The sequence below is a fragment of the Sarcophilus harrisii genome, chromosome 1, assembly GCF_902635505.1.
Source record: "Sarcophilus harrisii chromosome 1, mSarHar1.11, whole genome shotgun sequence".
NCBI lineage: Eukaryota > Metazoa > Chordata > Mammalia > Dasyuromorphia > Dasyuridae > Sarcophilus > Sarcophilus harrisii.
This window is the reverse complement of record NC_045426.1, coordinates 337,387,998-337,453,848: the sequence shown is the minus strand read 5'-3', so window position 1 is coordinate 337,453,848 and position 65,851 is coordinate 337,387,998. Positions and strand designations below refer to the sequence as shown.

At 37.8% G+C, this 65,851-nt stretch overlaps 2 protein-coding genes across 2 annotated transcripts in view; one reads left to right on the top strand and one right to left on the bottom strand.

Annotated features, from left to right (window-relative positions):
• Positions 1-5,123: 5,123 nt before the first annotated feature.
• MMP25 (matrix metallopeptidase 25) lies at positions 5,124-19,908 on the top strand. The gene is made up of 11 exons (XM_023497737.2): positions 5,124-5,257; positions 5,403-5,528; positions 6,454-6,586; positions 7,873-8,005; positions 13,746-14,038; positions 15,255-15,431; positions 15,844-15,928; positions 16,080-16,162; positions 16,418-16,570; positions 16,977-17,237; positions 17,597-19,908. Exons 2-11 carry the CDS (start codon positions 5,424-5,426, stop codon positions 17,860-17,862), a joined length of 1,689 nt encoding a protein of 562 aa, XP_023353505.1. The 5' UTR covers positions 5,124-5,257; positions 5,403-5,423; the 3' UTR covers positions 17,863-19,908.
• A 44,766-nt stretch (positions 19,909-64,674) lies between these two features.
• ZSCAN10 (zinc finger and SCAN domain containing 10) overlaps positions 64,675-65,851 on the bottom strand; it is an 8,922-nt gene continuing 7,745 nt past the window's right edge. The window contains exon 5 of the mRNA XM_023497715.2: positions 64,675-65,851. This exon is cut by the window's right edge and continues 439 nt beyond it. Within this exon, the coding sequence (XP_023353483.2) occupies positions 64,675-65,851 (1,177 nt within the window).

Genomic DNA, 65,851 nt, shown 5'->3' with positions numbered 1-65,851 from the left:
ACTAGGTGAATCTGGAAATCCCTTCCAATTCATCTATGATCTATGATCCTGCCAGTATAATCCATCATCTTGGGTCAACTCATCTGTCTCTAGTCTTTTCCCTTTCCAATTGTTTTTTCTGGCATATTATGTGCCAATCGTCTTCCTTATGCATAAATTTAAACAGATTATTCCCCTGCTCATAATATTCAAGATAATTCCCCATTGCCTACTAAATAAATTTCAAACTCTCCCCTCCTGGCATTCAGGATTATTCAGAGTCTAACTCCAATCTCCCTTTCTAGCCTTATTTCAGGCTACCTCTGGGAGCTCAAATCTTCGAAAACTGATGACTCTTTCTTTCCAATCAAAGTACCATCATTCATTTCCTGCTATTTTAAACCTAACTCCACCTCCACCCCCACCCCCCACCCCCACACACCCCACTCCCTGCCTGGTCATCCCTCTAGCTTCCTCTTCTCAGCTAGTCCAAATTCTACACTCATTCCTGGCCTAGTCCTAATCTTCTCTAGAAAGTTTTCCTGACACTCACACTGATCTCTTTTCTGAACCCCTGTGGCACTTAATGACATGCTTTTTCTTTGTCTCTGTCTCTCTCTGAGCTTATCTCCATGTGTCTTTCTCTGCCTTTGTTTTTCTTTCTCTGTATGTATCTCTGTGTGTTTCTGTATGTGTGTGTGTCTCTCTCTCTCTCTCTCTCTCTGTCCCTGTCTCTCTCTCCTCTCTTTTCCTTTTCCCTTTTCCCCTCCTCTTTATGTGTTCTCTCTCTCTCTCTCTCTCTCTCTCTCTCTCTCTCTCTCTCTCTCTCTCTCTCTCTCTCTCTCTCTTTCTCCCTCTCTCCTTCCCCCCCTCATTCTCAGTCTTCCTCTGTTTGTCTCTGTCTCTCTTCCTTTCTTCTTTTCCCCTACTCTTTATTCCTCTCTCCTCTCTACTTCTCTTTCTCAATTTGTCTCACTGTCTCTGTCTTGCCTTTTATAGTCTCTTGTTTGGCATCTTAGAATCTTCTCACCATCAATTTTCTTGATTTCTTCTCAAATTTTAAAATCAATTTAAATGTGAGGTGTTTTGTGGCTAGAAAATCAGCCAAACAAACAAAAGTGACCAAACCATGTATTGCTTGAGTTGTGAGGGGAAAAGGCACCCCACAATTAAAGAATTCCCTTTATCTGGAAGGCAGCCTTTTTGTGGGGGATGAGGAAACTTTGGCTCTATCTTAACACAGCTTCTGAGTCAGTGTATAACCACCAAGTCAAATAATGGTTGGGTTAGATGATATCTAAGGCACCTTTCAGCTGTAATATTTTCAAGGTCCCTTCCAGGTCTAACATTCTAGGATTAATTATCCCTAATTAATTTATGGGAACGGGTAAGGTTATTATTGAGGAGTTAATTTAGACTTTTAGAGGGGAAGTGATTTGGTCACAGGCATATTGTAGCAGAGCTAGACTTGAACCCAACTCCCCGACCCCTCTTCCAACATTCTGCTCAATGTATTGAACTACCTTAGTAAACAGATTTTGGAAGAATAACAGGACGAGATCCTACAGAGCTTTGAAAAATAACAAAATATGGCTAGTTTGTGAGTCCCTGACTCTTTACCTGTGCATGTAATCCTTTTTAGTGAAGAAGACAACCCCAGTGTCTGCTCTAATTATAATAAATGGAAAGTTGAGTTCTCTTTATTTTTAATAAAGGATCTGAGTATTTACTTTATTAAGGAGCTGAGTGAGGTCTAATGAGTGGCAAAGTGCAGACAGCAATTGTAGAAAACACTTAGAATTTTGTCAGTAAAAGAGAAGTTAGAACGGGAAGGATGATAGCTGAAAGGAGCAGAGCAGTTTCACTCCTTTCAACTTCTTCCCTAACCAACCCCATCCCCATTAGTGGTCGAGGTTTGGCCCTTCCCCCACCTCTTTCCCAGAAACACTCAGCTTGTCAATATTGATCTGGAGTGGCCAGCTGGCAGGAGGAGCTGGAGACCCACATCTTGAAGAGGGCTTAGGGTTCCTGGAGGGATCTGGGAGTTGGGGGACCAATCCAACCCTGGCTGCCTGAGAGAGGAAGATGGCACTAAGGACAGAATCTCTTTCTCTCCTTTCTCTATCTCCCTCTCTCTTCTTTCTCTCTTCCCCTCCTCCTTTCCTATCTTCTGCCCTCTCACTTCTTGTAAAGCAGAACTAAGCTCTAGTTTGGGGATTCCTAATAAGAGGGGGCAGGAAAGCTGAGGAAGGGAAACTGAAAAGATTCAAGAAATCTGGAACTATCAGGGGTAGGGAGAGGTTGATGGGAAGGGGAGGGGTATAGCTATGTAGGAGACCCAGGGCAGAAAAGATATTGAGGCTAGAGAGATACCCCAAAAGAAGGGGTTGCCCCACCCAGAGTCCTAACTGAGATAACTCTTAGAAAACCCTCAGTTAGGAGGTTGAGTTTCTCAGTGACAGAAGGACTAGACTTCCTACTGGTTGGGGGATGGGCAGCAGCCGAGTATCTGGTTAGACTAGAAACTCTGGTCTGGCAGTCAGGAAATACTTTTGCAGCCCAGGCAAGGCAGCTGCTGGATTTGTATGTTCAGCCTTGGGTGGGATCTTTTCTGGTTCTCAGATTCCATCTCTGTAAAAAGGAGGATATGCTCTGCTCTGCTCCCCTGCCTCTAAGACAGTTATAATACAAGACACAAGACGGATGGTTTACCTATGGTAGGTAGTAATAGGAAAAGAGAAGCGGGCTTAGACAAGTCATCCAAACATACAGGCTCAATTCCGCTCAGTTTGAAGATCCCCTGTCTCCATCACTAGTTCTGTATCCATCTTCTTGTAAAACGGGTGCAGGGGGGAGGGGGACGTGGCCCGGATGGTTTTTAGGAGGCTGTCTGGCTCTCCCAGTCCCTAAGTGGGGTTGCACTTGTGTTTGTGCACATGAGGTCCTGTGGCAGGTGCTGAGAGGCAGCCAGAGCCCAGTTAAGACTTGGCCTCTTTCTTAAGAGAGCTCACAGCCAGGCTGCGGGGAGGAGTTGGTACATATACTTGTGTAACTATGACACCTCTCTACCCATTGGTAGGGCCTCTCTCTGTACCTTGAGTAAAGAAAGGGTTGCAAATAGGGCAATATAGGATGTTCAACTAGGAGAGGTAACCACAAGTAACAATTACCCCTCAGCAGGGGAAGAGATGCTATCAGAGGCTTGGCACAGAGAATCCGGATTTATTTGTTTATTGAGGGCAGAAATGGGAGAGATAGATTGCCCCAGTGAGAGAGAACCCAACTTCCCCTTCAGCTCAGCCCTAGGCTTCCCTGGCTCTTGTGTACAAATGTCAGTCATATCTGTCATCTTAACTTTATTTTTGTGGTCCCTTTGTTGAGGTCTAGATTTGAGATAGCTAAATGAGATTAGGAGTTAGTCTAGTGGCGGGTTTGGGGCATAGGAAGTCAAGCAAAGCTTCCCTGCAACCCCTTGGATTCAGTGCAAGGATATGGTGGTAAAAGAGGTCTAGTAGTGGCACGAGTCCCCAATAAAGGAATTTATTAGCCCGAGAGTGAGCTAGATTGATAAAAGAGGTTTATTATTGGGTTTGGAAGTAAGGAGATAGGTGAAGGTAGAGATAAGGAGGGCACCAGACAGAGGGTCCAGTGGACAGAGGGTCCAGTGGACAGAGGGTCCTCACATGGCTAGCATGTTTGGGACCTCTGCAAAGAGGGGGTCCCAAAGTCTCCCTTTTATAATGGAAGATTGAGCGGGAGGGGCTTTTGGGTGTAGCCCCAAAGTTGGCTGAGTTCCAGGTGGGGCTGGGACAGGTCCGATCTTCTACTGGAATTCAAAGGGACCAGGATTTGTGAGTCAAAGGGTAATTACATTCACTAAAGGAGTTTGGGAATCAAAGATAGGAAGTTTTCCCACATCACCTTCATTGTTTTTTATTGTCTCTGCCCCTCTCTACTGTGTCTATATGTCTGCTTTTCTTTTGTCTCATTGTCTCTATTTTCAATTTTAGTTTCTCTAACTCTGCTGTTTCTACCTCATCCCTTCCTCAATTTCATCCAACAAATCCAAGAGTCATCTTGACAATGATGATAGAGTACCATGAGGTCCAGGCAGAGAGCTAGAATGACTATGAGATATTTGAAGAGGAAGAGAGTTCTTGCGGGTGCATGTTAGGGGCTGGGGGGAATGGCAGCAGTGGGGCAGGTCTCCAAGGAAGGAAGGCAAGGATCTTTGTAGCTGGATCTGAGTAGGAAGTGCATTTTCTCTTCCTTTCACTGGGTGCCTCACTGCCACTCTCCCTGTCTCATTTGAACCATTTGTATGGAAAGTTCAGACTGACCTCTGCCAGACCACAACCAGAGAAGCAGACAGAAAATGAAGGGGGAGAAGGGATAAGAGAAGCTCCTAATGTGTCCTGGAGAATGAACACTCAGAATAAGGTACCTTTAAGGGAGCAAAATAAGGAAACCAAAGGAGGAATAGAGATGAATGGTTCTTTTCCATATTTTTCCAGATGTTTCACTTTTGGGGAGGTGAGTATATAGATGAGGGACACTACTGGTATTAGGGAGTGCTGCTCCCCTCTTAGGACCAGTGTCCATTTCCCAGGCTCTGTCTGTCTCTACCTCCCCCTCTCAGGGTTTTCCGACTCCGGGTACCTAATATCTTCATACATTATCTCCTGCTAATGAACGCCCCTCCCCCTTCCAGGACCTAGGTTTTCCAGCCTCTCATCCCTTTATCTCCTCCCCCTTTTCTCCAAGCAATTACTAGCACCCCAAGTTCCCTTTCAAATCCAAGATTCTGTGACCTAGCTTCCTGATTCCTAAAGTCTTTCCCTTCCCTCATTTTAGTTGTTCTCCATCTCCTTTCCCCCCCCTCTCCCATCCCAGCCCCCAATCCCCCAGTTCTGTTGCCTGGCCCTGGCCTCCAGCCCTATTTTCCCTCCAGCCTTACTTCTCCCTCCAAGGACTCAGCCTATCGCTCATTTATTGTCTTCTTCACTCTCAGTCTCTCTTCCCCAACCAACCCCCAACCAACCCCCAACCAATTTCGGTCTCAGCCCCACCTTTGAAGTTCCCAAATCACCGCTTACTACTAAGCAAGGGAAATTGGGCCATTTCCCCTTCACTCCACCCCAGAGCGATGCTGTAACCCGCCTTGCCCCGCCCTGCCCCACTAGCCGGCACACTGCCGGTCCGCGGACCCCCTAGTGTCCAGGACTTTTCGGACCCCTCAGCCTTGGTTCCTGGATGCCCCAAAGACAGCATCAATTTGGTATTTGAGTCAGCTTCAGCTGCCCTGCCCAAAGGCCAGAGCAGGGGTTGGCTGGGCGGGGTGCTCCCTCTCCGACAACCTCTTTTCTGTTATTTAGGCTGTCCCCCCTCTCCTCCATCACTCCTTCCTTTTCTCTAATTTCAAGAGCCTGGCCTGAGCCAGGGTCATGTGGCTACGAGAGCGTCCGGTCCTTACCCTGCTACTGCTACTACTGCTACCGTTCCCTGCCCGAACCCTGGAGCCCTCTGCTCAGGATGTCAGTCTGAGCGTGGTGAGTACGGGACAGGACACCGAATCCCCGGGCCGGGGAGAAGGAAGCTGGGGCCTGATTCGCCGGGGTCCGGAGTGAGAGCAAATGGAAGCTGGGATCCTTAGACATCTGGGTCTAGGAGATGGCGGGGTGGTGATGCTAGTGCGGGACGCGCAGAGGCAAGCACAGGTGCTTTACGCAGATCGTAGGGCAAAGGGTCCCGGAGGGTGGCCGAAGCCCTTAAGTGTACAGAAGTGTTAGAAGCAAGGATCTAAAAAGGACAGGGAAGAGCAGGCATCCGGGACATCTGGGGCAGGGAGCGTGGGAGAAAGAAATTGGGATTCTGGACATCAGGATCGGGAATAGGGGAGAGAGGTTTGGGACTCGCTGTTCAGGAGAATATTAAAAGTGAGCTGAGGAATGGGATTTCGGGGAGCAGAAAGATAAAAGCTAGGGTCTGGAGGGGAGAGAGGAAATTGGGGGGGCATCTCGATCCAAGAAGGAGAGGGAAGCTGGAACCCTGAACCCCGGGGTCACAGAAGGGAAAGAGCGAAGTTTGAGGAACCAGTGGAAAGAGGTGAATTGGCATTCCTGCAGTCGGGAAGTATCTGGTTTTGGCACAGTATTCCAGAAGACGAGAGGGATAAGAGAAGTTACAGGGGACCACAGACGGGGAAGCGAGAGTTAGAATCGGCGGATAAGCGTGAGACAAACAGCTCTGGATGGCACGGCAGAATCCTGGGCATGGGGGAAGGAGGGCGCGGGTCTCTGATCCTTGCCTGGAAGGTGAGGCTGATGTGGGGAATTACCCCCAATTCTATCCTTGGTTGTAGGGGATCCAGCATCTTGCTCTATCTATCGACTTGCTCTAAGAGGCTCTAGCTTCCCTCCTTGCCCCACCCCGACCCCGCCCTTCCCTGTTAACTACTTCAATTTCGTGGTCCAGGACTGGCTCACTCGCTATGGCTACCTGCCTCCACCCCACCCTGCTCAGGCCCAGTTGCAGAGCCCAGAACAGCTCCGGGACGCAATCAAAATCATGCAGAGGTTTGCTGGGTTGAAGGAAACCGGCCTCATGGGTAATGAATGGTTATTCTCTTCCTCCCAAACACTCCTTGTCCCGCTCCTTCTCCGGCCAACTATCATATGGGAAGGAAACAGAGACTATCCAAGGGGAAAGTGATCACCCATTTACTCTGTACCAGACCCTGGGCTAAGCACTTTAGAAATAATGTCTCATTTAATCCTCACAACAACTCTGTGGGATAGGTGCTATTGTTATCTGTGTTACAGTTAAGGAAACTAAGACAGACAGGGAAGTGGTTAAAGGTTTTGATTTGGGTCATACAGCTTATAGGTGTCCTAGGAGATCCCTTCCCCAAAGCTAGAAGCCATGTTGTATTCAACAGATCCCATTCTTCTGTCATCTCTTACTTCCCTCCAGGGCCATCCCTTTGGCTCTTTTCAGATCTTCCTTATATCCTCCAGCCATCTTCAAATCTGGTGCCTGGCTATAAGGGAAGACAGAGGGAACTGAAGGTCTATCAAGTTCTTAGTCTCTTCCTTCCTTCCTTCCTTCCTTTCTTCTTTCCTTCCTTCCTTCCTTCCTTCCTTTCTTCTTTCCTTCCTTCCTTCCTTCCTTCCTTTCTTCTTTCCTTCCTTCCTTCCTTCCTTCCTTCCTTCCTTCCTTCCTTCCTTCCTTCCTTCCTTCTTTTCTTCCTTCCTTCCTTTCATTCTTTCTTCTTTCCTTCCATCTTTCCTTCTTTCCTTCCTCCCTCCTTCCCTCCCTCTTTCTTTCTTCCTTTTTCCTCATTCTCTCTTTTTCTCTCTCTCTCTTTCGAAATTGGGGTTAAGTGACTTGCCCAGGGTCACACAGCTAGGAAGTATTAAGTGTCTGAGGCCAGATTTGAACTCAAATTCTCCTGACTTCAACACTGGTGCTCTATCCACTGCATCTCCACCTGCCCCTAAGTCCTTTCTTTCTGGATCCCAAGTCCTCAGGGCTCCTGCAAAATTTCAAGGCAGGAACTCAGGGGCAAGAATAGGACTGGAGAATCCAAAATAGAGATAGCTCTTACTAGGTAAAGCTGTTGTTGGTTCAGAGGTCCACAGAATGGAATAGAAGGGCAGTTCTCAGAACAGATTAGGAGAAGGGTGTGGTATACCACAGATCTAGCCAGTCTTGCTCCAATACCACCTGTCATTCCCTCTGCCCTTTTGCTCTCAGACAGTTTTTAGTATTGATAATTACAGCTCCTGATCCCAGGGGCGACTTTCCTTCTTTATACTCTCGCTGCCAATTCTTAGGGTTAGGGCTCGGCATCTGTCCATTCCTTTGATCTTTCATGTCCCTTCTCCCTTCTAGATCAGGCCACGTTGGCCACTATGAAGAAGCCACGATGTTCTTTGCCTGATGTTCTGGGAGTGGCTGGGTTGGTAAGAAGGAGGCGATATGCCCTTACAGGCAGCTTCTGGAAGAAGAAGCAGCTGTTCTGGAGGTGGGTTCTAGGTTCTATTCCTTGATTTCTCACCAGATAACTTACCTGTTGTAGCTTCATATACCCCGTGATGGGCTCCATAGTGCCTGTGAGTTGGCATTTAATTCACTTTGTTTTCCTCCCCAGAGTCTTACTATTAGATTTAAGGGACTGAGTGCCTCACTCAAAATCTTTCCCCTTTCCTAATTCCTACCCTCATACTGGGGCACTGAGGGATACATATTGATATTCTTTCAAATTCCCTATTTATTTTTCAACTGACTCATTTCTCATGAACTATTCCTTTATCCCACCTCACATACAAAAATAGTCATACCCTTGATCTTGCTATCAGCCACAAATGTATTATTTCCATGTTCAACAGTGTTGACATTTCCTTATCTGGTCAAAATCTTTGGTATTTTACCCATCTTCCCAACCTTCCCAACCACAGACTCTTTGTCACCATCATGACCTTTAGTCCTTTGATGCCTCAGTCCTCTCCCCGCACTAATTGCATTCTCTTCCTTTCCCCATCCTTCCCCTTTGTTGATCTGGTTCAACACTACAATGTCCTCTTCTCTTCAGGCCCTTGCCTTTATTATATTGTTGATTTCCCCCATCAAACTTCAGCCTTATACTACTTCCATCATCTGCTTTCTTTGTTCCTTGTCACATGTTGCTGAACTAAGATCAAGAAAATCATAAAACCTTACTGAATCCACTGCCAGTGTATATTAGATAACCTCAACTGGCTCCTCACTGTTGCAAGGCAATCCTTTTATGTCTCCCTAATTAACTCATTATCCCATTCACATCTTTTCCAAACTTCTTTATTCCTTTTCAAAACTTCCATGGTTCCTTCTCTTCTTCCCCATTTAGCTATTTTGTCAGAAAGAACCCTTTCTCTTCATCTCTCGAGTAACCAGACGCTTTCTACCACTATCTCCTGTTTTTCACCTGTTTTATATAAAGAATTGGCCCTTCTACTTGCCAAGGGTAACCCTCCTATTTGCACAAATGATTCCATTCCATCCTGTCTTCTCCAAGAGATTGCCTCATCTACCACCCTCATTTTCTGTCTTATCTTTGCTTGCTTCTTGTCTATTTATCAACAAACCCCTCATTTGATCCACCCTTTCCTATTGATTATTGCTCCATCTCTGTCTTGCCTTCTATGGCTTAACTCCTTATGAAAGTTGCCTACGATAGGTACCTTCACTTCTCTTCTCACTCCCCTTTTAACTCTTTGGTCTGACTCCAACAGTCATCATTTTGTTGAAACTGCGCTTTCCAGAGTTACTAATTTCCAGGTATAAAGACCTATTCTCTTTTTCTTTCTTAAAACTTGAAAAAGAAAGTTTTAAACATTTACCTTTTTTTAAAGCTTATTATTTTTCAAAACATTAACCCTTGCAAAACTTTGTGTTCCAATTTCCCCCCTCTCCTAGATGGCAAGTAGTCCAATATATGTTAAACATGGTAGAAATATATGTTAAATCCTATATATGCATACATATTTATACAATTATCGTGCTGCGTAAGAAAAACCAAAAAAAAAAAAATGAAAAAGAAAATAAAATGCAAGCAAAGAACAACAAAAAGAGTGAAAATGCTATGTTGTGAACCACACTCAATTCCCACAATCCTCTCTCTGGTGTAGATGACTCTTTTCATCACAAGATCATTGGGACTGGCCTGAATCAGCTCATTTCAACACTCACTTTTTTTAAAAATTTATTTATTTATTTTAATAACTTTTTATTGACAGAACCTATGCCAGGGTAGTTTTTTTTTACAACATTATCCCTTGCACTCACTTCTGTTCCGATTTTTCCCCTCCCTCCCTCTGCCCTCTCCTCAAAGATGGCAAGCCGTCCTATACATGTTAAATAGATTGCAGTGGATCTTGGATATAATATATGTGTGCAGAACCGAACAGTTTTCTTGTTGCTCATGGAGAATTGGATTTAGAAGTTATAAATAACCCAGGAAGAAGAACAAAAATGCAAGCAGTTTACATTCATTTCCTAGTGTTCTTTCTTTGGGTGTAGCTGCTTCTGTCCATCCTTGATCAATTGAAACTCGGTTGGATCTTATCTTTGTTGATGAAATCCACTTCCATCAGAATACATCCTCATACAGTATCGCTGTTGAGGTATATAATGATTTCCTGGTTCTGCTCATTTCACTTAGCATCAGTTCATGTATTTCTCTCCAAGCTTCTCTGTATTCGTCCTGCTGGTCATTTCTTACAGAACAATAATATTCCATAACATTCATATACCACAATTTACTCAACCATTCTCCAATTGATGGGCATCCATTCATTTTCCAGCTTCTGGCCACTACAAACAGGGCTGCCACAAACATTTTGGCACATACAGGTCCCTTTCCCTTTTTTAGTATCTCTTTGGGGTATAAGCCCAGTAGAGACACTGCTGGATCAAAGGGTATGCACAGTTTAATAACTTTTTGGGCATAGTTCCAAATTGCTCTCCAGAATGGCTGGATGTATTCATAATTCCACCAACAATGTATCAGTGTCCCTGTTTTCCCACATCCCCTCCAACATTCTGCATTATCTTTCCCTGTCATTCTGGCCAATCTGACAGGTGTATAGTGGTATCTCAGAGTTTCTTAATTTGCATTTCTCTGATCAATAGTGATTTGGAACACTCTTTCATATGAGTAGTAATAGTTTTAATTTCATCATCTGAAAATTGTCTGTTAATATCCTTTGACCATTTATCAATTTCAGAATGGCTTGATTTCTTATAAATTAGAGTCAATTCTCTATATATTTTGGAAATGAGTCCTTTATCAGAACCTTTGACTGTAAAAAATGTTTTCCCAGTTTATTGTTTCCCTTCTAATCTTGCCTGCATTAGTTTTGTTTGTGCAAAAACTTTTCAATTTGATATAGTCAAAATTTTCAATTTTGTAGTCAATAGTGATCTCTAGTTCTTCTTTGGTCATAAATTCCTTCCTCTTCCACAGGTCTGAGAGGTAAACTATCCTATGCTCTTCCAATTTATTTATGATCTCATTCTTTATGCCTAGATCATGAACCCATTTTGACCTTGTCTTGGTGTACGGTGTTAAGTGTGGGTCAATGCCTAGTTTCTGCCATACTAATTTCCAATTTTCCCAGCAATTTTTGTCAAATAATGCATTCTTATCCCAAAAACTGGGGTCTTTGGGTTTGTCAAACACTAGATAATTAAGGTTATTGGTTGTTTTGTCCTTTGAACCTAACCTATTCCATTGATCAACTAGTCTATTTCTTAGCCAATACCAGATAGTTTTAGTAACCGCTGCCTTATAATATAATTTTAGATCTGGTACAGCTAGGCCACCTTCATTTGATTTTTTTTTCATTAATTCCCTTGAAATTCTTGACCTTTTGTTTTTCCATATGAACTTTGTTGTTATTTTTTCTAGGTCATCAAAATAGTTTTTGGGAAGTCTGATTGGTATAGCGCTAAATAAATAGATTAGTTTAGGTAATATTGTCATCTTTATTATATTTGCTCGCCCAATCCAAGAGCATTTAATATTTTTCCAGTTAGTTAGATCAGACTTAATTTGTCAACACTCACTTTTGCAAAATCTTGTTTTCTCTTCTTTCCCTCCTCCTCAAGACAGCAAGCAATCTGATATAGGTTAAACATGTGCAATTCTTCTATTTTTTTTTATTTAATAGCCTTTTATTTACAGGATATATGCATGGGTGACTTTACAGCATTAACAATTGCCAAACCTCTTGTTCCAATTTTTTACCTCTTACCCCCCCACCCCCTCCCCTAGATGGCAGGATGACCAGTAGATGTTAAATATATTAAAATATAAATTAGATACACAATAAGTATACATGACCAAAACGTTATTTTGCTGTACAAAAAGAATCAGACTCTGAAATATTGTACAATTAGCTTGTGAAGGAAATCAAAAATGCAGGTGTGCATAAATATAGGGATTGGGAATTCAATGTAATGGTTTTTAGTCATCTCCCAGAGTTCTTTTTCTGGGTATAGCTGGTTCAGTTCATTACGGCTCCATTGGAAATGATTTGGTTGATCTCGTTGCTGAGGATGGTCAGGTCCATCAGAACTGGTCATCATATAGTATTGTTGTTAAAGTATATAATGATCTCCTGGTCCTGCTCATTTCACTCAGCATCAGTTCGTGTAAGTCTCTCCAGGCCTTTCTGAAATCATCCTGTTGGCCATTTCTTACAGAACAATAATATTCCATAATATTCATATACCACAATTTATTCAGCCATTCTCCAACTGATGGGCATCCATTCAGTTTCCAGTTTTTAGCCACTACAAAAAGGGCTGCCACAAACATTCGATGTGCAATTCTTCTAAACATATTTTCGTATTTGTCATACTGCACAAAAAAATCAGATCAAAAGGGAAAAACCACAAGAAGCAAACAAACAAAAAAAACCAAGCAAACAACAATAGCAAAAAAAGATGAAAACATTATGCTTTGATCCAAATTCATAGTTCTCTCAGTGCAGATGGCACTTTCCCTCACAAGTCTATTGGAATTGTCCTTGATCACTTCCTTGTGGAAAAGAATAGCCTCATCTTCCTTGACCTCTTGACCCCATTGATGCTGTTAATCACTTTCTTCTCTTTTATACTCCTTTCTCTCTAGTGTTTCAGGATACTACACTCTCCTGTTTCTCCTTCTGTCTAACCCTTCATCAGATTCCTTTGCTGGAACATCATTCAGGTTATGGTTACTAATTTTGGATGTCCCGGAGAACGGGGCCCCCTTCTATTTTTCCTCTCTACTATTTCCCTTGGTGATCTCATCAGCTTCTATGGATTCAAATATCTCTATTCTGATAATTCTCAGATTTACTTACCTAGGACTAAACAGTCTGTTAACCTCCAGGCTCAACTGTCCAGCTGCCTATTAGATATTTTGAATTGGAAGTTCTGTAGATATCTTAAACCCAACATGTCTAAAGCTGAAATGATTATCTTTCATCTCAAACCCTCCCCCATCCAAACTTCCTTATTACTATTGAGGATGTATAAATCTCTTACTCTAGTCCATCATCCATTCTGTTCTCAAAGTGATCTTTACTAAATTCTAAATTGGGCCATATCACTCTCTTCTCTGATTGGTATTCAAAGACCTTCATTACCTTCCTCCCCCATCTCCTCATACCTTAAATCAACTACACACTCTTCAATTCAATGTCCTTGTTCTTCAAACAAGACATTCTGTCTCCCAACTCAGCATTTTCACTGGCTGCCCCCCATGCATGGAATTTTCTCCCTCTTCATGTCTCCCTCTTAGACTCCCTGATTTCCTTCCTTGCTAAAATCTCTCCTTCCACAGGAAACATTCCCCAAATCTTTTGAATTCTACTTCCTTCCCTCTGTAGATTTATTTCCTATTTATCCTGCATATAATTATTTGTATATAATTATTTGTATGTTGTCTCCTCCATTACACTATGGGATCCTTAAAATCATGGATTTTTTATCTTTTTTTTTTTTTTTCGTCACAAATGTATTGGAATTGTCCTTGATCACCTCATTGTTTTACCTTTCTATGTATCTCTGGTGATTAGTACAGTGCTTAGCACATAGTAGGTACTTAATAAATGTTTATTGAGTGTCTGGCTGACTGAGTTCCTCCATCCCTCCTTCAAGTCATCTGCATATCATTGTTGTAATTGCTTGCCATACACTTCTCTCCTTAACACTGGACTCTCTTTTCTGGACACCAGGGTTCGTTCCTTCCCACAAGGCTCTGCCCTCAACAAGGATACTGTTCGAAGCCTGATGCACTATGCTCTGAATGCCTGGGGAACTGAGGTGGGGATGACATTCCAGGAGGCTGAACCCAGGGCAGGAACAGAGCCGGAGCTCCTCATCGACTTTGCTCGCGCCTATCACAAGGACAGCTACCCCTTTGATGGGCCTGGGGGCACGTTGGCCCATGCCTTCTTCCCTGGGGACCACCCCATCTCTGGGGATACCCACTTTGATGATGAGGAAGTTTGGACCTTTGGGGCAAGTGGTACGGTCTCCTTGGACTCCTCCTCTTTATTCCTCAGACAACCCTTATTCTGTGGAGATCAATCCCCTCCACAGACATATTTCCCTTCCCTTCCCTGAGGACCTTATTCTCTATTACATCCAACAAGAGTTTACTGAGTTCCTGCTCCACATATAATTCTGCAGGGATCACTGGAGTAGATAGAAGCTGAGAGGGAAAGAGTGGAGGCTAATTTATAAGAAGCAGAAGATAAGACCTCTGGTCTCAGGAGGAGTTCAGTTGGGTTGGGGGAATATAACATGGACCGGAACAATGAATAGCAAAAGACTGTGTGAGAGACTGGGTTGAATTCTAAGGATTTTAGACTCTTTAGGCTGACCAGGAAGGCTTTCTGGAAGAAGTGGGACCTGAGGGATCTTGAAGGATAAGGAGGATATGAAGAAGATGAGAGGAAGGAGGAGGGTGTTCTAAATGAGGGAAAAAATAGGGGGTCAGGTTGGCTAGAGGAAATAAAGATATCATTGTAGCACCTGGGTAGTGTGGAGACTGCGGTAAGTTTTAAATGCTATAAGTCAGAGGAAACAGGAGAGCCAAGAAGAATCATCTTGGCCAGAACTACTCCTTTCTGCAAATTGTGTTTTTTCTTTGTTGGGCTTCTCCTTTCTGGAACCAGCCATATGCTCATGTAAGTCATCCTTAACTAGAGGGCTGCAGGTTAGGACCATCATGAGGGAGGGAGGGAGATGGACCAATCAATTGATCATCAAGCATTTAGTGACTACTACTGCTAGGTCCTAGGCTTAGGGCTATATATACAAAATCTCTCTCTCTCTCTCTCTCTCTCTCTCTCTCTCTCTCTCTCTCTCTCTCTTTGTGTGTGTGTGTGTGTGTGTGTGTGTGTGTAGCACATTCTAGGCACTGGGGGATGGACAGCCAGTTCTGGGCACAGAGACAGGAGTTCCTTATGAATAAGGATCTTGGCTAGACTAGGAAGAGAAGTAAGGAAGCTAAGTGGGAAAGGTAGGTTGGTGACACATTGTGAAATGCTTTAAAAGCCAAAAAGAAGCATGTGCTTTATCCTAGAAGCTGTAGGGAGTCATTGAAGTTTATAGAGTAGAGGAGTGACAGAAGTCAGATCTGCACTGTAGCAAAATCCCTTTGGCAGCTGTATGGAAGATGTATTTGGATCAAAGTCTCTTTTTTCACCACTCAATTCCTGCCTCCTCCCAACCCACAGATGGTGGTGGGACAGACCTGTTTGCTGTAGCTGTCCATGAGTTTGGCCATGCCTTGGGCTTGGCCCACTCCTCTGCCCCCAACTCCATCATGCGACCTTTCTACCAGGGTCCAGCTGGGGACCCCTCAAAGTATCGACTTCCACCTGATGACCGAGAAGGGATACAGCAGCTTTATGGTGAGCCCTGTGACCCTCTATTTTTCCTTTTCCCAGATCTGGACTAAGAGTTATGGGAACAACAACAACAAAAACCCCACAAAATTCCTTCTCTATTCTCTATATCACTTCCACCTTCCACCCCTCCCCATTGGTTCTTAATATTTAATCTTCATCACAATTCTAGAAAAGCAGGTATTATTATCTCCATTTTGCATATGAGAAAGCTGAAACTCAGATAGGAAATGTTTCAACTAAGGTTACATAGCTAATAAGTAATAAACATAAAACTGGAACCCAAGACTTCTAACCGCCAGACCATTTGTCTTTTCCATCATTCTTCATCTTGATAATGACAAAGAGAACCCTTCCTAGAGCTAGCTGCCTTTCAGCCTCTCTATTTTACCCCATGTCTAACTCTGCTTCTTTCCAGGAAAGGCTCCAAACAGTCCCCACCCAGAGCCAACTCAGAAACCCCTGGTTCCTCCACCCCAACCCCCTGAACAGCCTCCAGATAGGTGAATATCCCCTTCCTCTTTTGCTCAATCCCCAATTTCACCCTGGTCCCCTTCATTATCCCCTCTTTGGTTCCCTTCTCCTCCCCTCATGATACCCCCAGTTCTCTGTCTCACTCTCATTTCTCTTTCCCACTCCTACACTTCCTCCCAGCCCTTCGGTCCCAGTTCCAGACCGATGTTCTGGTAATTTTGATGCTATCGCCAACATCCGTGGTGAAGTCTTCTTCTTTAAAGGTGAGTGACTTTGACTCCTATTTGCCCTAAAATGCTGACTCTCTCACCATTTCTCTTCTCTCGTCCCCTGGGCCATCTAGTTCTATTTTCCTTTGCTTCAGACCCCTCCATAATAATGGCCCTTTTAACTCCATATATTCTGATGCCCAATGCCAAGAGCCCAGCTATCTTGTGTCATTTGGAGTCCTGGCAAAGGTAGGTAGAGAACTCCAGTAGCTACAGGGCTGATTCATTGGTGACCCCTCCTGTCCCCAGGACCCTGGTTCTGGCGCCTTCAGCCCTCAGGCCAGCTGGTGTCTCCTCGACCTGCAAAGCTGCACCGATTTTGGGAAGGGCTGCCTGAACACGTGTCAACCGTGGATGCAGCTTATTCTCGGCCTTCGGATGGACGTATCCTGCTTTTCAGCGGTAAATGGAGTGAAGGGTGGAATGCAGCTGGGTTTGGAGAAGCGAGATGAGTAGGAAGTTGGGAAAGAGCCAAAGAGACTGGGAAGATGTGTGGAGAGAAGAGAATTGCAAGGGAGCAAGAAGAATGAAGAGGGTAAAACAATTATCAGGCAGAGACAGAGATGGAAAGAGAGACACTGAGAACTGCTGGAGGAAGGGGTGAGGAAAAGGGAGATAGACTAGGAAAGCTTCAGAGAAGGACATGGAGAACTGGTGGAGGAAGGGGTGAGGAAAAGGGAGACTAGGAAAACTTCAGAGAAGGAGTTAGAAAGGCACAAGCACAAGACTGGGAACTAGACATTGTGGAGGGAAGGGACCACAGTGATGAGGTTTTATATTAACTGACTTTATTCCTCCTGATCCTCAGGACAGAAGTTCTGGGTGTTTCAGGACCGGCAGCTGGAGCCTGGCTCCCCAAAGCTGCTAACTGAACTGGGCCTTCCCCCTGGAGAAGTTGTGGATGCTGTTTTCTCTTGGCCCCAGAATGGGAAGACTTACCTGATTCGAGGTGAACAGTATTGGCGTTTTGATGAGTCCATCCACAGAGTTGACCCAGGTTACCCCAAGAGTCTGAGCCTATGGGAGGGAGCACCTTCAGCACCTGATGATGTAACTATTGGCAACAAAGGTATGTGTGTGTGTGTGAGGGAGGGTTGAGGGTGGGATGCTGATTGATTTGATGGAGAAAGTAGAACTGAGCATCCAGATGCCTGGGTCTGGGGAAGATTGAATTAATAGTCTTCTATTGTACATGTTTATTGTATATTGTATTATATTATATTTTTTGGTATATTGAATTATTTGCTATCTATGGGAAGGAGGAGATGGGTAGGGAGGGAGAAAAATATGAAAGACAAGGTTTTGCAAGGGTGAATGCTGAAAACTATTTTTGTATAAATGTTGAAATATAGAAAAGCTTTTATTTTAGAATAAGTAGTTTTCTAAGAAGTACCATGACTGACCTCTCCTCTCCTTCTCATTCTAAAGGTGATACCTACTTCTTCAAGGGTACCGAGTACTGGAGATTTGCTCCAGGGAGTGTGATAGCAGAGCCCGACTCCCCCCACCCTATGGGGCCTGAGTGGTTGGACTGCCCTCCTTCTGCCCCAAGTCCTCGGATCCCAAGGCCTTCCAAGTCTCCCCCAAACTGTCAGTGTGAGATCAACCAGGCAGGGAGTTTAGGTCCAAGCCTTCCTGGCTTTCTCATCATCTTCTCTGTGATTCTCTCTCTCTTCCTGGGCACAAGCACCTAGTCCTAAGAAGTGGCCAGTAACTAACTCCACCCTCTATTTTCCCCTCCTCTTCCCTCTTCCTCTAGGGATAAGTCCTATGTCTGTCCTCCTTTTTTACTGCCCTTTGAAAATACTCAGGTGTCTGCAACTCATGCAGGCAAGTCATGTCTCCTTACTGGGTCTCATTTTCTCCATTTGAAAAAATTGATTTAATGGCCTCTAAGGTGTCTCCTAGTTCTAAAACTAGGATCACATGAATAGGGGAACTTCTGGTATTAGGCTATTAGAAGCTACCCTAATGAAACTATAATCATGTCTACTTTCCATGCAAGTAACATAACCAAATTAAAGTAGAATAAAAGTATTGTTTCCAATATCAATTTGAATATATATAGAAAAACTTGTAAATATGACAATACATCACAAATTAACAAAAGCGAAATTAACAGTGGGAAATCATTTAACACAGTTGAAAGAAAAAACAATTGAAGAGAATTTCATTTAAGAATAAAAACTGAGAGATTTTTTAAAGTTTGTTCTTATCTGAAAGATTCATGGCCTAGTGTATCAATTATAAACATCCCAGGAATCTTTATGTTCTCTCTGTCAAATTAACATTAGGAAATAAGCCAAAAAATATATACAAGAAGCACATTCAATACTTCAAGAAGTTAGAACCCCTAAAAGCTACCTGTTAATTTATAAGCTAACTACATTGCCATCAACATTCAAAAGTTCAAAGTCCTTTTTCCATTTAATTTACTTTAAAAGAAAATAGCAGATTAAATAACTAAGCAAAATCCAGCTGAATTATTTTTGAAATTTGCAATTGAATAGGCAACATATATGTGTATATATATTACATGTATGTTTGTTACAGAAATACTCGACTCTGAAAAACCTCAGTATTAAATGTATCATAAAAGTTCAGTTTTTTTTTTTTTTAACTAGAATGAACTTACAACAATGTAAAACCTAAGTTCTATTATATCTAAAAAGCTAAATCGTCAACGGGCATCCAAGCACTTTGAAATTGATTTAGTCCCATTTTTAAAAGATTTTAAAAGATTCTAAAATTATGGCTACATGCTTTAGATTTTCCCAATGCAGTTCTCTCTTGTTTAGGAGTTTAGTTCTCCACTTCTTGCCTCCTACCTTCCCTCAGTTCTTGCTTGCACATTCTATGATTCTGGCCATAAAGGATCAGATTGAGTATCAGATTTTGATACTCCATAGCTCTGCCCATAGCTCTGACTCTGGGAAAATTCCTTACCTTCTTGGGGAAACCAGAGTCATCATCTGGAAAGTGAGAAGAATGGATCTGATGATGACATTGAAGGCCTTACTGGGCCCAGCCCAGGAGGAGTCCATAAAGGATCAAAAGGTCCCCACTCTTTCTCAGTGGGGATCTCAGAGGGTCTGAGAGGCTGCCATTCCCAGGAAGAGAGCAGAATCCCTGACTATCTACTCCGCCCTCCTGCAATCTGCCAAAGTGGGGGGCCTTCTGGCACGGTGATCCCAGGGGTTAGGAATATTGAAGAGATACAAGTAAAGCTTGCCTCTCTCCCAGGCTTTGGTTCCTGTTCTTGGCTCAGAGAAAGGACTGGATTTTACAGAGCCCCCAGCAGCAAGACTGAAAGGAGAGAAGAGCAAGGCTATAAGTGCAGTGGATCCCTCCTTGGAGGGATGGGGCCAGGTTACAGACATTTGAAGCCTGAAAGGAGGGTTTTCTTCCAGTTCCCCTGAAAAATCCTGCCTCTCAGCAGTGCCCGAAAATCTTCCAAGTCAAAGCTTCAAGACGCCCCAGCCTCCATCTGGTTTCTTGAAATCCTTAGGAAACAATGAGGAGATCGGGGGACTCCACCTCAGACTTTGAATCCCACCTCAGCCTTGCTGACTGCCCTTGAGCTTCCTTCTCTCAGGTTTCCCCCTCTCCCTAACCTAAGGGCTTGTAGACCCCCAAGGGTGCCCCAAAGGGGCCTGCATATGAATTTTAGGTGTTCTATGAACTTGTATGGAAAACAATATATTTTTTTTTTTTTTGGAAAACAATATATATCTTTATTTTTTACTAACTTTTGGTTTCTTTTGCAATCCATATTTTATGCATTTAAAAACATGATTTTAGGGGCAGCTAGTTGGTGCAGTGGTGCAGCCCCAAATCAGGAGGACCTGAGTTCAAATCTGACCTCAGATATTTAACACTTCCTGGCTATGTGACCCTGGACAAGTCACTTAACCCCAATCGCCTCAGCAAAAACGAAAACAAAAACAAAAACAAACAACAAAAAAATACAGGATTCTGAGAAGTCCACAGGCTTTACCAGATTGCTCAAAAGGTCCATGAAGGTGATTAGGAACCCTTGGTCTAAGCAGAAAATCAAAACAGATTATAAAGATTATCAAAATTGGAAAAACTGTGAGTTCTGTCATAAGACATGGATTTTGATATTCTGTAGCTCTGCCCATAGCTCTGACTTTGGGAAAATTCCTTATCTTCTCAGGGAAACCAGAGTCATCATCTGGCAAGTGAGAGGAATGGATCTGATGATGACATTGAAGGCCTTACTGGGCCCAGCCCAGGAGAAGTCCATTAAACCAGGGGCCTGTCAGTCCCCTTGGATGACTTCAGCCTTCAGCCTTCATCCTCCCTCCTCCTCATCCTCTTTAGCTCACAGAGTCTGAGCCGCCCCTGACATAAATAGCGATGGCAGGCTTCAGGATTTCCCTCTGTCTTTGACCCTTCCCTCTCTCATCCCACATGCACAGTCATTTGACAAGTGGTAGTGATCCTTCCTAAGATCCCTTGCATCTGCCCTCATCATCTTGTGATAATCTCTTCACCAGTCATTCAGCTTCTATTCTCTCCCATCCCCAATCTCTTCTCTGAGAAATTTTCCTAATGCATGACCCTGATAAGATCAAATCATCTTCACTGTGTGGCTCCCCATTGCCTGTAAGATTAAATTCAAACTCTTTAGCATGTCACTCAAAGATTTCCACATTCTTCCTCCCTATTACTTCCCCCCCTCCCCTAATTCAATTGTATTTTATGTTCAGTTCCAAATTTTCTTCCTTCTGAACATTTACAAAATTCATTCCAAACATGAAGACTTGCAAAATAAATCCCTGCATTAGTCATGTTCTGGAAAAAAAAAAAAAGAAAAAGAAAAAAAAAGTTCCCACTTACATTTAAAAAAATTTTTAAATAGTTTTTTTTTTTTTAAGAAACATATAATTGCTTGCATTCTCAATGGGGTGGGTAGGAGGGCAAAGAATCTGAAACTCAGTGTTTAAAAATGAATGTTAAAATTGCTTTTACATAAAACTGGGAAAATGCTAAATTAAAAAAAGCATATTAAGCTTATATGTATTGATTTATATATATATGTATAAACTTTATACATATATATATATATATAAGAAGATAGTCACAAAATTGTTCTATTGGTTACTTCTACACTTCCTGTTTTCTTTTGTGAATTTTATTTAGTTTTTTAAAAATTTAATTATTTTAATTTTTTTCACATAATAGTACATACTTTTTTCAAATTAGAGTTTAAAAAAAAATTTAAATTAGCAATTTTTCCTTCTTTCTATTTGCCCCCCCCCAGCCTGCATGAACAAAAGAAAAAAGAAAACCTTCCTAAAAAATAAATATTGTTAAGCAAGACAAGTTTTCTCATTGGCCATGTCTAAAAATATGTTTCACTTTGCATTTTGATTCCATTATCTCTTTATTGGGGTTACACAGTATGCTTCATCTTTGGTCTTCTGGAATTGTTGATTTGTCATTGCACTAATAAGAATTCTCACATCTTTGTTTTTCTTTATAATGTTGTTATTATATAAATTGTCTTAGTCCCGTTTACATCACTGTACATTGGTTCAAATAGATTTTCTCTGGAACTGTCCATTTCATTATTTCTTATGATTCAATAATATTCCATCATACTTATCTGCCCTAATCTGTTTAACCATTCCCTAACAGATTACACCTCTAGTTTTTAGTTGTTTCCTCCTACAACAGAAAAGTTGCTATAAATATTTTTTGTATATCTGAGTCCTTTTTTCTCTTTCTTTGATCTCTTTGTGGCATAGACTTAGAAGTGATATCACTGAGTCAAACAATATTACCAGTCTAGTGAGGTTTTTTTTGTGTATATTCCAAAATGCTTTTCACAATGGTTAAAATAATTTGCAGTTCCACCAAGAGAGTGTTATTGGATATATTTTCCCCAGAGCTCCTTCAACTTTTGTTACTTTTCATTTTTGACATCTTTACCAATCTAATGGGTGGGAAATAGAACCTCAGAATTGCTTTAATTTGCACTTATCTAATTATTAGTGATTAGGAGCATTTTTCATAAGTGTTAGTATCATATATTTCTTCTTTTGAAAACTATCTGTTTATATTCTTTGACCTTTTATCTATTGGGGAATGACTTGTTTTTGTAAATTTGAATCAGTTTCTTCCTATATACACATATATATACATATGATGTGAAAATTTAAAGAAACTTACTGCAAAGATTTATTTTCCCTATTTACACATTTCCCTTCTCGCTTTAGCTACATTGGTTTTGTTTATTCAAAAATTTAAAAAAATTTATGTAATCAAAATTGTTCATTTTATCTTCTGTGATCATCTCAATTTCCTTGTTTGATCATGAACTTATCTATGGATCTAAAAGGTAATTTCTTCCTCACTTCAATTTGCTTATGATGTCATTAAAAAAATCTGTTACATATTCATCTGGAGTTTATCTTAGTGTAGAGTATGAGCTGTTGATCTATACCTAATTTCTGTCAGACTACTCAGCTTTCTCAAATGTTTTTGTCAGATGATGAATCTTTACCCCAGTAACTGGGGACTTTGGGTTCACCAAACACTCTGATATTGTGTCCATTTGCTTTTGTACGTAATCTATTTAATTTATTGACCCATTTCTTAACTAGTACCAAATAATTTTGATGATTACTGCATTGTAATATATTTTAGGATTTGTATGTTCCCTATAGATACTCCCTTCTTTCTCTATTTTTTCATTATTCCCCTTGAAATCTTTTCTTACTCAATGAATTTTGTTATTTTTTTCTAACTCTATAAAATAGTCTTTTGGTAGTTTTATTGATTTGGCACTAAATAAGCAAATTTATTTTGGTAATGTGATTTTATTATATGTTGTTATGACCTGCCTATGAGAAATTTAATTTCTCCAGTCATTTGAGTTTGTCTTTATTTCTATACATGTTTTGTAGTTTCATTCATTTAATTCTTATATGTATCTTGGTAGCTAGATTTCGAAATATTTTAAACATTTTGTAATTATTTTGTATTTTATTTCTCTTTCTATCTCATCCTGCAGTACTTTGTTAATAATATACTGGAAAGTTAATAATTTACAGAGATTTAGTTAAATCCTAACACTTGATGACTTTATTGTTTCAATTAATTTTTTAATTTTTTTTAGGATTATTTAAATAGACTACTGTATCATCTTCTGAAAATGATAATTTTGTTTCTTCTTTGTGTTCATCCCTTGATTTCTTTTTCTTGAGTTACTGCTATATCTAGCATTTTTAGCACAATGTTAAATAGGAGTGATAATAATCGGCTTTCTAATTTTATCCCAGATTTTGTTGGGGAAAAAACCTCTAACTTTGCTCTGTTACATAACACTTCTTTTGGTTTTTAGACAGATACTTATTTAATATGTTAAGGAAAAATTAACTTAGTGTTATCCTTTCTATTTTTTTTTTCTTGAGGCAATTGGGGTTAAGTGACTTGGCCAGGGTCACACAGTTAGGAAATGTTAAATGACTGAGGTCAAATTTGAACTCAGGTCCTCCTGCCATCAGGGTTGGTGCTCTATTGTTATTTTTTAAAACAGAAACAAGTATTAGATTTTGTCAAAAGCCTTTTCAGCCTGTATTTGATATAATCATATGGTTTTTATTACTTATGGCTTATTATGTTCAGAGTCTTCCTTATATTGAATCAACTATGCATTCTTGGTATAAATCCAATCTGGTATATTATAATATTTAAAAAGTCAGTGTGTCTTACTTAAGTCTTACTTTAAAAAATTTACTTAAATTTTTTTTTATATCAATGTTCATTAGGAATATTGGTGTATAGTTTCCTTTCTCTTCTTTGTCTTTATTTGGGTTAAATATCAAAATTATATTCACATCATTTAAAAAAAAAGATTAGAAAGGTCCTTTCTTTTTTCTATTTTTTCCAAATAATTTATTTTATGTTGGAAGTAATTATTCTCTGAATGTTTCATAGAATTCACTTGTGAGTTCATTGGCATTAGAGTATCTTTTTAAGAGTTCTTTTATGACTTATTTAGTTTATTTTTTTATATTGAGTTATTTAAATAATCAATTTCTTCTGTTAACCTGGGTGTTTTATATTTTTGTCAGTGTTTTTGTCTTCTGAATTATCAGTTTAGTTGGTACATAATTGGGTAAAATAGTTTCAGATGTTTTTCTTTATTTTATCCTCATTTACCATGAATTTTTCTTTTTAAGAATTTTTATATGAACAATTTAGTTTTCTCTATATTTTTAAAAAATCAGATAAGGTAATTTTCTTTTCTTAGTTTAAAAACAGTCCTACTTTTATTTATCAATACATTTTTTTTCTTTCAACTTTGTTAATCTTTGACTTTCAGAATTTATACTTTATTGTTTGTTTGGGTTTATTAATTTATTGTTGATCTAGCTTTTTATTTTTTAGTATCCAATTCACTGATTTGTCTCTCTTTTTTTTTTTTTGTAAATGAACATGATTAGATATATGCATTTTTCTCTAAAGACTGCTTTAAATGGATTCCATTAATTTTGATTTGACATCTCAATAATGATACAGCATACTAAATACCACATAATTTTTGTTGAAATTTTCTATTGTTTTTATGACTTGTTTGTTGATGTACCAGTTCCTTAAGATTGTAATTTAATTTCTAATTAATTTTTAATCTCTTCTTTAAAGTTCCTATATTGAATGTAATGTTCACTGCATTGTGATCAATTAATGATGTGCTTGCTTTTTATGTTCTGTGTATTAAATTTTTAAAATTATTTTTTCAATTATATGTAAAACATTTTTTACCTTTATTATTATTATTATTTTTTTTACAATTTTGAGTTTCACATTCTGTCTCACTTTCTCTCACTTCCCTTCTCATTAAGTAGGCAAGTAATTTGATAAAGGTTACACATATGCAGTTAAGCAAAATATATTTTCAACTGAGCGGATGCTCATCATTTGGGGAATGGCTGAATAAATTATGATATATGAATGTAATAGAATACTATTGTTTTATAAGAAATGATCAACAGGATGATTTCAGAGAAGCTGGAGAGATTTACATGAACTGAAGCTAAATGAAAGGAGCAGAGCCAGGAGAACATTGTATACAGCAACATCAATATTATATGATGATCAATCCTGATGGACATGACTCTTTTCAACAATGAGAAGATTCAGGCCAATTCCAATAAACTTGTAATGGACAAAGCCATCTACATTAGAGAGAAAACTATGGGCACTGAATGTAGATCATAACATAGCATTTTCACCATTTTTGTTGGTGGTATTGTTTTCTTACTTGTTTGTTTGGTTTCTTTTCCCTCACATTTCCCCCTTTTGATCTGATTTTCCTTGTGCAATATGATAAATGTGGTTATATATTTAGAAGAATTATTCATGGGGGCAGCTAGATAGCACCAGTCCTGGAATCTAGAGGACCCAAATTCAAATTGGACCTCAGCTGTGTGACCCTGAACAAGTCACTTAATTCCAATATGCCTTGCAAAAAATAAATAAATAAAAGAATTGCACATGTTGTCTAGGGGAGCGGGACGGAGGGAAGGAGGAAATTTTGGAACACAAGGTTTTGCAAGGGTGAATATTGAAAACTAACTGCAGTTTTTGAAAAATGAAAAGCTATTATTATTTTTAAAAATTTATAAAGACCAGAAAAAAAATATTCCCAGATTAATCATGTTGTTAAAGAAAACACAGACAAAAAAAAAAAAAGAAAAAGGAAAAAAAATTTAAAGTAGTATGTTTGGTCTATTCAGATTTGATCAGTTCTTTCTCTAGAGATAGACCGTATTTTTCATCATAGATTCTTCAGAATGGTCTTGGATCTTTTTATTGCTGAGACTAAGTTGTTCACAATTGATCATTATACAGTTTTGTGCATTTTTTATTGAGAATTTTATGTCTCAATACTTTTTTTTTCATGTTAATAAATAAAGATTTTATTCACATATTAAAAAAAATGTGCTATAAAGCATTATGTTGTTTAGAAATGATAGGGATTCATACTCAGAACATGTTATATTTGTTTTTTTTGTTTGTTTGTTTGTTTGTTTTTTTAATTTAATAACCTTTTATTTACAGGTTATATGCATGGGTAACTTTACAGCATTAACAACTGCCAAACCTCTTGTTCCAATTTTTCACCTCTTACCCCCCACCACCTCCCCCAGATGGCAGGATGACCAGTAGATGTTAAATACATTAAAATATAAATTAAATACACAATAAGTATACATCACCAAAATGTTATTTTGCTGTACAAAAAGAATCAGACTCTGAAATTCAATACTTTGTTAATTATAAAATGCTATGCAGGGCTGTAATGTAAATTTCTTTTTGTTCCCATTCAGTAATGGTATCTATTATCTCTAATTTTAACTTCTTTCTTGTTATTTTTTAGATAAACTTGTTTAGACTGAAAAGAGATACATTAAAATCCCTTTCTATATAATTTCATTGTTAATTTCTCCCTATAATTAGATTAACTTTTAGGCCATTCAGTGCATATATATAACGTCAATCAATATCACTTCTTAACGTATATTTTTATATACGTTAAGAAGTGATATTGATTCATTATTTATAGTTCCCTTAAATATAATACAATTTTCCTACTTCTTTCTTTTTTTTCATGGTTATATTTATTTATCTTAATTTATGATCACTAACCTTGCTTTTTTCCTCCACTCAGTTTAGCTCCATATGAATCTTTATGTTTTAAATCTGTTTCTTATAAATAGCATTTCATTAGATTCTGTTTTCAATTAGAAATTTGAATTAATTACATTCTGCTACTCTATTATATTTACAGGTGAATTTTCTTATTCATTATTATTATGATTAATGATGTATTTCTCTCCTTTCTGTCTTCTGGTACTAATTTTCCCCTCTTTGCTCCCATTTTCCTCTTTACAAATAAGAAGATAGTAGTTGAGGACCTTGCTTAATGCTTGTTATCTACAAATGTAGTAATCTGTTTTCTCCATTGCCACATTTGTCTTCCTGTTTCCTTTAGTTACAAGCCTTTATTTTTTTTTCTTTTAATTCTCCCTTCACATTTTTCTTCTGACTTTTGAGTTTGTTATGCTAATGTGTTTTTTTTTTAAACTTCTCTTTCCTTCCTCTTTAAAAATCCTCCTCTTCCCTTTATATCTCTCTGTTGAGTTTAATATATTTTTGTATCATGATTTGCATTTGTGTGAATGTTAATTTATCATAGTTGATCATCACATAATTTTGTAACTGTGTACAATGTTTTCCTGGTTCTTTTAGCTTCACTCAGTATCAGTTCATGTAAATCTTTCCAGGCTTTTCTAAAATTCAGTTAATCATTTTAGAATCATTCTTATTCACTGAAGATCTGCCAGGGGTTGTCTACATCATATCCTGTGTGATACCACTGCATAAATACATACGTATATATCCAGAGAGATGCTCATATATAGATAAGCATCTTTGTATATATAACATACACATACATAATATGTGCAACATACATATAACATGCAGATGCATTGCATTCTATATGTAAGAGAGTTTATAGAGGAGCTTCCCAATCAATTTGAATATTTTTCTCCATCAAACAGTATGGAAATGTTCATCAGTCCCTCATTAAGAGGATGTAGACTCCTCCTGACAGGTTTGAACTGTTTTTTGTTTTGTTTTGTTTTGTTTTGTTTTGTTTTTTAATCTGCTTGCAATATTTTTCTATTTGTAAGCTCTGGATTTTGGCTATGAGATTCCTGGGCATTTTCATTTGGGAATTTCTTTAAGGAGGTGATTGGTGGATTCTTCTTAAAGTATAACTTTGATCAGGTCTTATACCTTCCCCCACTAGCTGCTGATTGCTTACAAGATAAAATACAAACTACTTGACCTATCATTAAAAGGTTTCCATAATCTCCCTCTAATTTTCTAATTTATCTTTTAAAAAAAAGTTAAAAAGGAAACACAAATATTAAATTTAAGAATAATAACAAAATTGTTTTATTTATATATCCTTTTATGTTTCTTTTTTTTAACCAAAAAGGTTTCTTTTGTATTCTTTTTATAACTTACTTTTTCAGCTTCACTTCATTCACTTCTCATTGTGCTTTAGGCAAATCAAAATACTAGTTGTTTTCCAATCCTTCTCCTGTCTCCATGTATTTGCACATGTCTTTTCTTAGACATAGAATTTACTCTCTCCTGGCAGATCACTCCTGTTCATTTAAGTTATTCATAGGCTCCTTGATTTAAAGATGAAAGGGATCTTGAAGATCTTGATTTGAAAGGTGCCTTGCCCAAGGTCACACAGAAGCTAGCAAGTCAAGACTCTTTTTTTTTTTTTTTTTTTTTTTTTAAATTTTTTTTTATTTAATAGCCTTTTATTTACAGGATATATACATGGGTAACTTTACAGCATTAACAATTGCCAAACCTCTTGTTCCAATTTTTCACCTCTTACCCCCACCCTCCCTAAATGGCAGGATGACCAGTAGATGTTAAAATATATTAAAATATAACTTAGATACACAATAAGTATACATGACCAAAACATTATTTTGCTGTACAAAAAGAATCAGACTCTGAATTATTGTACAATTAGCTTGTGAAGGAAATCAAAAATGCAGGTGTGCATAAATATAGGGATTGGGAATTCAATGTAATGGTTTTTAGTCATCTCCCAGAGTTCTTTTCTGGGTATAGCTAGTTCAGTTCATTACTGCTCCATTAGAAATGATTTGGTTGATCTCGTTGCTGAGGATGGCCTGATCCATCAGAACTGGTCATCATCTAGTATTGTTTAGAAGTATATAATGATCTCCTGGTCCTGCTCATTTCACTCAGCATCAGTTCGTGTAAGTCTCTCCAGGCCTTTCTGAAATCATCCTGTTGGTCATTTCTTACAGAACAGTAATATTCCATAATTTTCATATACCACAATTTATTCAGCCATTCTCCAACTGATGGACATCCATTCAGTTTCCAGTTTCTAGCCACTACAAAAGGGCTGCCACAAACATTCATGCACATACAGGTCCCTTTCCCTTCTTTATAATCTCTTTGGGATATAATCCCAGTAGTAACACTGCTGGATCAAAGGGTATGCACAGTTTGATAACTTTTTGAGCATAGATCCAAACTACTCTCCAAAATGGTTGGATTCGTTCACAACTCCACCAACAATGAATCAATGTCCCAGTTTTCCCACATCCCTCCAACAATCATCATTATTTTTCCTGTCATCTTAGCCAATCTGACAGGTGTGTAGTGGTATCTTAGAGTTGTCTTAATTTGCATTTCTCTGATTAATAATGACTTGGAGCATCTTTTCATATGACTAGAAATAGTTTCAATTTCTTCATCTGAGAATTGTCTGTTCATATCCTTTGACCATTTTCAATTGGAGAATGGCTTGATTTTTATAAATTAGAGTTAATTCTCTATATATTTTGGAAATGAGGCCTTTATCAGAACCTTTGACTGTAAAAATATTTTCCCAGTTTATTGCTTCCCTTCTAATCTTGTCTGCATTAGTTTTGTTTGTACAAAAACTTTTCAGTTTGGTATAATCGAAATTTTCTATTTTGTGATCAGTAATGATCTCTAGTTCTGCTTTGGTCATAAAGACCTTCCCCTTCCACAGGTCTGAGAGGTAAACTATCCTATGTTCCTCTAATTTATTAATAATTTCATTCTTTATGCCTAGGTCATGAACCCATTTTGACCTTATCTTGGTGTACGATGTTAAGTATGGATCAATGCCTAGTTTCTGCCATATTAGTTTCCAATTTTCCCAGCAATTTTTATCAAACAGTAAGTTCTTATCCCAAAAGCTGGGATCTTTGGGTTTGTCAAAGACTAGGTTGCTATATTTGTTGACTGTTTTATCCTTGAACCCAATCTATTCCACTGATCAACTAATCTATTCCTTAGCCAATACCAAATAGTTTTGGTAACTGCTGCTCTATAATATAATTTTAGATCTGGTACAGCTAAGCCACCATCATTTGATTTTATTTTCATTAATTCCCTTGAAATTCTTGACCTTTTGTTTTTCCATATGAACTTTGTTGTTATTTTTTCTAGGTCATTAAAATAGTTTTTTGGGAGTCTGATTGGTATAGCGCTAAATAAATAGATTAGTTTAGGTAATATTGTCATCTTTATTATATTTGCTCGCCCTATCCAAGAGCATTTAATATTTTTCCAATTGGTTAGATCAGACTTAATTTGTGTGAAAAGTGGTCTGTAAGCAAGTCAAGACTCTTGACTACTAATCAAATCTTTCTACTATATCACATTGTCTTTATACTTCTTTAAATGTTTCTAATTTCTTTAAGACTGAATTCAGGTACCACCTCTTCTTTAAAGTTTTCCTAATCTACATTCCTATTTGGGTAAAAATAATCCCTCCTTTAAATTTCTTATAATATTTTGTATGGCTCCTTCCTTTAATATTGTCAAGTTTCACCTTGTGTGTATACATACATATATCCCCTTAAGAGCAGGGACTGTCATTTTAATCTTGTACATGGTGGGTACTTAATAAAAGTTTGAATTGATTAGAGCTCCTGGTTCCAGTGGGAGTCCAGTTTATAATTACCTCCTTGACCTCAGTCAACTACTCATATGTTTAGGTTTCTGGTCCTTGTACAGACAGTTTTTGCCTTACGAAAGTGGATGCTTCTGCAACATGATTTTTACATAATTTGAATTGTGCCCACTTAACCTTTACAACAAAGGCATACATAAAATAATAACTTTATGCAAGTCATAAAATGTACTAAAATGCAGACATTAAATACTATACCACAATAACAAACAGAATTGTGAAATAAAATGTAAAATTGGTGATGAGATATACACAGCACTATACAGTAAAATTAACATAGGTGTTGTCCCTTCCCTTCCAACGCACCACATAGGTGGTTAGCTTTGCAACTATTTTTTATGAAGCTAATGAGAGATGTTTGGGCAGTGGCTCTCTTTTTTTCTTTATTTGTGTGATGACAGCAAGTGATATTATCCTTCACTAATCTTTGAACTTTTAAAAATTTTGAAATATTTGGATCCATCCAAGAATACAAGAAAAAAATTCACTCAAATGAAGAAATGTTTCTGTCAACTGTTTTGTTGTGAATCTTTTTAGTTTGACATCAGATTACAAAGGCCCCTTTCTTTTGCAGTCTTTGCAACCAGGAGCTCAATCATTTGACAGTTCTCCATGAGACTCAATCAACTATTCTACCTCATTCTCATCCATTTCTAGCTCCAATTTTTATAGTCTTATTACTCACTTCTTCAAATGTTTCATCTTTGTGAAATCTACAAAAATTGGAATGAATTTGAAAGTATATATTTTTTCTAAACTCTATTCATATGTGTTTCTATTATATTTCCCCATTCTTAGCAATATTTGGGTTGCATGGCAAATATTATAGATCCAGAGATCTCTTAATATTAAATCCTTATCTATATCCAAACTGCTTTTGTCTGGACAATAAAGTACATCAAGTAATAGATTCACAATTGCTCCCTGAATCATAGTTTGTAATAATGAAGTGGTGATAGGGGGAAGATAGACCACTGTTATATTTTCATTAAAATCATCCAGACGCATTGGGTAATCTGAAGCATTATCTTAAATAAATGGAATCTTGAAATGAATGCCATTATTATTACAAAACTTTTGGAATTCAGAAATGGAACAAGTTATAGTTCAAGGATGATAAGAGTTACCCATTCCTTAAGGTTAGCAGCAATAATGTCTTGCTGATTTCTTTTAATGCTCTGGGATTTTCTGAATGGTGCACAAAAACAGATTTTAATTTGCAAATTCCAGGGATGCATTCCCTCTAAGCATTAAGAGTAACTTTATATGGAATGTTATTGTTCTATAGATCAGCAGGATGATTTCAGAGAGGCTTGGAGAGACTTACATGAACTGATGCTGAGTGAAGTGAGCAGGAGATCATTGTACATGGCAAGAAGATTATGTGATGATCTACTCTGATAGATGTGGCTGTTTTCAACAATTCAGGCCAATTCCAATAGACTTGTAATGGAGAGAGTCATCTACATCTAGAGAGAGGACTGTGGGAACTGAGTGTGGATCACAACATAGTAAGTATTCTTACCTTTTTTGTCATTTGTTTGCTTTTTTTTTCCTTTCTCATTTTTTTCCTTTTTGATCTTTCTTGGGCAGCATGATAAATGTGGAAATGTGTATAGAAGAATTGCACATGTTTGACTTAGATTACTTGCTGTCTAGGAGAGGAGATGGGAGGAAGGGAGGCAGAAAAATCTGGAATGCAAGGTTTTGCAAGGGTGAATGTTGAAAACCATTTTTGCATGTATTTTGAAAATAAAAAGCTATTACTAAAAAAAAAAAAGAAGAAGAAAAACTCTACTTTTTAAAGTTTTAATTCTTTCCCAGAGGAGATGCAGATTTGAGATGACATTCTTTATCACAATGGGCTGGTTTCATCTACATTAAAGATTAACTCTGGTGAGTAGAAACCTTCATCCATCATTTTTTGTAGGCTCTTGGAGAACTTTTTTGGTGCTTCAATATTTGCACAAGTAAACTCTCTTGACACTTGCACATTATGATATTCTTCACACTTTTTAGGTCATGCAAACTAGCAATTACTTATCAGTAAGTAGTTGCTAGTTTGCATGACCTAAGTAGTTGCTAGTTTGCATGACCTAAAAAGTGTGAAGAATATCTTCAGGATACTTTACTTTTAAAGTTTCAAAAAAAAAAAATTCAACTCTTGGCTTGAATTTTTATTAAATTTAAAGAGGTATTTTTCTGAGTTTGGTCTTCCATCCACAGAGATAATAGTTTTTCTATCTCTAAAATAGTTTCTTTTCTTAGTTTTGACAGATTTAGTCAATTTCATGCAAGCACTATGTTTTTTGTATTGCTTTATCTGGACAGCATCTCTCACTATGATACTTACAGTCGACACAATAAGTCTTTAGTTTATATGCTATTGATGACAATTTTTGTCTATCTATATGTATGTATATTTATATACATATATTATATATGAACATACATACACATATATAGATATAGATTTTTTTTTGATGAGGCAGTCAAGATCAAATGACTTGTTCAGTGTCACACAACTAGTAATTGTCAAGTATCTAAGATTAGATTTGAAGTTAGGTCCTCCTGACTCCAGGGCTGGTGCTCTAACCACTGCACTACCTAGCTATACCTCCCCTTAATATTTTCTAATTACTTTTTTCCTATTCATTTTATTTTATTTTATTATTTTTTTGGCAGTTTATTAAAACTTTTTATTTTCAAAACAAATGCATGACACAAACATGAGGTTTTGCAAGGGTCAATGTTGAAAAGTTTTCAACATTGACCCTTGCAAAACCTCATGTTCTAAATCCCTCCCCCCCTTAACTCCAGCCCCTCCCCTAGATGGCAAGCAATCCAAAATATGTTAAACATGTTAAAATATATGTTAAATCAAATCTATGTATACATATTTATTAAATTATCTTGCTGCACAAGAAAAATCAGATCAAAAAGGAAAAATAAAGAAAGAAAACAAAATGGAAGCAAACAACAACAAAAAGAGTGAAAATGCTATGTTGTGATCTATCCTTCATTCCCATGCTCCTCTCTCTGGGTATAGATGGCTCACTTCATCTCAAGATCATTGGAACTATCCTGAATCATCTCATTGTTGAAAAGAGCAAGATAATTGTATAAATATGTGTGTATATTTTGTATTTAACAAATTTCTACCATGTTTAACATATATTGAACTAACTTGCCCTCTAGGAGAGAGGGTGGGAGAAGGGGCGGGGATTGAAACAGAAGGTTTTGCAAGGGTTAATGTTGAAAAATTATCCATGAATTTATTTTGAAAAGAAAAAGCTTTAAAAAGAAAAAAAAAAGAAGAAAAAAGCCACATCCATCAGAACTGATCATCATATAATCTTGCTATTGCCATGTACAGTGATCTTCTGATTCTGCTCACTTCACTTAGCATCAGTTCATGTAAGTCTCTCCAGGTCTCTTTGAAATCATCCTGCTGATCATTTCTTACAGAACAATAATATTCTATGACATTCATATACCGTAACTTATTCAGCCATTCTCCAACTGATGGGCATCTACTCAGTTTCCAATTTCTTGCTACAACAAAAAGGGCTGCCACAAACATTTTTGCACATGTGGGTCCCATTCTGATCTCTTTGGGATACAGACTCAGTAGAGACACTGCTGAATCAAAGGGTATGCACAGTTTGATAACTTTTTAGTCATGGTTCTAAATTGTTCTCCAGAATGATTAGATCAATTCACAATCCCACCAACAATGTATTAGTGTCCCCGTACCTCATATCCCCTTTAACGTTCGTCATTATTTTTTTCTGTCATCTTAACCAATCTAAGAGGTGTGTAATGGAACCTCAGAGTAATCTTAATTTGCTTTCCTCTAATCAATAGTGATTTAGAACACCTTTTCAGATGACTAGAAATGGTTTCAATTTCTTCATCTGAAAATTGTCTGTTCATATCTTTTGACCATTTATCAATTAGCAAATAGCTTGAATTCTTATAAATTTGGGTCAATTCTCTACATATTTTAGAAATGAGGCCTTTATGAGAACCCTTGAATGTAAAAAATTTTTCCCAGTTTATTGCTTTCCTTCTAATTTTGTCTGAATTGGTTTTGTTTGTTCAAAAACTTTTCAACTTAATATAATAAAAATTATCTATTTTATATTCAATAATGTACTCCAGTTCTTCTTGGACACAAATTCCTTCCTGCTCCATAGATCTGAGGGGTAAACTATCTTTTGTTTTTCTAATTTGCTTATAATATCACTCTTTATGTCTAAATCATAAACGTATTTCAATCTTATCTTGGTATATGGTGTTAGGTGTGGGTCAATGCCCAGTTTCTGCCATACTAGTTTCCAATTTTCCCAGCAATTTTTATCAAATTGTGAATTCTTATCCAAAAGCTAGAGCCTTTGGGTTTGTCAAACACTAGATTACTGTAGTCATTGGTTATTTTGTCCTGTGAACCTAACCTATTCCACTGATCGACTACTCTATTTCTTTTCTAATTATTTTCATTTTCATTTCCAAGTCTATTAGCTTTTGCTTAAGAGATTTTTCCTTGTTCCCACTTTTTTTTCTCACAAGAGCATGTAGACTCTTTGGTTCTGGCAGAACAGCTCTTGAAAAAGAAAATTGCACAATATGACAAATATGGAAATAATGTTTAAAAGAACTGCAGGTATTTAACTTAGATTACATGTTGTCTGAGGCGGGGACTACAGGAGATAAGGAGAAAAATTTGGAACACAAACTCTTTTTTTTTTTTTTTTTTAATTTAATAGCCTTTTATTTACAGGATATATACATGGGTAACTTTACAGCATTAACAATTGCCATACCTCTTGTTCCAATTTTTCACCTCTTACCCCCTCCACCCCCTCCTCTAGATGGCAGGATGACCAGTAGATGTTAAATATATTAAAATATAAATTAGATACACAATAAGTATACCTGACCAAAATGTTATTTTGCTGTACAAAAAGAATCAGACTCTGAAATACTGTACAATTAGCTTGTGAAGGAAATCAAAAATGCATGTGTGCATAAATATAGGGATTGGGAATTCAATGTAATGGTTTTTAGTCATCTCCCAGAGTTCTTTTTCTGGGCATAGCTAGTTCAGGAACACAAACTCTTACAAAAACATGTTAAAACTATTTTTACATGTATTTGGAAAACTAAAAAATACTATGAAAAAAAAAAGAAAAGTAAGAGAAAAGTGTGATGATTGGGAGCTGGACCAATAGAAGCTTTTCTGAAAGAATGAAAATAGACCAAGAAGGAAAGATAAGATTTGGAGAGATAGAGATTGGGGTAGTGAAATTGGGGAAAGACAAACAGAACAGAGGATATATATGTGGGAATGAACTAGACGTTAGTTAGTTGTTTAGTTGATGGGCTAAAACCCAAACTCTTTTTCTTCCAGTCCCCCACTATTTTTTATAATTTTAATTTTAATAAAATTGTCTGAATTGCTTCTCTCTTAGATTAGGGAAAGAAGTTTTAAGGAAGGTAATCCAGTTTATTTTAGCCCAGGGGCAATCTTTCAGAAGTTCATTGTGGCAGAGGTGGGAGTTGGAGCAGCATAGCTGCTGTTACGCCATGCCTTATCAGCCCAAGCAACCCTCCTCTCCCAGTTCTGTAGTTGAGGTCTTTACTTCCACCCTTCCCATTCCCAGCCAAAAGTTTCCTTTTCTCCAAATCCATTTATCTTCTACTTGCTAGGTCAAGAGTTAAATTTCCCCTCTGAGTCTGTCTCCTGGACTCAGTGTATTGATTTAAAATTTTTTTTGATTTTTATTGATACCTTCTGTCTTTTTTGTTGTTAATTTTTCAATAGCATTTTATTTTCCAAATATATGTAAAGATAGTTTTCAATATTCATTTTTGTAAGACATTTTGTGTTCCAAATTTTTCTCCCTCCCTTATTTATCTTCACCCTACTCAAGACAGCAAGTAATCTGATATAGGTTAAATATGTACAATTCTTTTCACCATATTTCTGCATTTATCATACATGTGAAGAAAAATCAGACCTAAAGGGAAAAAAAAACCACAAGAAAGAAAACAAGCAAACACAAAGTAAAAATGCTATGCTTCCATCCATAATCTATCTCCCTAATACCTTCTGTTTTTACATTAATTAAATTTCTCTCTGCATCCTTCCCCTTCTTTCTTCTAGACAATCGTCCCTTATAATAAAATTTTTTAAAAAAGAAAATGAAAACCAAAAATCAACAAAATCAATCGATACATAGAAAAAAACCTGACATCATGTCCAATGTTTCACACTGTTAATGGACCCCTGAATTTGTCTTCTTGAGTTGCCATATTTTCCAAACACACTAGACTAGGAGTATGCAGGGGACCCTAAATGTGTCAAAGACAAAGTCCCTTGGAGGCTAACTTAATTTGTTGTTTGGCACCCTCACATTCACTTCCTGTGTGTCCTTGGGAATTAAGCATAGCTCTACCTAAAATTTAAAATTTCTTTTGATTATGAATTTTTTTAAATTCCAAAAAGGGAGCCATGGGCTTCACCAGACTTTTTGTTCAGTCCTACAAGAAAGAGAAAGACCTGGGGGCTTCTTCAGTTTCAGAGACATGATCCAATCTGTTTTAGAAATATCCAATTTTTGGTTATGTGGAGAATAGGCTGGAAAGGGAAGAGAATGGAAGCGGAGAGACACATTAGGAAACTATAATAATCCAAGCAAAAGGTGATGGGAGTGTTTATATGAGTAGATAAAAAGGGAAAAAGTGGAGAGATGTTGTGGTTCTGAAACTGATGACTTGACCAGTCATTGAATAAAGTATGTGGGGGGTGATGGAGAGATGAATGTCTCTTCAGGTTTGCATTTCAGAGGGCCTGGAAGTGTGTTGGTACCTACCATAGAAATTGACAATTTAGGAAGAGGAAAGGATTGGGAGGGGAAAAATGATTTCTATTTTGGACATATCCAGTTTGAATTGCCTACAGGAAATCCAAAGTGGATGTCCAATAAATAGCTGGTGGGACCAGATTGGCTGAAAATTTGGGATTTGTTTGCATAGAGTTGATAGCCAAATTTAAACAAAAACCATTATTAATTAATAAGATGCAGACTCTATCCAAGGATGAGGAAACAATGAATACAATGCCATCTATAATCTTAAACAAGAACTTATTGACTGTTTCTTGGCTAGATAGGGCCAAGAACAATAAAAATGTTCCTGCCAAAGAATATGATATTTCTCAATTATGACTGAAGCTCTACATCAGGTTATACTAAGTATGGCAAAAGAATTCTCAGGAGTGCCAAAAGTCAGAATGAGCCAAAGCTGGCAATTTATTCTAAGTACAACAAAAAGGGTTTTTAAAAAAGATAAGTTGAAAACAAAACAATCAAAACTGCTGAAATTATATTGGCTAAACTTCACTCCAAGTCAACTTTATGAAACTTGATTCTTTCCTTTATTCCTTTGCAAAAATAGAGGAACCATCAGTGTGGAGTACTGCATATGTCACACTTCTTTGGATATATTGTTAGGTTTTCCCTTCTTTTTTTTCTTGTAAAAATTCATTATTATAAAGTACGGCTCTTCATAAGGAGAATAAGGAAGCAGAATAATATGGTGGAAAGTTGAGGTAACCTAAAAAACAAAAGCTATCCAAAAAACTGTTTTTAAAAGTTATGTTAGAGGCAAGAGAAAGCTCAAAGAAGAAATGACCTCTGCTTTTCTAGATAGAATAAGGAGAATGGATGGTTACAAAAAATTAAATTTCTTAACTCTTACTTTGCTTTTATTTTGTTTCCCCTCGCTGAGGCAAGTGAGGTTAAGTGATTTGCTCAGGGTCACATAGTTAGGGAGTGTTAAGTGTCTGAGGCCAGATTTAAACTCAGGTTTTCCTTACTTCAGAGCTTGTGCTTTACCCTCTGCACCACCTAGCTGCCCCTTTGCTTCTATTTTCTTGAACGATCTTTGTATTGGAAAGGATAGAACAAACACCATGAGCAAGGACTGGGAACCCAAAGTAGGTAAGGAGACTGGCAGAGCAGTGTTACTACTGGGCTTATATCCCAAAGAGATCATAAAGAAAGGAAAGGGACCTGTATGTGCAAGAATGTTTGTGGCAGCCCTTTTTGTAGTGGCTAGAAACTGGAAACTGAGTAGATGCCCATCAGTTGGAGAATGGCTGAATAAATTGTGGTATATGAATATTATGGAATATTATTGTTCTGTAAGAAATGACCAACAGGATGATTTCAGGAAGGCCTGGAGAGACTTACACGAACTGATGCTGAGTGAAATGAGCAGGACCGGGAGATCATTATATACTTCAACAACAATACTAGATGATGACCAGTTCTGATGGATCAGGCCATCCTCAGCAACGAGATCAACCAAATCATTTCTAATGGAGCAGTAATGAACTGAACTAGCTATGCCCAGAAAAAGAACTCTGGGAGATGACTAAAAACCATTACATTGAATTCCCAATCCCTATATTTATGCACACCTGCATTTTTGATTTCCTTCACAAGCTAATTGTACAATATTTCAGAGTCTGATTCTTTTTGTACAGCAAAATAACGGTTTGGTCATGTATACTTATTGTGTATCTAATTTATATTTTAATATATTTAAACATCTACTGGTCATCCTGCCATCTGGGGGAGGGGGTGGGGGGTAAGAGGTGAAAAATTGGAACAAGAGGTTTGGCAATTGTTAATGCTGTAAAGTTACCCATACATATAACCTGTAAATAAAAGGCTATTAAATTTTAAAAAATTTAAAAAAAGAGACTGCAGAATATAGCTGTATTCAATGAGTTTAGTCAATAAGTCAGTCAATAAACATTTATTAAGTGCCTACTACAAGCCAGGCATTGTGCAAAGTGATAGAGAGAGGGATATCAAAAAGAAAGATAGGCCCTGCCTGAAAGAAATTATTTTTTTCAAGCTTTTTATTTTCAAAACACATGCATAGTTTTCAACATTCACCCTTGCAAAACCTTGTGTTCCAAATTTTTCCCTTCCTTTTCCTCATTCCCACCTCTAGATGGCAAGTAATCCAATATATGTTAAACACGTGCAATTCTTCTATACATATTTCCACAAATATCATTCTTGCCAAGAAAAATCAGATCAAAAAGGAAAAAAAATAAGGAAGAAAACAAAAAGCAAGCAAACAACAATAACAAAAATGAAAATACTGTGTTGTGATCCACATTCAGTTCCCACCGCCCTGTTTGGGTGTAGATGGCTCTCTTCATCACAACACCCTTGGAAATAATTTGGTTCATCTCATTGTTGAAGAGAGCCAAGTCCATCAGAATTGATCATCGTGTAGTCTTGTTGCTGCCATGTTGCTGTGTATCTCCTGGTTCTGCTCACTTCACTTAGCATCAGTTCATGTTAGTCTCTCCAAACCTCTCTGAAATCATCCTGCTGATCATTTCTTACAGAACAATAATATTCCATAACATTCATACAGCATAACTTATTCAGCCATTCTCTAACTGATGGGCATCCCCTCAGTTTCCAATTTTTTGCCAGTACAAAAAGGATCCTGCAAGAAATTCTAATGAGAGAAGGTAACACACAAAGAGAAACTGAGGAGACGGTAGGGAAAGGGAAGAAGGTACTCAGAAAGAACATGACAGAGAAGTCCAAAGAAACCCAAAAATGGGCACAGCCAAGTAAGGAAGGGAGAGATGGATAGCCTGGACTGCCTCCTAAAAGGCAGATTTTGGAGTTTAGGCTTAAGCCTTCTATTCAAAGGGGCAGAAGGTAGTGATGAGGTGAGAGTACCAAGGTTGAATGAATCTTTCAGAATGATATTTTCCCAATCATGAAAGATGCCCATGTTCATGATGGAGAAGCCCACTGAAGTTTAGCCAGATCATTGCTAACTATGATGAATCATACTGTAGAGCCCAATTTCTTAAATGTGAATGACTTTGCTATTCTCTGCAATACAATGATCCAAGACAACTCTGAAGAACTTATGATGAAAAATCTTATCTATATTTACAGAATACAGATTGGAGCATACTTTTTCAAAATTTTATTTTTATTGACAGGTTTTTGAGGGAGAAGTGGGGGAGATATATATTTTCTTTTCCATCATGACTTTAAAAATTTTTTATTTTTCCCCGATTACTTTTAAAACAATTTTACATTTGTTTTTAAAATTCTGAGTTCTAGAGTCTCTCCATTATCCTCACTTCTAGCCCCCATTAAGAAAGCACATGTAAAGATTTGCAAAGCATTTCCATAAAAGTCATGTGAAAGAAAACAAAGATTCCCCCCTAAAAAAATTCTCAAGAAAAATAAAGTTTGAGAGAGTTTGAGGGAGAGAGAGATAGGCAGACAGACAGACAGACAAAGATAGAAAGACAGACAGAGAGAGAGAGAGAGAGAGAGAGAGAGAGAGAGAGAGAGAGAGAGAGAGAGAGAGAGAGAGAGAAGAGAGAGAGAGTATGCTTCAATCTGGATTCAGACACAATCAGTTCTTTCTCTGGGTATTGACAGGATTTTTCATCATAAGTCTTTCAGAGTAGTCATGGGTCATTGTACTGCTGAGAATAGCAAAGTTATTCACAATTGATCATCCCAGAATATTGTTACTTTAGCAATATGACTTTCATGGAAATGTTTTGTATAACTTCACATATGCCTTCTCAAGGTTGGGGGGGGGGAAGGGACAGAAACTGGAACTCAAAGTTTTAAAAACAAATTTTAAAAATTGTTTTACATGTAACTGGAGAAAATAAATTATTAAATCAAAAAATAAAATTTGATGTTTAAAAGACAGTTTAAAATATTTCTAATAGTTTATTACATATTGATGATTATATCATTCAAATACCCAACACAATGATGGAAGCACACAATATTGGATCTCTCATTTTTTTAGGCTGTGCCTGAATGATGTTATTGTTTTGATTTTTTTTTTTTAATCTGGAAGTATTCTAAAGTACATTTAGATGTTTGTGAATACTTAGAAAGGGAAGCAGTGAGTCCTAAAAAGCTATGTGAAGGGATGAACTGGGTCTATATTTAGTGATGCTATCCACACCTTGCTCATTTTCTGGAAAAGAAGATAGTCAATTAATTAACCAGTCATCTAAGTAGATTTCTGAGATAGGAACTAGTTCCTGTTCTTGGAGGAGCTGCAATACCCTCTATCGTCACAAGAGAACACCCTTCTGCAAGCTATTGGATTGCTTCTGCTTCTCTGTCTAGCTCAAAATTTAGCTTAGAATAAAATAAATTGAATATTGCTTAAAATATTAAAATGTTAGAAATTCCTGTGTGGTTCTGCCCCCAATAGATTCCCTTCAATTTAGCTCACCCATCTATATTATATAACGTTTCAAAAATAAATCTTGACAATAAGCGAAGAAAAATAAATTAAAGGAATTAGAGTAGATAATGAGAAAACCAAATTATCACTCTTTGCAGATCATATGATTGTACACTTAACGAATCCTAGAGAATCAACTAAAAACCTACTAAAAACAATTCACAAGTTTAGCAAAGTTGTGGGATACAAAATCATCAGCATCAGCAATGGGATTATTCAGAGAAGTTCCAATAGACTTGACCATCTGCATCCAGAGAGAGGACTATGGGGACTAAATTTGGATCACAACATAGCATTTTCATTCTTTTTGTTGTTGTTAGCTTGAATTTAGTTTTCTTTCTCATTTTTTCCCTTTTTGATCTGATCTTTCTTTTTTCCTGAGGCAATTGGGGTTAAGTGACTTAGCCAGTGTCACAAAAGTAAGATATGTTATGTGTCTGAGACCGGATTTGAACTCAGGTTCTTCTGACTTCAGGGCTGGTGCCCTATCCACTGTGCCACCTAGCTGCTCCTTGACATGACTTTTCTTGTGCAACATGATAACTGTGGAAATGTGTGTAGAAGAATTGCACATGATACTTATTGTGTATCTAATTTATATTTTTATATATTTAACATCTACTGGTCATCCTGCCATCTAGGGGAGGGGGTGGGGGGTAAGAGGTGAAAAATTGGAACAAGAGGTTTGGCAATTGTTAATGCTGTAAAGTTACCCATGCATATATCCTGTAAATAAAAGGCTATTAAATAAAAAAAAAAGAAGAAGAATTGCACATGTTTAATATATTTTGAATTAGTTGTAGTCTAGTAGAGAAGGTGGGGGAAGGGGAGAGAACGATTTGGAATACAAAATTTTACAAGGGTGAATGTCGAAAATTATCTATGCATGTGTTTTGAAAATAAAAAGTTTTAATAATAATAAAAAATAAACCTTGCTGTGGTCACATGTGCTTAATTACAGACAACAAACATAAGAAAAATCTATCTCCCACCACTTTCCAAAACAGATGATACTCCTGTTATCCTCCCCCCTCTTCCCAGAAGACAAAAGTATTTGGAGGAGTTATGTGCCCATAAACAAGTGAATACAAGGGGAGATTGTTTTTTCTAGTTCACCAGCTGATAGAGCTTTTGAAAATTATAAGTCTAACTGTCCTGAATCTGCTTTTGCTTGTGGCTTGACTTAGACTGCATGCCTTAGTAAAGAGCGTCCCCTTCCTCTGGTATGGCATCCTTACTGTCCGTGGTTTTGCCAGGGGAGGGCATGATTAGGAGTACTCTGCTCTACCAGTATGACTTCATCCACAGCAGGTGATGTGTGATCTCAATTCCCTTTTTGACAAGGTAGATAAATTTCAGGAGAATTCTGTAGAGAATATTCATTGTGATTTCACTTAAGCATTTGATATTGTAATCCTGTCTAACACAAAACCTGATGGATGTCATCTGGATGTCCCATATACCCCACAAATTCATTATGTCCAAAGCAGAAATTCATTCATTTTTGCTGCAAATTCACCCCTTTAGCTTGTGTGTCTATTTTTGGTGAAATGACTACTATCCTTCTAACTGGGATATATTGGAATATTTCACTATTCTTTGGGATATATCACAAAAATGTCATTTTACATCCCCCCCAATGTCACAACTCACCATCCCCAAACATGTTATGAATCCAAGAGAAAATGTTTTTCTCTGGAGATAGGTAGAGGGAATTTCCAGTGGAAAAACTCCTTTTACTGGGGGGGAAGAGGGGGAGGGCAGCAGCTAGATGGCACAGTGGGTAGAGCACCAGCCTTGAAGTCAGGAAGACTTGAGTTCAAATATGACCTCAGACACTTAACATTTCCTAACTCTGTGACCCTGAACAAGTCACTTAACCCCAATTGCCTCAGGGGGAAAAAATAACTCATTTCACTAATGCAATAGCAACTGTTCTACAACTTGCTAATATTAAGCATTTACAAAACACTTTATTTAAATATGGTCTCCTATGATCTTCACAACTCTTGGAGGTAGGCACTTTTATTTTACACACTCATTTTACACATAGGGAAATTGAAGCAGAAAGGTTGTTAAATGACTTGCCCACATAGTTAGTAGGAATCTGAGCTTGGATTTGAATTCAGGTGTTCTAGGTTCTGTCTAGTGTGCCTCCCTGACAGTTTTAGGGAATGGCCTAAGAAATAACTGAAAATTTAAGTAACCCCTGTAAAACCTTGTGTTTCTAATTTTTTTCCTCCCTCTCTTCCTCTCATCCCCTCTCCTAGACTGCAAGCAATCCAGGATGTTAAACACGTGCAATTATTCAATACATATTCCCACATTTATCATGCTGCACAGGAAAAATCAGATCAAAGAAGGGAAAAATGCAAGCAAAAAACAGAAAATGAAAATATTATGTTGTGATCCACACTCAATACCCACAGTCCTCTCTCTGGGGCAGATGGCTTCCCCTATCACAAGACCATTGGAATAGGTCTTAATCATCTCATTGTTGAAGAGAGCCACATCCATCAGAATTGATCATTATATAATCTTTTTGTTGCTATGTACTATGATCTCCTGGTTCTACTCATCTCACTTAGTATCAGTTCATGTAAATCTCTTCAGGCTTCTCTAAAATCACCCTGCTGATCGTTTCTTAAAGAACAATAATATTCCATAATATTCATATACTATAACTTATTCAGCAATTCTCCAACTGATGGGCATCCGCTCAGCTTCCAGTTTCTGGCCACTACAAAAAGGGCTGCCACAAACATTTTTTCACATGTGGGTCCTTTTCCCAATAAGGTAATTTTTCACACACACACATCCCTACTCAATAAGTTGCCTCCAGGATCAAAAACAAAATCCTCTGTTCCAGACTCTGTTTAGAAACAACTCCAAAGAGGAGAAAGGGAAACCATTTGCTGACCTGAAAAGGGAATTTTGTTGTCTCCATAAGTTTCTGATTGTTTAAGATTGGCATTCAGATTGGCTAGGATGACAGGAAAAGATAATGCTGAATGGTGGAGGGGATGTGAGAAAACTGGGACACTGATGCATTGTTGGTGGAGTTGTGAATGCATCCAACCATTCTGGAGAGCAATTTGGAACTATGCTTAAAAAGTTATCAAACTAAAAAAAAAAAAAAAAAAAAAAAGTTATCAAACTGTGCATACCTTTTGATCCAGCAGTGTAACTACTGGGCTTATATCTCAAAGAGATCTTAAAGAAGGGAAAGGGACCCATATGTGCAAAAATGTTTGTGGCAGCCCTTTTTGTAGTGGCAAGAAACTGGAAAATGAATGAATGCCCATCAATTAGAGAATGGCTGAATAAGTTGTGGTATATGAATGTCATGGAACTGTTCTATAAGAAATGACCAGCAGGATGATTTCAGGAAGTGAAATAAGCAGGACCAGGAAATCATTATATACTTCAACAACAATACTATATGATGATCAATTCTGATGTACATGACTCTCTTCAACAATGAGATGAACCAAATCAGTTCCTTTGTTCAATAATGAAGAGAACCAGCTACACCCAGCAAAAGAACTCTGGGAAATGAGTGTGAACCACAACATAGCATTTACACTCCCTCTGTTTTTGTCCACCTGCATTTTTGATTTCCTTCTCAGGTTATTTTTACCTTATTTCTAAGTCTGATTTTTCTTGTGCAGCAAAATAACTGGTATGGATATGTATACATATATTGTATTTAGCATATACTTTAACATAGTTAACATGTATGGTCTACCTGCCATCTAGGGAGGGGGTGGGGGGAAGGAGGGGAAAAGTTGGAACAGAAGGTTTTGCAAGGGTCAATGCTGAAAAATTACCCATGCATATATCTTGTAAATAAAAAGCTATAATAATCATTAAAAAAAAGATTGGTTGACATTGATCTTAGTTTGCTTCCATCTAAAGAGCTCATTTACTTTAATGTTTTCTGATGCATTCTAATCTATAGAATTTAATTTCTATTTGTTATTTGCTTAGAGAAATGAATTTACTCATTATTCACCATTTGTGATAGTCTTTTATGTAACTGGCATTTGGTGGGAAGGAGTGAAACCAATGGGTGTAAGCTTGGACAGATTTTCAAATTAAGAAGTAGTCTCCTGAGATTTTTTTTTAAGAGGGTGATGGAATGGGAATATATTTCTCTAAGTTTGTTAAAAATAACGACTTTGGGTAATTTGTATACAAATGCACCCAAATCTGTGTTATCTTTCCCTGGAGAGTGAGGAATGTTTATTGCTTTAGTGCTGAATAGGGAAATTTTAAATTTGGAATTTGATCTTCAAGTTCAGAAACTTTCACAAACTTTTTATTCAACTCTGATAGAAGCTACAGATATGTATATGTCTATATAATATTGAAAACACAATAAAGTCAAGCCAGAAACTAGAATACCCAGAAAACTTGCATAAAGAGAAACTGTGAATACAGTGTGAAAATCATATCTTTCTGCATAGTTCACATTTTAAAAGGATCTTTTTACATTAGTTTTGTCCATTCTACTTGGAAATTATCCTAGGTTTACATTTCCTTATTGAGCAGATGAAAGGAAAAAAGTCAGCTTTAGTTTTCACAATCTGATACTTCATTGAGCTCTTTGTAGTATGACTTTCTAATCATCATGGTATATACATATCTGTTCATAAACTATCCTTGACAAGCTACAATTTAGTAGAGATTCTTCCTGGAATCTTCGTTTTGTACAAACTGGATAACTGAAAGATGATTTATTTACTGAAATATAAGGGGAAATAATAATATAGTAGTTTCAAATATTACTCATCTAGAAAGAAGTAGAACTCATTAAAAGCCATTTAAATTCATATATTATAGTAAAATTGATGCAAAACACTTAAACTTGTGGACCTATAGATACAAATATGAGAGGTTATGATTATTTGTTAAGATCAAGGCTTAAAACATTGACTTAACAATTTAGGAATTATTAAATTGGTCTGGTTTTTGAGGAATCTATGGAAGTAATATACAGTAAAGTTATTGGTTGAATTTTTATTGACCCATTGCTGTATAATGTTGAAAAATAAGGTGAATTAATAAAACAGTAGTTCACTTTTACATCTTTAAGTGTGATGTAGTTGTCAATTTTTGTGAGACATTAATTTTATACATAAAAAATTCTATTGCCAACCTTTTGGTCCATTTCAGACAGTTAAGGAGAGGCAATCTTGAGCCTACTGAAGAAAGAACATCATCAGAGACTGCAGAGCCTGTTCATTGTTCCACTATCTTGGAAATACACTCCCTGATTTAAAAGATTTACATGAAAACATTTAAGCTAATTGTAATTGGACCCTTTCCAGTTTTTAGTATGCTATCTTGCATCTGCTTTCTGTGTAAAATCCCAAAATGTGATTATTTCATTGACTTGCTTAAATGGAAGAAACTCCAGATCCAAAAGGGATACCTGGAATGAGGGTCCAAGCACAGTTTACAAAGCTTATAATTGTATTTATTAGCTGAAAACAAGCTTGCAAGCTGGAACAATGAGACAATCTTCACATCTGCTCAGAGTGAGAGAGAATCAGATCTTTTCATTTCCAATAATTTTGTGATGAAGAGAGTCATCTACATGTAAAGAGAGGATTGTGGGAACTGAGTATATGGATCATAACATAATATTTTCATCTTTTTGTTGTTGTTTGCTTGCATTTTGTTTTCTTTCTCAGTTTTTTTCCCTTCTTGATCCAATTTTTCTTGTGTAGCAAGATAACTGTGTAAATATACATATGTTGGATTTAATGTATATTTGAACATTTTTAACATATATTGGATAATATGGCATCTAGGGGAAGAGGAGGTATGGGGAAAGAGGGGAAAATTTGGAACACAAGGTTTTGCAAAGGTCAGTGTTGAAAAATTACCCATGCATATGTATTATAAATAAAAAAAACTTTAATTAAAAAATTAAAAAAGAAAGAGAATGATATCTTTATCTATAATTCAGGGGGGAAGGACCAAAGGAGAAGATATCTATAAATATAATAAATGAGAAAGCAGGAGGATTGCTGTTCTTTAACTAAGTAAGGAATCGAAAGGTCTGCTTTCCTTTAGGTAGATCAGAAACCAAGATGTTTGTTTTTCTCTCTGAGCTGGTCAAATCTGGTTTTAGCAGATGCAGGCATCTCTCAGTTCAGCTAAAGTTTTTGCAAAGGATCGTGGGTATGTCAAGCAATCCTAGGCATCAAAACTTTTCCTGATTGGCTAGTTATTGTGCTATTCCATTGTCTGATGCCTCAGTGAAAATAGGAGGCTCTAGTATATTTTACTGATTAGTACAAGTATTACAGAGCCCATTTTCACAAGAGTGAGGCAATTCAGCTCAACCAAGAGTGAGAATTCTAGATCTCACTCAATAAGATGTTCGCAGAACTAGGTTTTTTCCAGCAGGGGAAGTAAAAGGGTGAAGAAGTATTTTGGGTCACTAGCTCAGATTGTGTGTGTGTGTGTGTATGCGTGTAAGAACAAAGTAGTTCTTCTCAAAAAGGAGTAGTTCTCAGGAGATCATTATATACCTCAGCAACGATACTGTATGAGGATGTATTCTGATGGAAGTGGATTTCTTAAACAAAGAGAAGATTTAACTTAGTTTCAACTGATCAAGGATGGACAGAAGCAGCTACACCCAAAGAAAGAACACTAGGAAATGAATGCAAACTGCTTGCATTTTTGTTCTTCTTCCCAGGTTATACATACCTTCTAAATCCAATTCTCCCTAAGCAACAAGAGAACTGTTTGGTTCTGCACACATATATTGTGTCCAAGATCTATTGTAACCTATTTAACATGTATAGGACTGCTTGCCATCTAGGGGAGGGGGTGGAGGGAGGGAGGGGAAAAATCGGAACAGAAGTGAGTGCAAGGGATAATGTTGTAAAAAATTACCCTGGCATGGGTTCTGTCAATAAAAAGTTATTAAAAAAAAAAAAAGGAATAGTTCTGGATCCACATTCCCAACTCTAAAATTTGATTTTTGTGATTCACTATTTACCACATCTCACTTTCTGTGAGGGCTGTTTATTGTAGAGAGCCAGAACTCTGGAGAAGTATACTTGAAAGAAGCATACTTGAAATAAGATGTTAACTCAGAGGAACTGATGAGGCAATGGTTATCTAGTTTACATATATACTTAGTACTTAGCATGGTGAATAATAGTTCTCTAAGTTTACACATAATCAGTATGCTGTAATGATGTAATTACAATAAGGTATATAAGGGCCAACAAGGACTGGGAGAGAGACATTTCATCTCCCACCATCCTAGTGGCTCTCTTGCAGCCTTTATTTCTCCACTAAGACTAAGGCCCATCTGAAGGTCCCCCAGAAAGCTAGCCCTGCCCCAGGCAAAGGAGACAAACTGTGAAGGAGATAAAACTTTGGATTTCCTGACTATTCTTGGGGTGATTATTCTGCTGAAACCAAGGCCCATTAGGAAGATCTCCAGAGAGCTAGCCCAAACATTATAGTTTATCTCACCTTTTCTCTTTGAGGTTGATTCTGAAGTCCTTAGTGGTGGTGGTAGGAAACCTATAGGAATACATTAAGAACTTGCCATTGATCTTTGAGAGATCTCCAGGAATGACATAGGAGACATAGGGACTTCTAATTTTTTTTTAAGGCAAAAGGTGTTTGTATGTGTGTGACAACATACAAACTATTGACCAGAGAGTTTGACTTTGATACATGAAAAAATTAAAGAATGTCTTTTAAAATGGGAGAGTTAATGGTGAATATCTGGAAAAGGATCTTTGATCACAGAGTCAACATTACTTAATAAAGAATAGGTCAAAATCAGTCCTTTTCTTTTTCTGACAGTTACTAAACTTTTGGTTAGGAGACTGCTATAGAAACAGCTTCCCATAATTTCCTATTCAATGCTCTGGGGGAAAGAGGAGACTGAGTAGTTATATCCTTTCATTTTCGTGCTATTGGGAAGAAATCATGTGATTCATAGTTATAATTTGGTCCATTTTAGAGGCAGAGAATAACTGGCCAAAAACTTGCCCAGGAAACAGGAAGATTGAATTTTCCATAGGATGTAGAAATAAGCATTCTTTTTGTGAAGATCCACATATTGTCTACAAAATTCCATAATACAATTACATCCAAGGGTAAATGATAAAACTTCTTCTAGTAAAGTTATATTTAGTAGATTGTAGGTACTTTTGATTTTTTAGATGCAATGCTCCCTCATATTCCTTCTATGGCCCTTTGAGTTAAGTAGAACTGTGCTGAATGGGTGTGGTCCTTGCCTAGCAACCTGGGGATATTGTTGTCTTGTTTAGTGATTTTGGTCATGTCTGACACTTCATGACTTCCATATGTGGTTTCCATTGGAATGGACTGCCATTTCATTCACAGATAAGGAAACTGAGGTAGACAGGGTTAAGAGATTTGCCCAGAGTCACATACACACATAAGATATGAACTAAGGAAAATAAGTCTTCCTGATTCCTTGCCCTGAACTCTACCCACTGTACTACCTTGCTGCCCCTGTCTTTCTGCAGAAGAAGAAATCAAACTTAAGAGGAAAATGATCTGCTTTTGACCCTCACTCTGATCAATGAGACAAACTCAAGAAATTAAAAGGATTTTATTTAGCACATCAAAGTAATAGGACAATTTGGTGCTGCCACAATCCCCTCAATACTGCCTTTCACCTTCCCTCTTGGCTTTTTATAGACAAGTAAACTATATCCATCTAAGGGCAATGGTATTTGGATTGACAGGTCGTTTTGAGGAGATGAGATTAGTGCCCATGTACACCACCATCTCATGTAAGTTAGCTGCCTCCTATTCAGACAGACAGACAGCCACAGCACTGTGGCTGATTTTGCACAGGAATTCAGGATGAGAACTCAGATATTTTGATTCATTTCAAATTCTTATTCATGATTAGTTAATGCTTTAATGTAATGTCTGAGGGAGACATGGTAAGGGATGTGTAAGACTGTGGTCCAGCATCTGCATACTGTAGGGGATAATCAAGGAAGCGTCAAGTTCAAATCTAACCTTAGACACTAACTCTGTGGCCCTTAAGTCATTTAATCCTCTTAGCCTCCCTTTCCTCATCTGTAAAATAAGGTGGAGAAGGAATTGGCAAACCACTCCAGTATCTCTTCCAAGAAAACCCCAACTGGGGTCACAAGCAGGCAGACACCTCTGAACAACAACAAAAGGTGGAGCCAGTTGGGGGCAGGGAGTAGTCTGAGTAAACACAGTGGGGGGGGGGGCAGAGGGGGTTGAACTAAGTAATTTCATTTTCTTCTACTTGAAAAGAAATCATGTGATTTATTGGAATTGTTTGTCCCATCCCAGGGCCTATTTAAAGAAATAATTGGCCAATTGGAAAAAGGATGAAGTTGCTACAGAAGAACTCTGGCTAACACATAGAGAACAGCATATAATATACAATTATTAGAAAAAAATGTAGGCAATTAAATATAAGTGGAGATAGCAATGATATTATTAATAATAATAAGTTAACATTTAAATAGCATCTACTATATGTGTCAGGCACTTATCAAATGTGACCCCTTTTGGTTTCCGCTACAGCCCTGGTAAGTATATGTGGTTATCATTTCCATTTTCAAGGCCAGGAAACTAAAGGTTAAATAACACGGCAAGTGTTGCTTGTTGCGAACTCAGTTATGATTCCAAGCCCAGCCTTCTATCCTTTGAGCTGTCGTTTAGCAGCCAGAAAGAGCTTTAACCAAAGCTCCGCCCACTTCCCCGCCTTCTTTCCTGTTTCATATCAAGCGGTTTTTCTCTCTAATAATATACTTCTCTCTCAGAGGTATCCAGGAGCCCACGGCTGATAGAGGTAAAAGGTAAGTCCGGGGATATTTTTGGAAAGTGGACTAAAAAAAAATGATAAAGGTGGTGGTTGAAGAGGAAGGAAAAGAGCAAAATGTAGAAGAGAGGCAGAAGGGGGAGTGGGAGAGGGTCGCGGGCATAGAATAGAAATCAGCCTGGAACAGTATAAGCGATTATTATTCCCATTTTCAAGCTTAGGAAACTGGAACAAACAGAGGTTAAATAACATAGCAAGTGTTTTTCCGTTGTGGCTCCAAGCGCAGCGTTCTATCCTTTTAGCCGCCCTAAGATTGACAACCTTGATGTTTATAGCTTCGCCCACTCCCCCACCCGTTTCCTGTTTGATATCAAACAAGTGTTTTTTTCTTTTCTCTCAAAGGGGTGCAGGAGCCCACGGCTGATAGAGGTAAGAGGAGATTCTGGGGAAATTTTAGGAAAGTGGGCTAAAAAATTGCTAAAGGAGATGGTTAAGCTACGCCCAGAGAAAGAACTCTGGGAGATGACCAAGAACCATTATATTGAATTCCCAACCCCTATATTTATGCACACCTGCATTTTTGATTTCCTTCACAAGCTAATTGTACAATATTTCAGAGTCTGATTCTTTTTGTACAGCAAAATAACGGTTTGGTCATGTATACTTATTGTGTATCTAATTTATATTTTAATGTATTTAACATCTACTGGTCATCCTGCCATCTGAGGGAGGGAGTGGGGGGGTAAAAGGTGAAAAATTGGGGCAAGAGGTTTGGCAATTGTTAATGCTGTAAAGTTACCCATACATATAACCTGTAAATAAAAGGCTATTAAATAAAAAAAAATTTTTTAAAAAATAAAGGAGATGGTTAAAGAAGGAAGAGAACAAAATGCAGAAGGGGGTGGGGTGGGGGAGGTGAGGGGGTAGGGGTGCAGTTTGTAAAACATGGGATAAAAATCATTCTGGAAAATGCTCCCAACTCTGGTGAAATCCCATTTCCCAAGAGTCTGAGGAGGGGAGTGAAATAGTTTCAAAAATTGTATTTTAGTTATTTTGTTTTGGTTTCAAGGAGTCAGGAGGCTGCTGTAGCTTGCTGAGTAAGCACAATGTATGAAAGATCCTATACTTTTAATTCATCTTTTTCTAATCGAAATTTCTTTGCTTCAGTTAATTGTCTGAACCAGTTATTTATACTTTAAAATAAGCTTATACTTATTATATGCTGCAATGTTATATACTGTGTTTTCTTGTATTCCCATGAACATAATTCCTGTATCTGGTTAGTGTAGCCAACCAGAATAGAGGAAGTTTTTTCTTTGGTCTTGTTGCGTTCATGTATAAAAGAAACTTTCTAAGAAAATCTAATTGATTTGTATTCAGGTATATTTCTCAAAAATCTGTTGACTAGAAATTGTCTCTTAAGTTTTTTTGTTTTTTTCAGGTGTCACAACAGCCCTAAGAGAAATAAAGAGTAACCTTTCTCCTTATCCCCTAAAACAGTCTCTTCTTCCCACAGATCCTGTTCATTCTCTTACACATCTCAGTCCCTCACAAGCAGACCCATCATGGGCTATGGGAAGGTAAACCCAGGGACCCAACTAGAGTGGGGAAAGTTCAATGAGGATAAGAGGGAAGGATCATTTCTGGGGTCCCCATGACTGTGAGAAGGATTGCTGGATATCCCACTTCCCTCACACCCTCTCTCCTTCCCCCAAAGCATCAATCATCTTTGCCTCTGCTCTGTCATTTGGAGTTTCTGAGAGGACAGGTGGGACTGGGACTTAAGAAGAAAGGAGATACTTCATGAATATTTTTTGGATAAAAACTGTTTCACATGCATGATGTCATTTGAGAATGTGTCTATGAAACATGAAAATGTATCTATAAAGTCACCAGATAAGTATTAATGAGTATGATTGTTGTGAACAATAAAAATGATTATTGTAGTAGGGGCCTTGCAACAGTCTTGCAAGACTGTAAGTGTTGCCATTCATGGTTTGGGATAAGGGAAGATTATATGGATCCTTTGTGGGGCTTATTGTAGGCCTCTCTTAGATGTCACACATTTCAAGATTCAGGCTCCCCTATCCCAACTTCCATATGTGAAATAAAAGGACAATTTTGAGCATGCTCGGGGATTGGGGATACAGGGTGGTTAGAAAGGGAGGCTATGTTGCCCTCACTATATTTTAACTAGGGAGAGATTGGGAATGGGACTTAATCAGACTCTTTTCTCCACAGGTCACATCAAAAAAAGCTTTCAGTAAAAAAATGGTAAGGCAAACAAATATATTCCCATGTAGAGCCTCCATTTCTTAATCAAGGGAAAATAAGAATAAACAAACATTACACCACATAGGTCAAGAGTACCTTAGAAACTTATGATCATCATAAGATCTTTGATTTAGAGGGAGAAGAGAGCATCAGCTTCTACCATCTCCTCTTACAGTTGGAGAAACAGGTCTAATAAGGCAAACAAGTAGCCCAAATGTAACAAAGCAAATGTATCACAGCCTAGTCGAGATGTTATTCCTTTGTCTTCCATTCTCCCCTTTTGCTACTCTCATGTTTCTTAGGTAGGCAGGGAAATTTTGGATGTTAATTAGAGAGGAATTCTAGGATCTATCTAGCTGTGTCCCATCCTCAACTCTGTTCTTGTTTTTCTTTTCATAGCACCAACTAACCGAAGATTTCATTGGCGACATAACTTCTGTGGAAAACCAGGTGGGTTGCAATTTCCAGCCCTGAACCCTGGGCCATGGTTAGAGATTTGGATTCCTTAGACTTTCCTAGAAAAGTTGCTTTCTTTTGTTTGCTGAGATGGTTGGGATTTGGGGTTTAAGTGATATCTGATATAACAACAACAGCAATAACAATAATAATTTCTTATTTTTATGCATAACTTGAAACTTTCCTGAGCAGTTCCACATTCATGATCTCATTAGTGCTTCCCAACAGTGATGATTATTATCTCTCTCAATGGAAAATTGAAACTCAATATGGAGTGATTTTTCCCTTATCCATTCTCATTGAATTAGAGAAAGGAGAAGGAATTCAGTCTCTTGGGTGGCACCTCCATGTTATTGGGAGAGGGGGAGGAACTTGTTAAGAGTAAAGATGTGAGGAAGCTGGGGAAGTTAACGATCAATCAATTTTTCTCCAAACAGGATGATTTGGAAAACATTAATAATGTAGCCCCTATGTACATGGTAAGCCTGGATTTCCAAGCTCAGTTCTTTCCCCTTCTATCTTGTCATGACTTATTCTGTTTTTCTAAGGCTCTGCAATTATTCTCCTAAACTATAAATACATTAGCTGGTCAGGATCCCAAACAAGGGGACTGCTTGCCTTCAGGGTGCTAGGAGTACCTCTGAGTATTTGCACCTATCTTTCTAATGCATTGATGAGATTCCCTGTAATGCCTCTTCAGTTTCATCAAGAGGTTCCTTACATAGCCTTAACTGACAGTAAGGGGAACTAAGATGTAGGACTATCTAGATCCTGTTCAATAACCTTCCTTTCTCTCTTAACTTCATCCATCTTGTTTTATCCATCTTGGGGGTTTGTGGTCTTGCCACCACCATGGGTTGGGGATGGGGGTTGCCTGAGGATATCTGTCCCTTATCTGCTGCTCTCCACTTCTTGTTCAGGAGAACATCAATAGGCTTTTGATGGATGCTGTTGAAAGTGAATATTGGAGCCAAAATGAGGTGGGTTTCAATCTCTCTACTTCCTGCCTTTGTCCTTCCTGCCTACTCCAATATCACTCCTTCCCTCTCTACCCTTTTACTCATTTTGGCTTCTTATTCATTATCCTCATGTCACTTGCCCTGGACTTCTTGTCTTCTTGTATTCTGATCTCTGTTGCCTATCTGGTGTATATATTGGAAACCACTTGTCTGACTGGATTTGAGGGGAGGGTCAATGAAAAGAAGGGTAAAGAAAAAAGAAAACTCTGACTTGAAGGTAGAACAGAAGACTGGACATTGGTGGGAGGGACAAGGAACTCTGACCTGAAGATAGAAGCCTGGACATTGGTCGGAAGGACAAGGTTCTTTCTCTCTCTCTCTCTCTAAATAATTCAACCCTGAAACCATTAAATTGCACTTTCTAGGATTTTCTTCGGGCTCAGGCCATCACCAATGCTGATGCCAGGGATCCAATCTTTGAGTTGTACGAGCCATGGAACCTGTGGAAGGACAGATCGAGGAACTTCTCTTGTTATTTTAATGTTCAGCAACCAAGATCTGAAACTACAAAATTGCAAGTGGCCCTGGTTGTCTGGGAGTGTATACTGAAAAGGGTTAAGGAGTTTTGGAAAATATTGCTTGATTGGCTGAAAGAGAAAATTGCTGCCCTGAAAAATTTTTTAGTTTCTGTGTGGGAGGGAGTACTAAAGGCAGTGAATCATGTACTAGAATGGTTTAATAACCTGTTTTAAGTCCCTCCATAGTAGAAAGGGCTGCATGTCACAGACAACTTGTAAGGCTTCCAAATTAGGGTAATTTTAAATTTTTTTCAAATTATAAACTTCATCCAGAAAATAAGGTGGGGAAGAATTTCCATGCATACAGGAGAATACTGAAAGAAGATTCTATTTGCAACACAGATTTCTATTTCATATCATTTGCTTAAAAAAAATAATAATAAATTTTATACATCACATTGAAATCTTTTTGACTATATGTGCTTCCTTTTGACTTCTTTGCATTAAAAAAGATTCAATGGTCTTCTTTTTCTAATGTTTTTATTTAAGCAACTAAGCTTCTGTATGCCCTCTATCCAGATACATCATCCTGAAAAGCTGCACAAAGTCCAAGCTTTGTGGCCACATTGGCAATGCTGGTTCTATTCCCAGAGTGGCAGACTATCAGGGTTCATTGTCAGCACAAGCCAGAGCATAGAGGAAACTGACTTTTTTTTTTTTTTAAAGCAAAGCTGATGGCAAATTTACACAGGAAATTCAAATGGCTTAACAAAATAAAATGACAGGTGCAGCCACAAGTAACCGAGATAACAGTTTTGGAGATACTGGAAGTTACCTACATAAAGAATCAAAGGATCAGAAATAAGTTTGCATTGAAGATGGAGGTGGTAGAATATTATATTGGAACTGGACAATCTGCTTCCTATTTAGGTAGCCACCTTAGCCAGAAGTCAGCAGTTATAATTTGCATGTAATTTTGTTGTTGTTGTTCAATAACACCTAACTCTTCACGACCCCATTTGAGGTTTTCCTGGTAAAGATATGGGAGTGGTTTGCCATTTCTTTTTCCAGCTCATTTTATAGATGAGGATACTAAGGCAGAGTTAAGTGACTTGCCCAGGATCCCACAGCTAAGTATCTGAGGCCAGGTTTGAACTTCGAAAGATAGTCTTCCTGACTTCAGGCCTGGCAGTCTATCCCCTGCACCATCTAGCTGTACAAACATATAATTTTAGACACTTTAATACCATGGCCACAGAAATGAGGTAAGTAGTGGTTATCTAGTTTGAGAAGAGATAGTGGCTATCTAGTTTGGGTGTTGGAAGGTTTTTCAGGGTGGGGGAGATGCTACAGGTAAACAGGCACTCTAATACATAAGTTTTTTTTTTTAAGTTTTTTATTTTCAAAGCATATCCATAGTTTTCAACATTTACCACTGCAAAACCTTCTGTTTCAAATGTTTTTCTCTTTCTCCCCAGCCCTTCCCCTAGACATCAAGTAATCCAATATATGTTAAACACGTACAATTTTTTAATATATATTTCCACAATTATCATCCAAATATATAATTTGTATGTTTTTTCTGGTACAACTTTATGACTGGCTTCCCTTTCTGTCTGCCTAAATCATTCATGCCCTTCTGTGGTCATCTTCAAGAACCCACAACAATCATCCCTTTAAATTTCTCCAATCCCTCACTTTTCCCCCTCACTGGAGCTGCTTTTAATGTTGCTTTTGAATTTTCCTTGGTGTTTTAGGTCTTTACTACATTATATGTCACTTAAAGTCAAGAAGATAAACCACCAGCATAAGGCTGGGCACACAGAAGATGCATCAATTCAAAATCTTGTTGAAATTCATTAAAAAAAAAGAGAAGTTTTATCCCTTGAACCTAATCTATTCCACTGATCAACTAATCTATTCCTTAGCCAATACCAAATAGTTTTGGTAACTGCTGCTCTATAATATAATTTTAGATCTGGTACAGCTAAGCCACCATCATTTGATTTTTTTTTCATTAATTCCCTTGAAATTCTTGACCTTTTGTTTTTCCATATGAACTTTGTTGTTATTTTTTCTAGGTCATTAAAATAGTTTTTTGGGAGTCTGATTGGTATAGCGCTAAATAAATAGATTAGTTTAGGTAATATTGTCATCTTTATTATATTTGCTCGCCCTATCCAAGAGCATTTAATATTTTTCCAATTGGTTAGATCAGACTTAATTTGTGTGAAAAGTGGTCTGTAATTTTGCTCATAAAGTTTCTGAATTTCCCTTGGCAGATAGATTCCTAAATATTTTATATTATCAGTAGTTACTTTAAATTGTTAATACTATAAAGTTACCTATGTATATATCCTGTAAATATAAGGCTATTAAATAAAAAAAAATTTAAAAAAAAAATAAAAAAAAAGAGAAGACATACTACTGTCAGTCCCCAGCTGCTTGTCCCACCATAGTTGGAATGCGATATTCATTTATAAGTACCACAGTGTAGAGTAGGTCAGGCTTTCTCCTCCCTCAAAAGTTCCTGCTTTTCATTAGCACATATACCTGCAAAGGGATTAGGTTTGGATAGCAGTTCAAGTCAGTTTCTGAGACTCTCACCCAAGCTGACTATCCCCTTTCAGTTTTTCTACACATATTGGAAAAATGTCCTGAATTTACCTGTCTAGTCCTCCTTTTAGTATCTCAGAAAACCTAGATTCTGAAGAAAATCTAGATTTCTTAAGGCAGTGGTCCTCAAAGTGTAGTCCAAAGAATTGTTGGGATCTCTGAAACCCTTTCAGAGGGTCTACAAATTCAAAATTATTTTTTATTTCTAATATAGTAAATAGCTATAAATATAACCCATGTGAACAAAAACTCTTTGAACAGATCCTCCATAGTTTTTTTTAACAACATGAAGATACTGAGAACAAAGGTTTGAGAACCACTGTCTTAAGGGAATAAGAGGCAAGAAATGAACAGGAACAAGCATCTATTAAACACTTCCTAAGTACCACTATTGTGCTAAGCACTTCATAAATATCATCTTATTGGATCTTCATGCTTGAGAGGTAGCTGCTATTATTATCCTAATTTTACAGCTGAAACTGAGGAAGTTAAGTGACTTGCTGAGGGTCATGTAGCTAGTGTTTAAGGCCAGATGAGAATTCAGGTTTTCCTGCCTAGAAGATCAGTGCTCTCCCCTTTGATCCAGCAGTCTTCTGGGTCTATATCCCAAAGAAATTAAAAAGGGAAAAGGAACACATGTGCAAAAATGTTTGTATCAGCCTTTTTTGTAGTGGCAAGGGACTGGAAATGGAGTGGATGCCCCTCAGTTGGGAAATGGCTGAATAAGTTATGGTATGTGAATGTAATGGAATGTTATTATACTATAAGAAATGAGCAGCTGATTTCAAAAAAGCCATGAAAGACTTTTATGAATTGATGCTTAGTGAAGTGAGCAGAATGAGGAGAGTGTTAATCAGCAACAAGATTATAGGATGATGATCAACTGTGATGAATTTGGCGCTTTTCAACAATGAAGTGTCCAAAGCAATTCCAATAGACTTGGGATAGAGAGAGCCATCTGTATCCAAAAAGAAGATTATGGAGACTGAATGTGGATTAAAGCAAAGGTAGATGGCATGATCAGACCTAAACTTTAGAAAAATTAAGTTTAGTAGCAAGATAGGTAGATTTGTGAACGAATCCAACCATTTTGGAGAGTAGTTTGGAACTATGCTCAAAAAGTTATCAAACTGTGCATACCCTTTGATCCAGCAGTGTTACTACTGGGCTTATATCCCAAAGAGATTATAAAGAAGGGAAAGGGACCTGTATGTGCACGAATGTTTGTGGCAGCCCTTTTTGTAGTGGCTAGAAACTGGAAAATGAATGGATGTCCATCAGTTGGAGAATGGCTGAATAAATTGTGGTCTATGAAAATTATGGAATATTACTGTTCTGTAAGAAATGACCAACAGGATGATTTCAGAAAGGCCTGGAGAGACTTACACAAACTGATGCTGAGTGAAATGAGCAGGACCAGGAGATCATTATATACTTCAACAACAATACTAGATGATGACCAGTTCTGATGGATCAGGCCATCCTCAGCAACGAGATCAACCAAATCATTTCTAATGGAGCAGTAATGAACTGAACCAGCTATACCCAGAAAAAGAACTCTGGGAGATGACTAAAAACCATTACATTGAATTCCCAATCCCTATATTTATGCACACTTATTATGTATCTAAGTTATATTTTAATATATTTAACATCTACTGGTCATCCTGCCGTTTAGGGGAGGGGGTGGGGGGGTAAGAGGTGAAAAATTGGAACAAGAGGTTTGGCAATTGTTAATGCTGTAAAGTTACCCATGTATATATCCTGTAAATAAAAGGCTATTAAATTAAAAAAAAAAAAAAGATTTGAAGCTGGGGTGGGTTAGACTTGTGATAGGTTTTGCAAACTTCTCTTCCATTCCGTTCATCCTAGAATGTGGGTAGAATGGGCACATATGAAATTACAACCCAAGTTAATGACAAAAAAAACAGACTAAGAGGGGTAAAATGAGTTGTTCAGGTTCACACAGTTAAGTGGCAGAACAGGGTCTAAAATTCAAGTCTTTTAACACCCAAACCTTTCCGTTATACCACACTGACTCATAAATATAGATAAACAGTTAAGAGGACAAAGCCATCGATGCTTCCAAGGATGAACATTTGATGGAGGCATTCTTTGTCAGGTGAGGGTTGACATCTCTGATTCTTGTCATCTCTGTGATGCTGTGATTTTGTGAAAGCACCTTATGAATTGTGAAACACTATAGAGATGAGGTATTTTTATTGAAATAATAAAAAATTAATAAACAGTATCAATCTTTAAACTATATTATAAGGTGAGTCTTGTTAAAGGATAAATGGATAATTTATTATTTTAATCAAAATTTTTCTTCTAGAAATAAAACTCATATAAGCAAGAATAAAAGTGATGCTGAATATTGGAAAAAAACTTTCAGCAAAAGGAATAGATTAGTTGATCAGTGGAATAGATTAGGTTCAAGGGATAAAACAGTCAACAACTATAGCAACCTAGTCTTTGACAAACCCAAAGATCCCAGCTTTTGGGATAAGAACTTACTGTTTGATAAAAATTGCTGGGAAAATTGGAAACTAATATGGCAGAAACTAGGCATTGATCCATACTTAACGCCGTACACCAAGATAAGGTCAAATGGGTTCATGACCTAGGCATAAAGAATGAAATTATTAATAAATTAGAGGAACATAGGATAGTTTACCTCCAGACCTGTGGAAGGGGAAGGTTTTTATGACTAAAGCAGAACTAGAGATCATTACTGATCACAAAATAGAAAATTTCTGATTATACTAATCTGAAAAGTTTTGTACAAACAAAACTAATGCAGACAAGATTAGAAGGGAAGCAATAAACTGGGAAAATATTTTTACAGTCAAAGGTTCTGATAAAGGCCTCATTTCCAAAATATATAGAGAATTAACTCTAATTTATAAAAAATCAAGCCATTCTCCAATTGAAAAATGGTCAAAGGATATGAACAGACAATTCTAGATGAAGAAATTGAAACTATTTCTAGTCATATGAAAAGATGCTCCAAGTCATTATTAATCAGAGAAATGCAAATTAAGACAACTCTAAGATACCACTACACACCTGTCAGATTGGCTAAGATGACAGGGAAAAAATAATGATGATTGTTGGAGGGGATGATGGGAAAACTGGGACATTGATTCATTGTTGTGGAGTTGTGAACGAATCCAACCATTTTGGAGAGTAGTTTGAACTATGCTCAAAAAGTTATCAAACTGTGCATACCCTTTGATCCAGCAGTGTTACTACTGGGATTATATCCCAAAGAGATTATAAAGAAGGAAAGGGACCTGTAGTGCATCGAATGTTTGTGGCAGCCCTTTGTAGTGGCTAGAAACTGAAACTGAATGGATGTCCATCAGTTGGAGAATGGCTGAATAAATTGTGGTATATGAAAATTATGGAATATTACTGTTCTGTAAGAAATGACCAACAGGATGATTTCAGAAAGGCCTGAGAGACTTACACGAACTGATGCTGAGTGAAATGAGCAGGACCAGGAGATCATTATATACTTCAACAACAATACTAGATGATGACCAGTTCTGATGGATCAGGCCATCCTCAGCAACAAGATCAACCAAATCATTTCTAATGGAGCAGTAATGAACTGAACTAGCTATACCCAGAAAAAGAACTCTGGGAGATGACTAAAAACCATACATTGAATTCAATCCCTATATTTATGCACACCTGCATTTTTGATTTCCTTCACAAGCTAATTGTACAATAATTCAGAGTCTGATTCTTTTTGTACAGCAAAATAATGTTTTGGTCATGTATACTTATTGTGTATCTAAGTTATATTTTAATATATTTAACATCTACTGGTCATCCTGCCATTTAGGGAGGTGGGGGTAAGAGGTGAAAAATTGGAACAAGAGGTTTGGCAATCGTTAATGCTGTAAAGTTACCCATGTATATATCCTGTAAATAAAAGGCTATTAAATAAAAAAAAAAAAAAAAAAAAGAAAGATAGCCAAGTAGATATGCTTTTTAATATTCCTTTTTTATAAATTCCTGTTTTACATTTTGGGACATGTCAAATGTATGGATTTGCTTGACTATGCTTATGTTACAAGAATTGTCTTTTTAAAAAATATATTATTTGGCAGTAGAGGGAATAAGCATTTATGTAGTGCATACTCTGTGCCATACAGTATGCTAATTCCTTCTTGTAAATATTATCTTATTTGATCCTTATCATTCTCTTGCAAAATAAGTGATATGATTATCTCCATTTTACAGCTGAGAACTCTGAGGCAAACAGATTATGACTTTATCATTCACACTGCTTGTAAAGGTCTGAGACCAAATTTGAATTCATGTCCCTGACTCCAGGCCCAGAGTTTTAACCACTGAGAAGAGCTATCAATAACATTGGGAGCAAAAGAAATAATTAAAAAGATAGAGATAGAGAGATAAAAGGTCACTGGCAATATTTTTCTTAAATGCACAGAAGGAAATTCAGGGAAAAACATAAGCATATTAAGTTTAAAAGTAGCATAATATATTTATTATATACTTTAAAAAAGTAAATTGTGTTAGAGGCTCAATTTTACATATACTTTGTTAATTTTACTTTGTACATAGATTATTTTTTGTTAAATTCAAAATAGAAAGCAATTTTTAAGAATTATTTTGTCTAAAGAAAAAAAAACATTTCAAATCTTGCCTGGGTGGACACTCAGTTGAGTGGGATTCTCCCCCCAAATACATGGGAGTATGTTAACTGTCCTATCCCTAGAATAGTTGAGGCAGAAGTCTGGATAGAATGCTTAGAACATTTAGTTTCAGGAAGGTAATGGGTCTCCCCTCCATATGAAGTTTTTTGTGAAGCGTCAGACTTAATTTGACTGTTTTTAAGCCTTTTACCAATATAAGGTAGTGACCAGTTCTAGAATCTGTTAATAAACATCTAAGGAGGAGTTACTTAGGATGCATTAGATTAACAACCCAAAGGTCCAAGTCTTTGGGTTTGCAAATCAGGGTCATTAAACAAACATTCAGAATAATCCTGGGTTGAGGAGAAAGTGAGAACCGTCAGTAAGAGGGTTGTGCATGAAGAGTCCAAGAAGACTTTAAAAAGCAGTTATTTTGAGCAGGACCAGGAGATCATTATATACTTCAACAACAATACTAGATGATGACCAGTTCTGATGGATCAGGCCATCCTCAGCAACAAGATCAACCAAATCATTTCTAATGGAGCAGTAATGAACTGAACTAGCTATACCCAGAAAAAGAACTCTGGGAGATGACTAAAAACCATTACATTGAATTCCCAATCCCTATATTTATGCACACCTGCATTTTTGATTTCCTTCACAAGTTAATTGTACAATAATTCAGAGTCTGATTCTTTTTGTACAGCAAAATAATGTTTTGGTCATGTATACTTATTGTGTATCTAAGTTATATTTTAATATATTTAACATCTACTGGTCATCCTGCCATTTAGGGAGGGTTGGGGGTAAGAGGTGAAAATTGGAACAAGAGGTTTGGCAATTGTTAATGCTGTAAAGTTACCCATGTATATATCCTGTAAATAAAAGGCTATTAAATAAAAATAAAAAATAAAAAATAAAAATAAAAAAAAAAATAAAAAAAAATTAAAAAAAAAAAAAAGAAAGGTTTTTCCTGACATTGAGCTAAAGCAATTATAACAAGAAATTCAACATTGATAAATATAAAGTTTATACTTGGATTAAAAAAAACCCTACTATAAAAAAAAAAAAAAGCAGTTATTTTGTTTCAAGGGAGGAGTATGAGGTTGATGCACAAATGAGGAGCTAGATGAGGTCACTTTCTCTTAAGACTGGCAGTCCACAAGAAGGCCCAGCACAGACCCCTCTGAGGGGTGCAGGGTTTGGGTCCTGGTCAAGTAAGGATTTCAGGGTTGCCTAATACAGAGTTTCCTTGACATGGGTCCTTAGGTGTCTCATCAGGTGAGAATTGCGGCTGAAGCTCCGCCCACACTGGCTACAGGAGTAGGGCCTGGCCCCGGTGTGGATGGCTTGGTGGCGAAGCAGGTTACAGCCCCTGCTGAAGCTCTTCCCACACTGTTTGCACTGCTGAGGGGCCTCCTTAGCGCCCCCCATTTCTTGGAGCTCTTTGCCTGCTTCTGGGGCGTCAGTGGCCGGGTGGGTCCCCAGGTGACGCTGCAGGTGGGCATTGCGGCGGAAGCTCCGCCCGCAGGCTTTGCAGTGGTAGGGCCTCTCCCCGGTGTGGGTGCGGATGTGGCGGACCAGGTTGGAGCTGTTTCGGAAGCAGCGGCCGCAGGTGTCACAAGGGTGCGGCTTCTCCCCAGTGTGGATGCGTTGGTGGCGAGCCAAGTGGGCGCTCTGGCTGAAGCTCTCGCCACACTCGCTGCAGCGGCAGGGCCGCTCCCCAGTGTGGCTGCGCTGGTGGCGGCTCAGGTCCTGGCTCTGGCTGAAGCGCTTGTTGCACTGACCGCAGTGATGGGGCCGCTCCCCGCCGTGGGTCAGCATGTGGCGGGCCAGGCCCGCGCGGCGCACAAAGTGCTTCCCACACTCCGAACAGGCGTAGGGCTTTTCCCCGGTATGTACGCGGCGGTGGCTGGTGAGCTGGGAGCTCTGGCTAAAGGCCCTCCCGCAGTCCTGGCAGGAGAAGGGCTTTTCTCCTGTGTGGATCCGCTGGTGAGTGACCAGGTGCTCGCTCCTCTGGAAGGCCTTGCCACATTCACCGCACACATGGGGCTTCTTCTCTAGGGGAGCTTGCTGCTGCTGCTGCTGCTGCTGCTGCTGCTCGTTGGCACCCGGAGGAAAGCTTTTGCCACACTCGGCACCTTGGAGGGACTTCTCCTCGCCATGGAGGCCCAGGTGACGCTGGAAATTGGCTTGCCGCTGGAAACCCTGCCCACAGATGGAGCACAGGAAGGCGGGTTTGATGTCCGGCTCTGTTTCCTTGGCATGGCTGTGTAAATGTCGCAGGAGGCTGGACCGTTGTTGGAAACCCTGACCGCAGTCGGCGCACAAGAAGGCCATCTCTGCAGAGTGGGTCTGCTGGTGTTTTCTCAGGTGACCACTCTGCCGGAAGCATTCCCCACACTCGGAACAC

What these genes read in the sequence shown, in the direction of transcription:
- MMP25 (XM_023497737.2), top strand. Translation starts at nt 5,424, where the DNA reads ATGTGGCTACGAGAGCGTCCGGTCCTTACCCTGCTACTGCTACTACTG. An exon ending in AGGATGTCAGTCTGAGCGTG is followed by an intron (nt 5,529 to 6,453) that starts GTGAGTACGGGA and finishes TTCGTGGTCCAG; the next exon opens with GACTGGCTCACTCGCTATGG. An exon ending in ACGTATCCTGCTTTTCAGCG is followed by an intron (nt 16,571 to 16,976) that starts GTAAATGGAGTG and finishes CCTGATCCTCAG; the next exon opens with GACAGAAGTTCTGGGTGTTT.